The sequence below is a fragment of the Arvicanthis niloticus genome, chromosome 4, assembly GCF_011762505.2.
Source record: "Arvicanthis niloticus isolate mArvNil1 chromosome 4, mArvNil1.pat.X, whole genome shotgun sequence".
Taxonomy (NCBI): domain Eukaryota; kingdom Metazoa; phylum Chordata; class Mammalia; order Rodentia; family Muridae; genus Arvicanthis; species Arvicanthis niloticus.
In genome coordinates this window covers 99,230,638-99,302,726 of record NC_047661.1, presented here as the reverse complement: position 1 = coordinate 99,302,726, position 72,089 = coordinate 99,230,638, and positions in this window count along the sequence as shown.

Here is a 72,089-nt window from a genome sequence, read left to right as displayed (position 1 = left end):
CAGATTAGTTATTCCCTGGTTCCCTCAAAGTTGCTTAGAACTGGAAAGAAATGTGCAAAGTTCCCGGTTTTTGTTTGTTTGTTTGTTTGTTTTGGTTTGGTTTTTTTTTTTTTTTTCTACCTTGCTTTTACTAAGGAGGGAACACAGACATAAGAAGATAACAGAGATTTGAAAAGTTGGGTTGGAGAGATGGCTCAGGCGGTAAAGGGACTTGCAACCAAGCCAACGCTCTGAATTCAATCCCTGGGACGCACATGGTAGAAAGAGAGAACTGACTCCCACAAGTTGTACTTTGACTTCTACACATGTACCATGGTACCCCCTACACATCACATGTACATACATACATACATACACATATGGTAAAAAATAAAGAAAAGTTAAATGATGCCTAACTACTTTATGTCTTCATTCACCACGGCACACTGTTGACCTCGCGTCCCTGACATTTACAGACAAAAGGAAAAGCTGGGCTCTGTGTTTTCACAAAGAAGGACAGGCCTCAGTTACTTGGATCAAGAGCTGACCCTTGACCTAGTTTTACAGCAAGTCAGCCTTGGGAGCCTAGGTTTCCTGCTCTGGACCCTTCCCTCTGCTCTTCTCTGAATTATAACCCAGCCTGTCTCAACACTGTGCCGTCAGTAAAGTGTTAGAGAACTTAGACAGTCCAGCAGAAGTCTAACATAAAGTGTGCATGCTCATTTAGACAGTTTCTCCATGCATTAATGAAAAACAAAGTCATCTTCAAAGAGACATTAGATCCTTCCAGAAAATAGATTGAGGCTGGGGGATGGGCAGTGGTAGTGAGGGAGAAAGGAGGACACCTTTGGGGAAAGCCATGAATGGAGAAGCGTCGCTCTGAGCAGCTTGTACCAGAGAAGCATGACAAGGCTGTCTGCATCTGGGGGCTTGATGCTGCCTTGTGTTAAAAAGATGTTTCTGCAATGAGATAAGCACCCTTTATCTGTCTAGGGAGCCCTCTGCATTCCTGCAAGACTCCTGACTTCAACAGGCTGAGTCAGGGATGCGCCCTCGGTAAGATAAACTCAGTTACAGGTTTCTCAAGACTTTGTAAACTGATCCCATGAGGGAGTGCTTCCTCTTCCTTAAATGGATCATTAGAAAAGGTTGGATGCAAACCAAGAATTCAATTTTTAAGTAAATAACTTTCCACCCACTCAGCCAGCTTGGCTCACGTTAGTCTGGGCAGCTTCTAGCAAGTCAAACATTCTCCTTGTCTCTAACACGGACATTTCATTGGAAAGAGGTGAGGATTGAGGAATTCTTTAAAGATCTCTGTCTGGACGTCTGTCATGTCACAATGGAAAATTACCATGTGCCCATCTGAGCCTTTGAACGTACGAACTCCCATCTGCTACTTATGCTGAGGCTGTAATGGTGACCACATCAGCAAGAAAACACGGACCCAAGATGCACCTGGGACCCTGCTCTGATCAGTCAGGAGTGATGTCAGAATGGCCCAGGAAGTGTGGACAAACCTCGAGCAGGCTTGGGCACTTAACCCTCTGTGCCTTGGGGTTTTTTTCTCCCTCTAGAGAATGGGAGCACTGTCACCCCCTGCATTGCTGTGGGGACCCCATGTAAAGCACCCACCTGCAGTATCTCCCTCCTATGTGCTAATCAGGACACAAAGAACTCCCTCCCCCCTCTCTCTGTGAAATAGTCATTGTAGATAGTTTATTTTAAAATAAAATTAGAAAAACAGAAAAAGAAAAAAAGGCCTGCCTCTGTTGTGTCCACTCTGAAAGCATCGCTAATGTTTAGATATTCTTTCTTTAATAACAGACTCTACACACAGTTACACAGACAAGGATACAGTTTCAGAGTTAGGGAAATCTCCTGTTGACTTTTTTTATAGAGCATCTTTCAAGCATTTTCTCACACCATTAAAATATATTAAGAATTATTTTCAATGTCTTAAGAATAATAATTTTTCTTTTTTGTTTAAGGAAAAAACAAGTGGCATCACCAAACATGAAGGCCCGGCTTTGACAGAGCCCCACAGTGACAGAGAGGACTGAGTGCCAAAGGCGGCCCGTGGTCTCCCACATATGTGCCCTGGCATAGATACCCACATACTCCTGGCAAGAATGGATAAATAAATACCCACTACAGACAACAAAATAGATACTAATAAATACATGATTAATAATTAAGGCACCTTGAAAACAGAATGTTGGCCATAACTGTTTGTGACTTTGATTTGCTATTTTTCTATTTATTTCCAGTTTTGCAGATGAACGAGCCTACCAAAACACATGAGCCATTTTATAGAAAGAATGTCTAGTGGATTTTCTCAAATTAAAGAAAGTTTAAATTACACAGACCCCCCCACACACACACACACAAATTGGAAGTCTCTACATAATAAACTTATTGCAAATTAGCCACTTCCAAAACCATTTTTAAGGTAAGCATCCATACAAGTATACAGTCATCTTTTGCCTTTTACAGAGGGATAACATCTGTGTTGATAAATTTAAGACAGAGAGAGGGGGGTAGGCTATGGAGGGGGGATGTCTCAGTGGTTAAAAAGCTTCCCATTCAAGTGCCTGAGTTTGAACCCCAAAATCCATGTAAAAGAGGATGAAGTAGCATACATCTGTAACCACAATGCTGGTAGAAAAAGAGGAATCCCTGGTAGCACGTGATCAAGCTTGCCTGGCGTACACAGTGCAAGCAACATAGTCTGTCACAAACAGTGTGGAAAGAAAGGACAGAAACTCAAAGTTGTCTTCTGACTTCCAAAGGCACAATGGGGAACATGTGTGCCCATACTGTACACACACACACACACACGTGCGCGTGCACACATGTCGATGACCATTTGCTGTGGTAACATGTAAGAAACCATGTCTTGCTTTTTTATATAATACAAACTATATTTCCATGAGTTAAGATCCAGCAATCCTTCCGTAATGTTACAATTAACCATATAAACCCCATCCACATCAGAATCCACGTTCCCAGTGGACACTCAACTCCTTGAAGGCCATACTACCCTTGAGATGCCTCCATGTAATTGTGAGCTTGTTGTGGGGTTTTTTTGTGAGTGCATTATATAACTTTTTAAAGATGAAAATAGCTGTAATTACTTACAAAATTCACATTTCTTAGAGGAGACATTTTCCTGGAAATAGTGTAGTCCAGAGATGTTTTGAATCACCACTTATTCATATAGCATGTGTGGGCATTTCACAGCTTGTCCAGCTGTTCTATCTGTGTAAAGAGCTATTCTAAAGATTTCCTCAGCTCTATCATAGCCTCCTTAGTTAGGGTGGAAATCCATTTGGTTCAGTTTGTTGTTTTCTAGGAACATCAGCGGAATGATCTCAGTGTTACTACAAAAGATCTAATTTTTGACAGTGGCTTTTCAGATGCTGTTGTCTAAGATGCCAGTGTCTCAAGAGATGTAGGGTGCATTGGCCCAGCCCTGGTACCAGCAGCCTTGAGTACCCCTCAGCTCCCAGTTGGGCTGTACTCGGACACCAGTACAAGGTCCCCTGGGAGCACTCCCTTGTAGTTAGAACAGCACAGGCTCTGCCCAATGGTGTTCCTATCTCCCCTTAGACCTCAAAGAGCCAGAAGAACGGCAAAGAGTTAGCGTACCCATTACTATATATGCTATATAGGTACCAACATAGGCAATATTACCAATTTACTATTTGGACGAGTTGTCCTGATTTAGCTTGCATCTACGGGGGTGGAAAGCAAAGATTTGAAGATGTCATAGTCTGTTTTGTGCTGCTGTGACAAGATGCCTGATGCTGAAAATCTTTAGAAGTGAAAGGGGTGTGTTTAGCTCATAGTTTGGAAGACTGGAAATCCTAGATCAAGCAGTTCTAAGTGTTTGTCTCTGGGGAGGGTCTTCTGGCTAAGTCACACAGTGATAAGTGACATCTCGGGCTGGAAGAGTGTGTAGGAGCAGCAGTAGTGCAGGCAGAGAGGATCAAGTCATGTGAGAAGCAGTGAGACTCAGGTGGGGCCCACACTTGCCTCTGCACAGCAGATCACTCTTGTAGAAGATGCTCTACTTCCTCGAGTTCTAATCCTCAAAGCCCCACTTCCTGAATGTCCACCACTTTTCAGGTCAGTTGCACTGGGGCTCAGGATGGGAGGTGTTGGGAGACACTCCTCATCCAAAGCCAGGATTCTTCACTGTGTCCCCAGGCCTGTGGTCTTTATTTGCTTCTGCAAAAACTAATAGTAAATGTCAAGGAAAGGCAAGACAGTGTGTGTTAATTAACCTTCTCATCTTCATGACAAAATACCGCCTTAAACATCCTAAAGGAGACAGGCTTTGTTTCAGCTCATGGTCACAGAAGGTTCTCATGGTTGGTGCTTCTGGGTGGTAGGGAGGCGAAGTGTCCTGGCAGCATGAACAAGTGGCATGATCTGTTCCCTTTAAGATATAGAGAGTGTAGCCAGAGAGTAGGCATAGCCTTCAACCCTTAAAAGTTACAGTTCTAGCTCCTTCTACCAGGCCAACTCTTACGGTCACAAGCTGGTAACATGGCTTTTCTGGCTGATGTTCCTCTATTGGATGGGTGGCGAGGGGGCCTCTGGAGTGTGTCTTCTGGAAGTCCCTAGATCAGACAAAATCTCCACCTCTGCCGCAAGGTCTGTAAACATCCTCATACTTGGATAGCCAAGCGCTGGCATGGTTAGCCTGCTTAATCACTACCCCACCCCTCTGAGAAGGATGATTTCAGCCACTTGAGGAGGGAGAAACAGTCCTGACCTTCCTGCTAGGCTGATGATAACTCACTCCTTATAAGGAGAGGACAAACAACGGCCCACGCTCAGGGCTCAGGAATGTACCTCTGAGTGTGTTCTTCCCAACTGCACCAGGTAATTGGACTTTACACCTGAGGGCAGTCTTTCCTGTGGGCAGCAGAAGGGGGACAACCTCCCTTCCCATTGAGGAAAGCAGTAGTAATTACAGGAGGTAATCACAGCCATAAAGATTTGGAATCAGCATTATAATTACATTGAACTTGATGGGAGGACTGTTCATCTGCAAGCTGGCTCTTCTCGTATTATGAAAGAAACAGGTTCCCTGTCCACTGTAACACCATCTTCACAATGATTTACTTATTATTTGACAAAAAAAAAAAAAAAAAAAAAAAAAAAAAGCTCAACATACACAGGATCAAAGTCAAACTGAGTTATAACCCAGCAGTAACGTTAGCTATTGTTCATTCACACGCCCCAGTAAGCATGCACTTAGGGTCAGTTAATGTCTCTACTAACTCAGTAACTAAACCGTTACCGGAGGCAGCACTGAAGCTCCGGAGAATGTTGGGTCATTTGCCTGAATTCTCTCAGCTGGCGAGTAAGAAACATGTTATGAACCCAAGTCTCTCTGACTCTATAGCCATCAGACCCGCCCCCCCAAGGCACTACAACCCCCCTAAAGCTCACAGAGACCAGGGGCCCCTGGGCTGGGCAGTATGAAGATTGAGTTCAGCCTTTCCAATGTGCTTCATGAGGATTTTCCAGAACTTTGGGACCTAATGGTGTGTTTCTCTCCCCCCGCCCCCGTGTGTGTGTGTGTGTGTGTGTGTGTGTGTGTGTGTGTGTGTGTGATACAGGTACACATGCAGGTATGTGCACATACATGTATAGGATAGAGGACAACATTGTCTGTTGTTCCTCAAGAGTCATCACAGTGTCCCTCAGTGGTGAGTAGGTTAGGCTGGGCTGGCTGGACAAGGAGCCCAGGTGACTTGCCTGCCTCTGCCTCCCAGAGCTGGGATTACAAACGCACAATGACATTCTTGGCTTTTTTTTTTTTTTTTCAGAAGTAAAATTTGGAAAGTGTCAGGGAATACTTCTTTACTGTCTTAGCTTAGTCCTGTATTTCCTGCTAATCTGCCTTCTTTCTAATCACTCTGAAAATTACAGAACTGGAAAGCCAAACACTGTAGGTTTCTTCTTCACTCAACACTGGGGAGCCTAGCTGCAGGGCTGTCCGAGGTCTTTCTGTGAAATGCACCATGCCTCAGCCTGTCCAGTTGGCCTGCCAGCCTGTCCTCTGGCTGTTCTCGAAAGCCACCCAGGCTGCACCCTTTGGCTGCCATATTCAGTGTGTGGTTGTCCAGACAGTCTGCCCTGCTGTGACCCCCATTCTTTATTCATTGTGTACTTATTGCACATGCAAGGCACAGTGCTGAGCTCCTGGGGTCAAGACAGCGATCTCTGCCCTCTTGGAGCAGACGCTCAGGACTGGAGAGTAAATAGCTACTGGTTTATACAATCAATCACTTGTCTGTGATTATATAAGCCCTTTAGAAATTGCAAAACTGCTTAAGAGTGTGTCTGATGGAAACAAGGACAAGGGGCCTGCTTAACACTAGGACTGAGGAGATGCCTTCTCCGAGAAGAGAAGATGGCCAAAGGGCTCAGAAAGAGAGGTGGCAGAGCAAAATCAAGAGGTCATTCAGGAAGGACCTATATGGAGCTACCATCATAATTCTGGACATCTTACAAATGAGGAGTTTACAATGAAGGATTTCAGTGGTAAACTGTACATGTGCAGAAACAGAGAAGCACTGAATGATGTGTATGCCAACAGATTCTAAATAGTGCTGAGACTTAGTGAGGAACTACCCATGGGGTCTCGGTCTCTCTCTCTCTCTCTCTCTCTCTCTCTCTCTCTCTCTCTCTCTCTCTCTCTCTCTCTCCTGGAATAAGCTAAGTTGGCAGTTACTTAAAGGTGGGCTTTTGGGATAGTCTTATATAGGCTGGACTTGAATTCACTATGGAGCCTAGAATGACCTTGACCTTCTAACCCCCTGCCTCAAGTTCTGAGGCACTGAGATTACATACATGAGTCACCATGCCCATTTAGGGGGTGCTGGGGCTCAAACCCAGAACTTTGTGCACTCTAGATAAATATTCTACCAACTGAGCTACATCCCAGGCCCAAAGATCAATTTTTAAAAAGACTACAGGAGGATTTGTTCTTGAAGATCAGACTGGCAATTCTGCCTGTCACCCCTGTTGGAGGTCTGAAGCTAGAATTCTGGCACTGTTGCTCCACACGAGTAGCCTACTTAGGTCTGCTAAAAGGTAGATCTGGATGCGCTGTTAGGGCCAGCTGTGGGAAGTCTGGCAATAGAGAACATGGTGTCAGTAGTGGATGCTTTTGTCCAGGTTGTCTCCGTGAGCCTGAAGAGATTCCAGATGTTCTCTTTGGCATCTGCCACAGTAGGCCACCACCTCAGACTGAGTTCTTTGGTTCATCCCTTATGAGTAAGAAGGACCTGCAGGCATGGTCTGCAGGATTCCTCTGATCCTAACACTAGGGCTTAGTCACTCCAAAGGAATCTGTGGGAGACCTGTTCTGTGGTCCCAGGTGACGCTGACAGACATGTTCTGTGGTGTTGACTCTGGGCTAGTAGGGTTGAAGAGAAATGGGAAGAAGAGGGAGAGAGATGTACAAAGACTTTTGATGAATTTAATGGTAAAAAACAACAAAGAAAAACAGTAGCTCCTAACTGAGGCAGATGGTTCCCAAGATGATTCTGCTTTAAAAAACTGAGTTATCTTTGCCTTGAGATAGTTCAACACACACGAAACATACACATGACTAACATATATACACACACATACACACTACACACATACATTTGCACACACACAACCTCCATAACAGTTTCTTAGTTAAGAAAATGCTAACATTTCTTTGTAATTGAACTTTTCATTAGCATAGGTCATCAGAGTTTTCCACAGAGCCCACACCCACTAAAAGTTCCTGCCAGAGGTCCTTGTGAGATTTATCGGCAGTCATAGCACCACTGCTATGTGCTGAAAAAAACTGGAAAGAAGAGAAGAGACCCTTTTAAAATTAAAACTAATGAAAAAACTAAGAATTGAAAATCAACTAAAAGCTGAAGCTGCTTCTCAGCTGACAGTGAATTAGTGAAAGGCCAGACTCATGTGGGTGAGATGTCCCCGAGCTTTGTGGAGTATCTGCCTGGGACTGGCTGTCTCCCAGCAGGGTGTGAGGAAGTTCTGTGCACTTCAATTGCTGCAATGACTTGATCCTGCCAGAAACTCAGGGAAGTGTCCCCAGCCCGCTCTGCCTGTTGCTTGCTTTGCCAAATCTCCTCAGCCACTGGAATCTCTACTACTTTATCTCTAAAATGTCAGCAAGAGTTCACCCTTTAACTGAGTGGGCGCTGTGTGGGAGGCTGAATCATGTGCGAGTTAAGACATAGCCATCATCCCCACCGGAGAAGATACAGCACGACGGTGTAAGTATCTCATGCAAGGTGACTCCGACTTCAACTCAGATATGGCATTTATTAATTCATAAATATTGATTAAACACTTAAATCATTTTTACAAAGCAGATATAGTTTTATTGACAATGCATTATTTCCAGTCAAATTTCTAATGTGCCTTTGACATCATTGTCTTTCTGAAAGTTAATTTCGAGTTTTGCTATGGATCTATATATGCTGAGTGCATCCCTCCTTGCCCACCAAGTCCCTCCACCCTCCTCACACTTCCCCTTCTGTTTATTCCTTGTTCAACTTTTATTTAATATGTATATTCATGATTTTATGTGGCCATATAAAATCCAGGAACCACAAATGAGGGAAAATCTGGTATTTGTCTTTCTGAGAATGGCTTCATTTGTTTAAGTGATTAACTCTAGTCGTATTCATTTTTCCTGAAGATGACATAACTTCATTCTTTTTGGCTGAAAATGTTATACATACCACAGTTTCTTTATTCGTTTGTTGTTGGAGACCTTCCTTCCTCCTCTGCTTCTAGCACCATCTTCTCTGTCTTCCCAAAGACAGGCTTCGCCCTTTGTCTTTTACAGTCTACCTCCAGGAAAGCTCAAGAGAGTAAGGAAGGAAAACAGCTTCACATTTCTCTCACCTGCTGAAGAAGAGACCGTGATTAACATTCAGGGTTAGAAGATCAAACCCTAACTTTGCCTGAAGACCGTATCTTTAAAAAGCAGTTAAGCTTCCTTAAACTGAAGAGACAAACTGAACTTCTTTGAATTGGAATTCAATGGGACCTTGGGGTGGAGGCAAGCAGAGGAGACTGGGGGTTGGGGGCAGGCGAGGTGAGAGAGAAAAGGTGTAGTGACTGTCAAGCTTAGAACAAGGAAGTGCTTCAGAGTGTGAAGGAATTTGTCCCGACTGACACATCATCCCAGGTTAGACCTTTTCATAGACCTTCAGAAAGTGAGGTGAGGCAAAGCAGAGAGCACCTGTGGAATGAAGAGGAAGGCAGAGAGAGACGCTGAGGAATTTAGTGGCAACAGGAAGTGAGAGCCGTGGCTAAGCAGAACGGGCTATTTAGCAATGGAGGGTGCCCTGTGGGGTGTGTTTCACAGGACATAGAGTAAGTGAGCCCATCTGTGATTGAGGCAGAATTCTTTGAGCACTATCTGGGACATACAATGAGCTGGACCAATTCTGTAATAACCCTGGCAGAGCTGAAGACATTCCGAAGTGACACTTGTATCTTTCTATTGGCTATGAAAATATGATTTTCCAGAAATTGAAATTTCCCAGGAATCTCCTGGTGTCAGCCAGAGAGCTTGTACAGAAAGAGATTTTACATGGTTCTGCCAACCTTTCAGGCCATTTCACAGAAGGGGACTCCAGTCCTCCTATATAGATAGGTATCTGTGATGGAAGAGGCCTACCACCCCTTGACCTGGACTATTTAGTTATGCATGTCTCAGACCTTTTATTTAAACTAAACCATGTCAGGACATGAAGGAAAGACTTGGGAATATAGGGGATATCTTTGTACCTCTGCCAGATATGGCCACAGTGACCATTTTCTGTTCTTCATCATTACTTTTTACAACTTCAATTTAAATTGTCCCATGGAGACCTGGCAGCCAGGTCTAGCTTACTAGGGTTAGCAGAGCCAAGGCTCTGACCTAAACAACTTGGGTAACAATTTGACTTACGCACTTAAGGATGGTCCCTGCTGCATATTGACCCTTCAGTGGCGAGTCTGCTCCACTTGTCCCTGTAGCGCCACTCCCCAGTTTTGAGTTTGTATACTAGAAGGAAGAATTCTGTGACTTCTCTGCTCTGCTGTCTTCATAAGGTTTTGTTGTGCTGAAATAGCATTGATTTTTCCCTTCTAGCAATACAGAAAGAGCCTCAGAGACCTCCATTGAAGGTCCCTCAAGGTGACACCAGTTGTCACCTTCACCTGTTTAGTTCATGCTCCCTGTCCAGGTCCCTAAATTGGAGGGGCCCTGCTGTTAACTCCAGCATCCTCTCTCAACGTGATCATGATCCAGAAACCAGCTGGCCAGGAGCCTATGGATTTAAGGGTGTTCGCAACTCTCCTGCCAAGGACACTGTCCCCTGACCTCTGTGTATCCAAACAACTGATTCCTGACTGGAATCCCTGCCTCCTTCAGACATTCCTGTGTGCTGGCAGAAGTCTCCATGTTGGTTGCAGGAACTCTTGGCTGTTGTCCTTATGGCAGCTTCTGACCTTTCCTACAAGTTGCTTCCTCGGGGGATTATTAAATAGAGAAGCGCCAGGACTCCCCCAGGCTTGGAGACTCTCAAAGCCCCAGCTGCTCTCCTGGTGGCCAGACTTCTCGTCATAGTCCTGTAGGTTTTCTGACACAGGGTCTCTGTTGACTTTGTTCCTCTACTCTTCCTTGGCTCGTTCCTCTTCCTGTGGCTTTTCTCACCGGGGCCCTTTTGGCTCAGTGTTAGTCTGAGCCATTGCTGGCCCTCTGCAAAGATGAAGACAAACATGAAGCAAACCTGAGATTTTAGCTCCTCTTGGCTGTTTGCTCTCTTCATGCTCAGCAGCTGGACATTGGAAAACACCCCCAAGAACCTGACATGACTTCTAACACATCTTTTAGCTTCTTAAGAAACCCTCCTGGCTTTGGGACAGCAGAATTCTCTCCGAGTTCTTCAAACACCCCATTTTAATGCTGATTAAATTTACTGGGCGGGCACACTGTATGCCAGTCATTGTACTTAGTGCTTTGCTTGCATTGTCTCCTTGAATGACTATCACTATCCTGTAAGCTGAAAACTCTGTGTTTCCTGCATTTTATAGAAAAGAAAACTGAGGCCATGAGATATTAGAAAGTGACTGACTCATATTGACACAGCTTAGTCAACAGCTTAGGTGCTCTGGCATCTTATGCTCTGGGTGTCTTATGTCTATAAGTTGTTTCCTATACCCTAGAAGAGTCCCCCAATCCTGCCCACATGTGAGCAGATGGGACAGGTGGCTGGCCATCCCTAGCTTAGCACATGTGCTCTTTCTATAGTCGCATTGGAAGGCGGAGGCATAGGTGGATGGATAGGAGGGTGGATGGTGGGATAATGGGCAGAGAGGTGGACAAGAGAATGGGTTGACAGGTGAATGTATGGGAAGAGAGATGGATAGATAATCGGTGGATGAATGAGGGGCAGGAAAATATAGGAGGCATGCAGACAAGTGGAGGAATGGAGTGGACTTCCCACAATCAAGGGATGTTTGTGCAGAAAAAACATTTGGAATGCAAGGAGCTCCAATATCAGAAATCTCTTCTCCAGCCCTGACAGTCTGTTCTGTTCCTCCAAGGAGGCCTTTCTCTAGGTCCTCACCCACAGAGGTAGCTGCAGCTGCAGTTACTTCCGCCTGGATTTATTTTTCCAGATGCTTCACACTAACTCTGGAATGCAAAATAAGTTTGCCCAGGAAGCCTTGATTTTCTTTAGGGGCGACTGTCATCTGATCTCTGTGGGGTCCTATGTCCCAAATCTGACTCAACAGTGTCTGTCTGCGGGATGTGCTGTTTATGTCTGAAAGTTTGAGACACTCTGTTCTGCAAAAGCAAGGAATTCTGCACCTCCCAACACACTGGAGCAGAGCAGAGACTAGGACTGTGCGACCTGGCCTTTTAACCCAGGGCAAGCTCGTGGAAAGGGGAAACTTACAGGATTGAGACCAGCATACACATCAGATTCTTAACCAACTCTGTCTCCAAATTCTGCCTATCATCTTCCAATCTACATGATTACTCCCTGCCCTCCTCCCCACCCCCCCACCGCCCCGCAACACACACCGTCCCTTGGATCCCAATGTCAAACTCCTCCATCTTGCTAAATCATTCATGACTTATTGCTTTCCATGACCATTAGAAAAAGTTCCTCCATCAAAACAATGACAAAATCAGAGGCTAAGTCATCCAGGGAGCTCCATGCCAGTGACCTTTCTCCTATGCTTGCCAACTCTGGCAAGTGCACTCTAGGCTTCTTTTTCTTATACTAGTTTTATGTATTGGATGGTTAAAGTGATTGCAAAAATCAAGTGAGGGCAGAGAAAAACCTAAAGCCAACCTCTTTTCCCATTGATTCTCAGATCTCCAAAACAGTTCTTTCTGTCACCCGCAGACTGAGGGTTTGTGACACAAACATGGTAACTCTCTCACCAAACTTAGCTCATGTCTTACTGCAGGGGCTGCAACTTGTCAGAAGTGGCCTGATTCTGTACCTTACCTAGGTTTTTCTGCCCCTTCTCTGTGGCCAAGAGGCCTTGGCCATGAAAACTGGACTGAGGCATGGCCTTTGACTAACCCCCGTTTTTTATTAACAAGTGCCTATTACTAACAAGAAGGTCAAATTATCACAGGACAGTTTTCAAGATGGTTCCCCAAATCTCCATTTTGACCCAGTCATATATCAGAGGAAAGGAAACACACCATTTAACCTCGTTTGGTTTCTGAGCTTTTCAGTAAACTCAACATATCCAGCGCTAATTTTTTTTGTCTGGCTATGAGCTGGAATAACAGGCAAACACATTCCTAGCCAAAGTGAAAACAGATTAAGCTTCCATGCTCCATGAACCATGAACACACCTGCAGATGACAGGTATGCCCCTGTTCCTGGCAAGCCCATGCTGGCCTCCAAGCTGGGCCTCAAGCTTCTTTGTTTTTTATAAAGAAGAAAAGGATTCTATGGAGAGAGGCAGGTCCTCTTGGCAGGCAGAGCTTTCTGTGGGCATTTTTGTGAAGTCTGGAGAAATGTGTACAGTCTTCCAAGTGGTCACAGTGACCTCCAGGCATATGACTCAGCCAGTAGAGTACAGAAAGATGCTATCTCTACCTGTGGGTGAGAGTAAGGCATGCCTGGCCCTGGGGCCACACATCTGCTCTTAGAGGACCTTTCCCTGCCCCAGAGATAGATCAAGTTGTCTTAGCTTTAAGAGTGGCTGCTGTTGTTTTGCTAGCCATAGACTTTAGGAACAGCAATCTTGTTAGAGACTAGGCAGCGAAATTGTCTGGAGTTAGCAGACTGCCCATTATTGGCCACTCCTTCCCTGCTGGTTCAGAGGCATCTGTCATTGTTACCCACTCAGCTAAAAGGAAGTGAATCTCAACCAACACAAGCCGCAAACGTCTCTGAACTCTTCCCATCAGAGCAACATTCTTGATAAAGATGGAGGTAGAAATGTCTTTGAGAGGCTACTTCATGACTATAGGCAAAACTGCTTTGAGCTTATTCTAAAATATTGATTATGGAAGGGAGGGTATTGGTTTGAAATTCCCTTTAGTAAACATGTTAAATGGCTTCTGAGTGCTTCCTGAATACTTATCTATTTCTGTTGTAATTATACTATAGATGAAAGGGAAGTTTTCCTGCAGGTCAAACATCAACCATCTACCCCTATTTTTATCTCCCTCTCCCTTCTGCTGGGTTTCCTGGGAGACGACCCTGAAAAGGATATTCATGGGCAGGAAGAATTTTGAGCCAAACAGAGCGCCAACTATGAAGGAGTGAAGAAGCAGAACTGGGGAGGTGGGGACCAGGGCACCGTTGTCATGGGAACCACACTCTGACAACTCCAGAACAAAGCATCCTTATCTCCAGCATCAAGGCACAAGTCTTAGGTAAAAGTACTTTACTGGTGCAGAGTGCCTGTCCTTGAATCTAACTACTGTGACCAGGTCAAAAGTGATTGTGACTAGACACAAATTAGATGACCCCAGTTACCAATAAAAAGTTATTGGGGCCAGCAGTGTGGCTCAGTGGTTACAAACACTTGCCACTAACTAAGCCTGGAATCTTATTGAATTCCAGGGAGTTCAATCCCTGGAATCTACATGGTAAGAAGAAAGAACCAACTTCCTTAAATTGTCCTCTGACTTCCAGACAGACACTATGGCATGTGCATATCTGTTCCCCAACACTAAATAAATAAACACACACAAAAAAAATCTAGAAACTTATTGACTAGACAGAATCAGTAGGTAACCATAAAATTCTAACATGGCCTCTTAAAACTTTAATTAAATCCAAAAGGATTAGTGAAAATGGAGAGGGTAGGAGGAAGTGCCCAGGGAGTGGTTGCAGTTGCTTCCCCTGTAGGCATGAGAACAAATACAGCTTAAAGTCTTGGAGCAAGCATGTACTGATACATATCAGCCTTGGCTCACACTCTAGTCCCGAATATGAACTGTGCTTGAACCCTTCTTGAGAATGAAGAATATCCAGCAAACATCTTCTTCCAGAGTGTCTAATGTGCTTGCCTCCCTGTACTTCCTGAGCCAGCTGAGCCTGGGTCACCAAGACCATGAAGAGGATGCTTCCAAGAGCAAAAAGTATTTCTCAAGAAAGTCAGTTTTGTCCTGACCAGACCAGTGTGTTTGGATGATGTGGGGAAAAAATTTTGAGAATCAGGACCATCTAGTAGCTGAGAATGGTTCATGTGTATCTTTCCCTCCTCAAAACTGAGAATGTCTTTGACACCTAAAGAATGAAGGGACACAGTTCCAGGCCTTTGGCAGAAAGCCTGTCCATTCATACCCTTCTTCAGCTCTACACTGTGGCCAGCTGGATGTGCCAAGACTCTCCAAACTCCAAGATCACTCATTCCCTTCTGCATCTGTAACACGACTGCCCTTCCTCAGTGAGAACACACTCTTCCTCACTCCCATAAATCACCCTCAGAATCCAGTCCCCTTCTCAAGGCCAACTGGAAAGCCCTTACTTCACCTTTCACCATCGATCTTCCTGACACCTTTAATCTCCTCATGGAATAAATGTTGTGTTAATCCAATGATAGCTTTCAGAATGTTTTTTAATATATATATATATATATATATATATATATATATATATATATATATAATCGATCACAAACCGGGTACAGGAGGTAGAGACAGGTGAAATAAAATTAACCAAGCCAGCTTGGTTACTATGGTCAAAAGCCTGGATAGCATGCATTTCCATGTACCAGTTTCTCAGACTTTAACATTCATTTGCTTGTTTTAGCTCATGCCTCAGACAGTTCCATCTCCAGCCTGTCCTGAACTTTGGGCTCCATGATCACTGAAGATCCATTAGCATTCAGTAGTGAGTCTTAGATGTTATAATTGCCTTGTTGGCTTTCAACGATCACTTTTGTTCTTGATAATTATCATCCAGAGATCCCTGGATGTCTCTCAAGGTTCAGAGAATTGTGGGTAGAAGTTCAGAATTGGTGCACAATAGCATCCCTGTATCTGCTGAAAACGGACGGGGGTCAGTGTGAGAGCAGAGTTGGAGAGAAGCCAAGCCTGGCCTTTTACTTACACTCCTCTCCCCATCTGAGAGGTGGGGAGGCAGTAGAAGGGCTCAGAAAGGCCCCTTCCATAGCTCAAGTCAGATCTGACCCACAGTGACTCACCCTCTCACAGGAACACAATGTGTTCAGCAAGGACATGGCTGCCAAACCACCTGGCAGAGGAAAACAAATACTCGGCCACTCCCAGCCTTACCCCAGGGGGACATGCTGAGAGCCCCAAAGGCTTGAGATCAGTTGCTGGCTATGATTTTCAGCATAAACATAAGAACTAGTTGAACAAATAACTGTAGGAGGGGGCCAGCAGGCAGCACTGCTTGATTGACAGCCACTCACCTCCCTCCCTCCCTGGGAGGCTTTGCTCCCTAACTGCCCATTTCCTGGTCATGGCCACTATTTGGCAGCTTGAATGAAGCACAACCAGAGCACTGTGCTGAGTCTCCTTCAGACTCAGCGTGATTGTCAGGCAGGTGCTGGAAGAACGCAGTGGAAGACACCACCTCGGTCAGATGACTTAGGTCGCCACAAGCAGCTATTGGATAAGCTATTTAGATCGCCGTCTTTGTACTTGAATATATGCATCACGATTTCTGTCCTGGTTCATGCTTATCTTCCTTTTAAACGTCAACTTGACACAGCCTAGGGTCTCAGCCGAGGGACTTCCCAGACCAGATGGCCCTGTGTTAAGTGCTATTGATTGTTAACTTATTTAACAGGACCCAGTCGCCTATGATCAACACCATACCCAAGAAGGTAGTCCTGGACTAAGCTTGCTAACCACAAGCCTGCAAACAGACCAATCGTAGCATTCCTCCATGGTTTCTGCTTGAGTTCCATCAGTGATGAACTGTGACCTGGAAGAATAAGCCAAATAAACTCTTCCTTTCTACAAAATTGCTTTTTTTTTGGGTCAGTGTTTTATTACAGCAACCAAAGTGAAACCAGGACAATGCTGCCACCACAGATACTTTAGACTGGGAATTTATAAAGAATGCAAGCTGACTTTATACAGTCCTACAGATTAGAAGTCCAAGATGAAGTAGCAGAAGCTTTGGTGTATGGTATAGCCTGTTTCTCTGCATCCTAGATGGTGTCTTGTTCCCAAGTCCTCACATTGGAGAAAATCAAATGGAAGTAGATTCTCTCTCTCTCTCTCTCTCTCTCTCTCTCTCTCTCTCTTTCTCTCTCTCTCTCTCACACACACACACACTCCTATTACAGTGTGAATCGATCCATGAGGTCATTTCTCATAAGGGTTGCCACCTTTTGACGTCATTGCCTTGGGAGTTAAGCTCCAACATATGAATTTTGAAGGAGAGTACTTTATTCTTGTAACAGTGTGTCTACCAGTGCCTCTCAGTTACAAGGCAAGACTATGTATTTCTGCTCACAGCAGCTAAGCAACATGCTTCTCAATAGTCAGTTGCACTTTTCCTCAGGTCTGATGGTGGCATAGTCCTTGCGATCATGACAGTGTAATTTATTTAAATATTACATTAAATACAAGTCTGTACAGGGAGTTACATTGAGAAGCAAACTAAGGGGTGAGAACACTCAATTCCTAGATGCCTTTACAACCAATGTTGATATGTAAGTGGTGGTGCTGGATGAACAATACAGAAAGATCCAAAAATGTCTAGGACCCTTGCTCTCTCTTTGAAGAAGCTAAAATTAAATTATGGAGGGTACATTTGCTGTAGCTTACATAAAGCATCCAAATGACAGTCAGAAAGATTCAGACTAAAAGAAATACAGACCTGAACCCACATAAAAACATCAGTTTATATTGTAGATTTTAAGTCAGTATAAGTTCTATATGTAAGCTAGCTACTTGAAAACTAACACATCTCTAAAAATATACCAACTGGATATAATTAAATATATTCTATAGTCCAGGATTCACCTGTTTTCTAACTTTTCAGTCCATACTCAGATTTTAGCATTGCCTCTACAGTCATCATCATCATCATCATCATTATTATTAAACATTCTAAATAAACATGAAAATAAAAGAGAGGGAGCTGCCGTATCCTGACTAGATTTTCCCAGCCATACACACAGTCTCTTTTTCTCTGTGCTGATACATTTTGAAGCAAATTCCAGACACTGTTTTTTAATCCTGTAGATCCTCTGACAGCATGGCTATGTTTTCCCATAAGACAATGCTCTAATCATGGCTGCCATAATTAGCAACAACTCTTCAGTATCATCTAATATCTTTGTGTATTCAATTTTTTTTTTCTGATGGCTCCTCAGATTTTTTCTACTGTTTTGTTCAAATTGTGGTACAAATACAATATATACACTATATACATTATATACATTACATTTGGTTGTTATGTCTCATGCTGTTTGATATTTAGGATATTGTCTCATTTAGTTATTTCAGACTTTAGTTTTAATTACATGCTTGTGTATGGGTATGTTAGTATGAGTACAGGGGCCAGTGGCTTCATGTACCTGTAGGACTGTGAAAGGCAGCCTGGTTTCTGGTCGAGCACAGGCTGGAAACCCCGGTGACCCAAGTGACCCTGAGGGACTTCATGTGACCCTAAGGGACGGCAGGCGGTTCACCATGACCCCAGACATGAGGCTCCTAACACGAGGCCACAGCCCTCCATAGATTTGTGTCCTTCAGTCACGTAAGGGCAATGCCTATAGCCCTTCTACAGGTAGAGGACATGACCACAGGCCGCGTAGCCTCAAGACAGATCTATATTTTAATGAGGTACCTAAAGGCCAGAAGGGCTTAGCCAATTAGGCTTTCCTTCCCAGACATTCCTCCCTGCAAAAAGTATTTAACCTCAGACTCGCCCTGAGAAAAAGGAGTACGGTTTTCTTATTTGCTCTCCGCCATGACAATAAAAGCCTTAAAACCACGGATTGCTTCTTCTCATCTGGGATCTTATCTCCTGCAGAAGACCTCTCTGCATTCCCAGCCACTGTGACCACCAACCCAAGCAAGTCAACAAGTCAAGAACTCTCATCCCAGCGGGACCCAGCTGGAGCGCTCTCCCCCTATCTCCAGCCCGGAAGTCCCCGAATCCATTCTCAGCTCTTCCGCAGCTCCCAGTGGTGCCTGGGTGCCCAAGAGCCTGAGAACCAGAGGGTCTCCAGCTACCCTGCAAACCAGGGGACCCCCGAGCCAGCTCCAGCGTCCCCGGGACCTCAGATTGTGCTCCCCCACTCCTGAAGCTGTGTCTCCATGGCTTGCCCATAGCCAGAGAGCCGTCAGAGTTGGTGTGGGGTAAGGACAGTCAAAACACCCTGTGTCCTGCCTCCCTGAGCAGCCCTAGCCCCCTGGAGGGACAGACACGGGACCCCAACTAACCCAATATATAACCCTGCTACTGGAGTTGCAGGCTGTTGTAATTTACCCAGCATGGATACTTGGAATTGAACTCAGGTCTCTTTCAAGAACAAGAAATGTTCTTAACTGTTGATCCATCTCTCTAGCCCCTCCTTCACATTTTTATTTATGCTATTCGTTTATTGAAAATCTCTTTTGTGACTAGAGATGTGGAGATGTTTTGTTTTGCTTTGCTTTAGTTATGCACATTTGGGTGTGTGTCTATGTGGTTGTGCACACTGTGTGTATGTAGGTACCCAAGGAAGCCAGAAGAGGGCGTTGGGTCTGCTGGAGCTGGAGTTACAGGTGATTGGAACCTGCCTGGCATGGACAGTAGGAGCAGACTTTTGGTCCTGGGGAAGATGAGAAAGTCCTTGGAATTTTAAAGAAGAGCAACAAGCATTTAGCGGTGGTAAATCCCCAAACATATCAAAACACACCCAAATCCCCCCCAACCCCACCACCACCACAAGTGCTCAGGGAGCTGGTACGATCATGGCCCAGAAAAGAACTCATTTCTCCTTTGTGCACAGAGACATGAAGAGCAAAGAATGAGAGACACTGAGAGATGGTGGCGGGCTTGAAGGAGGGTCTCAGCTGAGGGACTTCCCAGATCAGATTGGCCTGTGGGCATGTCTGTGAGGAATGCTATTGATTGTTAACTTATTTAACAGGGCCCCATCCCCTATGATCAACACCATACCCAAGAAGGTAGTCCTGGACTAAGCTTGCTAACCACAAGCCTGCAAGCAAGCCAATCGTAGCATTCCTCCATGGTTCCTGGTTCAGGTTTCTGCTTGAGTTCCTGTCTTGACTTCTCTCAGTGGTGGAAGCCAGTTGGCTCAAGCCACCAAGAAAATCAAACACACAATGAGATACGGATACCATTCATACTGGGAGACTAAAATCAGAGGAAGACTGTGAAGTGGTGCTGAGTCTGTGACCACGTTGGAGCTCTGATGCACAGTTGTTGGGATGCACTGTGGAAACAAGCAAGATAGCCCCTCAAAACATTCAACAAGTGATCGCATAATTCAGTAACTCGACTTTCAGGTACATACAGGAGATGAATGAAAATGTCTATTCACATAGAAACTTGTATATGAGTGTCTATAGTGGGCATGACTCTGATGTGCACGAGTCAATTAATGAGGCACACAGATGACAGAATATTATGCCACTATTGGAAAACATGAATGCATGCTGAAACATAAAGTGAAAATATTATGCTAAGTGAAAGAAGCCAGTCAAAACAGCAGGTAGTGGCAGGGCATGGTGGCCCGCACCTTTAATCCCAGCATTCCAGAGGCAGAGGTACGTGGATCTCTGAGTTCAAGGCCTAAGCTGATCAAGGCTACATGTGAACACCTATCTTACTAAAAAACAAAACTTAGGGGAAGACTGAGTAAGGAATGTGGGGTTTCTTTTGGGGTGTGATGAAAATATTCACTTAGTGGTAGTACTTGCACAGCTCTGTGACTATATTATTGTTGAATGTTGATTTGAATCAGGTGAGCTGTATGAGATATGAATTATGTCTTAATAAAGGGCACTAAGTTAAACTTCATGTGGTCAAAAAAATACCCAATTGAGAAGTATTAAGAACTGACGACCCCAACTCTTACAAAATACGTGTGTAGGCACATACCCACAAACCCACTTCCACACCTCCAGCCACACACAAAGACATCCCAGGGTCTCTTAGTAGCCTTTCCTCATCCAGAGCATTTGGAATGGCTTTGTCTGGAAGCATCCAGCTCCAGAGAGGGCAGGAAGGAGCCTCCTTTGTTGCTGTTAGAAAGCGTGATTCAGATCGGTGCAGATCACCAAGACGGAGCACACACCATCTTCCTGGTGATTCCCAACGGGTTAGTCCTGGGTTATGAACTTGATGACCTCTTGACCCTGATTTCACTATTACTATAAAAGGGAACATGAAGGCGAATTCTTTCATTTGTGTCCATCCCTGAGTCCCCTCCAGGCCCCTCACTTCCTCCCTGCCTTGTCCTTCCTGCCTCCGTGGAAGACAGTGAGACATGGGTCCAGTTGCTTAACTTTCTGGGGAGTGGGAAGTGGAAGAGGAGGCTGTGGTGGAGCAGTGCCGTCATGTCAGAGTCCATCTCTCTGAAAGTGGGGAAAGCCAACCAGGAACCCGAAAACTGGCTTTCTCCAGTCATCCGTGGAGACAGGACTGTATTTCCAGAGGTTTCAGAATGGAGCTGTGCCATGCCTGGTTGGTGTGGGTGGATGGTGAACCACATGCAGCCTTTGGTTAGAGTTGAGGAACAGTATGATCTGGCCTTCCTTGCCTATTTTAGAAATCTCCAGGCTGTTCAGTTTGCTGCTTCTGTCAGAAATGGGCATTACTCTCCAGCCACAAGATCCTGTGGCTATCTTTCTCAGAAGCCTGTGGCCACGTTGAAATAGCAGGTCTAGATAAAGTCTCATGTTAACACCGAAAGCCCCGTTTATGAGGGACAGAGACGAGTAAGCCCAGTTCCCACAGAGAGTCGAAGATGCTCCCTAACCTCAAGGGAACGTCCAAGTCCCTTCCGGTTCTTTAACCCACGGAGAGCAACTGCCCTCCCTGTCAGCTCCAAGGAAACAGGTAAATAGGAAAGCAAACATCACCGAGAAAAAGGGCGCTTCAGAGCACAGGCTTCTGGGAGAAGAATCCAGAGAAAACACCAAACGGCCATCTGGAGGTCCTGCCCTAATCTCTGGGTGCTGCTGTCGGCCTGGGAGGAGCTGACACATCCTTTAACTTGCTTTTGGTTTCTAGGCCAGAGATGAGACCACACAAGCCAGCATCTTTCCTTAGCTCATCTGAGCTGGCCTCTCTGGCCTCTCTATCAACAGCATGTCTCTTCCATCTCCTCTGTCTGCCTTTCCTTCCCACCTACATCCAAACATTCAGCTGGGCAGATAGGAGGCTATATCCTCACTGTGTGCTGTGGGCAAGCCTCTGGATTCCTCTGTTTCTTGATAGACTGTTCCCTGGGGGTAACAGGCGGATTCACCCTGAGAGGTTATGGTGAAGTCAAACGAGATGGACACATTTAACCCAAAGCAACTCCATGCCAGTTTCTTCCCTTTTCTTCCTCCTCTCCCTTCATTCTTTCCACAATCTTTTCCTCTGGGACCAACTTGACACATAACCTGGTTTCTCTCTCTCTCTCTCTCTCTCTCTCTCTCTCTCTCTCTCTCTCTCTCTCTCTCTCTCCCTCCCTCCCTCCCTCCCTCTCTCTCCTCATTCGAAGGTGCTGTACAACATGTTTCTGATCCCAGGGAAGGGTGAGCCATACCCAGGTTCCCCACCCTGCCCATCTCTGCACACTATCAGTCACCGGCTTACCCGTTAAGAGTGTGGAAAGTCAGTCACACCAGCAGGGACATCTGTACTTATGGACACTCATGTACTGAAACAGGACGTAGCTGTTGTTTTTTGAGGGCTTCACCTTCTTTCTCCAGAGCAGACCAGTTTCTGGGGAGATGCCACTTTAGTTTCCCCTCTTTTCAACTTCTTTGACTTTCTGGTATAAGTGGGTGTCTAGTGACTGCTGCAAGGACCCATTTGAATTTTCTCTAAAGATCCCAAGGAAGCAAGCATGAGAAGAGACACGCGGCTTTAGTAAGCTTAAAACGTCACGAATAAGAATCCAGTGCCTTGCTCTGGTGTCTACACATCACAGCACAACTGTTCTTGTGTGGATGTGGAGTCTTCGGGAGACATGATTACCACCTCCAAGTACCTAGGAGCTTCTCCAGAGGCCCTGGCCCTGCCAGAGAACACTCACCAGCTCTGAGCCAAGGCTGCTTCTGCTCATCACCTGGAACTCTCACTATCTCTGCCAAGTGATGCCAGTCAGCCCACCCTGCCCTAGCCCCTCTCCTGCAGCATGGGTCTCTGTAGTCAGTGGGGGTCTCCATTGCTGAACTTTATGTATAGGACGGCTCTCTCATAGGTGAGGGCTTCATACAGCTTTTCTCGTGCCACATGCTATCTTTAGAAATGCAGAGAAGTGGGGAGCAGAAAGGGAGAGAGAGCAGGGAGGGAAGGAAAGAAGGGGAGGGGAGGGAGGGAGAGGGAGAGGAAGGGAGGGGAGAGGATAAAAAGGGAAAGAGAGATTGGTTTTCTGTGTCAAATACACTTAGAAACATCCCTTCCCTCAGCAACCAACTGACATCCTGGAGGTTTTTACAGTGTGCTAGCTATTAGAGATGTAAGAGGTCCTACATCATAGCAACTGTTCAACGTCACTAGACCCAGGACCTTCCAGAATAGGGGAGCAGCACTGGGGAAATGCTGCTCTAGGTGGTGCTGAGACCAGGCTGGGGAGCTTTACAATACTGTCCCCAAACTGGCTCCTGGGAGGTACAGATATAGATGTGCTAAATGCTCCTTAGACTGACCTGTACCCCGAGTGCATGGCTCCCGAACCACTGTTCCAGGGCCTGGGGAGAGTGGAGCACAGGCAGCTAAAAGGCAAGTCAGCTGCTGCTATAGCCCCTGTAGTTCTTACTGTCCCTCTCTGCCTAGGTTGTCCAGGGAAGGAGGCTGCCCTGGATTAAGGCGCTCTCCTTCCCTTGCCCTAATCCCCACTTGAGTGATATAGCAGTGTCAGGAGTGCCCTTTCTTGGAGTTAACTCCCATTTTCTTTCTGAGACAATCTGAGGATGGTTTTTGCTTCCCAGGTTTGTTTGTTTGTTTGTTGTTCTGGTTCTTGGGAAGCAGCAGGACTAAGAAGAGAAATAGCTAAGGGGGCAGGAGTTACATGTTCAAGCCACATGAGGGCTAGTAAGTCCCAGGCCTGCCTGGCCCTCAGGTCTTACTGGGTTCAACAAGCTTCTTTCTTTCCCCGAGTACAAAGCAGTATGCAGTTGTCTCACGCTGCCTTGTTTACAGATTTGCTTTGCGCTCACTGTTATCTCGAGCTGTCTGCCTTTCAAAAACTTGAGTGATTATTGAAGTGGAAACTTAAGGGTTCTTTGGAAAGTCAGTTCTGCTGGAGGGTGTTCTGCTAAGGCAAATACATGATGGGGCATGGCATTGAAGTGGACACAGGTGAAAGACTAAGGCAGACTCAGACTCGTGAAGGAACGTTATGCTGAAGCAGACACAGGTGAAGGGTGTTCTGCTAAAGCAAGCTCATGTTAGGACACGTGATGAGGGATTCTTAGCTAACAACATGCATGTATTGGTCCACCTTACTTTGAGTTTTGAGCTCCATATGCTGGGGCTCCATAGAGAGAAATGCGCCAAAAGAAAAGCTTCTGGTAGGCTTGCTTATAGAGCCAGCTATGCTGGTCTTGAGTCTTTGCTGATCTTTGCTTCACTGAGAGAGGCATGGCTGAGAACTTTTCCTGGTTTTCCTGTTGGGCCTGGTCCTTCCTACTGACTTGTGCTGGGGCTGAGGCCTGGCTGTCTCTGCTGGATAGTGCCACCATTGCTAATTTGTGTTTGCTAACCAGACTCTACCGAACAGGGCTGTTTATGTATCCATAAAGTATTTGCAAATGGTTAGGCCTGCCGCTGCCGACCTGGGAACTGAACTGCTGATTTCCAGACAACACAGACGGGAGTTGCTCCAAAGAACCTTTCTAAACAGATCCACTTCCCCTGTATCCTTTCTTTTCCACTGCCTCTGGTGGGTGGTGAGCTAGAAGGGAGGTTAAAATATTTAAGAACCATAATTAAAAATAGGTCTTGAAAAAAAATAAAGTTACAAATTATTTTTCCAAAATTTAGCCTAGAAGCCCTTCTTCTGAAAATCTTCTCAAATATCATGTTAAGCCGAGATCTACTCCTCCCTGCTCACGAAACACCAGAGCAAAGTCATATCTTACCTTCCCAGCGTAGCTCCATCTACTCTGTTTACAACAGTAAGGTGTGTGTGTGTGTGTGTGTAATGTTACATTTCAGAACATTTTGCTAATAATTTGTGTCATTTCACTATTTCAAAAATTATTTTTATATGTCTCTCTGTGTGTGCACACTAATGCAATTTCCCTTTGAGGCCACAAGAAGGCATAAAATGTCCTGGAGCTGGAGTTATAGACATTTGTGGACCTCCATGTGGTTGCTGGGAACTGAACTCAGGTCCTCTACAAGAATAGTAAGTGCTCTTAACTACTGAGCCTTCTCTTCAACCCAGGCTTGTGGCTTTACCTATCCTACAGTGGCTCTCGCTTTATAAGTCTATAGGCTTCAGAATAGCATGAACCACTTGTTTTGCCTTCTTTGTTTTGTAATGAGCTGATGGTTAGATTCACTGGCAACTTTCAGTGGCTCCTGGGGTAGAATAAACAGGTATCTGCAGACATCGGTGTGGCAGTGACACTGATGCTTCAAGACTTAAAGCCAACATTTCCAGGCTCTATTCAAGGATTCCGGTCCAGAATGTCAGCTAAATAGTAGCTCAGGACCACAGCTGACCTAGAGTATGGATGAAGCAGTGTTTACCTTTTCCACCTTCAGCCTAAAGAGAAGGAGGTAGGGAGGCATCTGGAAACTTCTATTGCCACCTAGCAACAATAACAACTTTGGTAATGAAGACAATGGGGGGCTGTATTACTGTAAGAACTGGCTAAAAAGTAACTAAGCATCTGAACAAGGAAGACTTCTTTCTCACATAATGAAAGCCCTGTGATTGATGGCTCCCAGGCAAGTGACCGTCACTGAGCTTCCTGCCTCTGTTAACCCTTTCCGCTTTTCCTTCATTAGTTGTTATCTACAGACTTGTCCCAGGCCATCAATCCTAACGTTACACAATGACAGATGTTGTGGTCTTACACACCACACAAAAACACCAAGCCGAAGGCACATTTGTGTCTTTTTTTCAAAAAGAAAGTTGTCCTTCTCAGAACCCCACAGAAGACCCCCCCCCTTTTTTTTTCCTGATTTTTCTGGATGGCAGAGCGGAATCCTCAGGGCCAAGTACTCCATCCAGTGTGCCCGCTACTATCATGTGCTTTCTCAGGTTTCCCAGCAAGACTTCTGGGTGTGTTGGCACATCAGACATCACTACTAGGCCAGCTGGCCTCAATTCCTGGTTGGGAACAGGTGAGCCGGACACACCTATGAGGGAGCAAAGAACCGCCTGATGAATTTTCCACATTGTTATTTAATTGTCCAAATGTGAGGGCATGTGTTTGCTTTTCTGAGTCACACTGCTGCTGATGGCTGGAGAAGTACTTAGAGAGGTCTGGACTTGTCACACCCTTCTCCCCGCTACTCTCCACACCTGTCTGCCTTGTGAGTCAACCTCTGAAGAGCTGCCTGCCCCATGCTCTTGATGGTCACTCACAGCTCCCAGTTTAGCTGGTTCTTAACTCTGTTGTCACCTGGGATAGAATTGTCAATCCGTAGAGGAACATATCAAGGGTAGGCTTTTTGAATTTTTAAGTATATGGCAATAAATTTCCAAAAGCAGAGGTTACCTTGAGAGAAGAGTGATAACTCCAGATGGGAGGCTAGCCCTGTCACAACAAAGCTATATTTTCTCTGCTATGGCCATTGGATGAGCTCCAAATGTCAACAAAAAAGTTCTACATATAAAATTTAATACCACTGTGTCGCCACCTGTCTTTCTATTGAGCTGCAAGGGCTCCACCTCTAGTGAATGAGATTGAAGTGCTTCTAAAAGAGGTTTTATGAAACCTTGGGCTCATTGCCCTGCCACTTCTGCCATAAAGATTGGGCATCCTTTCCTTCCGGATGATACAGCAATGAGGCGCCATCTTGGAAATGGAGAGCAGCCATCACCAGATAACAAAACCGGTCAATGCCATGACCAAGACATGCCCCCATAACTGTGAAGAAATGCTTCTCTATTCATTATTAATTGTGAGATCACAGGTCTTCTGGTATAGCAGCACAACCTATGACATCATGTTCACAGAAGGAAGAGCATCTACACAAGGGAGAAAGTGCTTACAACTAAACACCCATGTGCTTAGAACCCCAGGCTACTTTCCTACCTATACTTTGAATATTTCTGATCCAATGTTTTTATTTTAATTAATTAATTAATTAATTAACTTTATATTCTGACTGTTTTTCCCTCCCTCCTCTCCTCCCAGTCCCCCCCCACCCATCCACCTCTCTGTCCACTCCCTTTTCTGTTCAGAAAAGGGGAGGCCTCCATGGATATCAACCAGTCTTAGCATATCAAATTGAATTAAGACTAGACACACCCTTTCCTACTGAGGCTGGATGAGGCAGCCCAGTAAGGGGAAAGGGTCCCAAAGGCAGACAACAGAGTCAGAGGCAGCCCCTACTCCTGCTGTTAGGAGTCCTATGGGAAGACCAAGCTACACAAACGTTATATATGTGTGGAGGGCCTAGGTCAGTCCCATGTGTGCTCTCTGGTTGGCAGTCCAATCTCTGTGACAATCACAGATTAGTTGATTCTGTAGGTTTCCTTGTGGTGTCCTTGACTCCCCTCACCCACTCCTACAGTCCTTTCTCCCCATCTTCCATAGGATTCCCCCAAACTCTGCCTAATGTTTGGCTGTGGGTCTCTGCATCTGTTTCCATCAGTTGCTGGATGAAGCCTCTTTGATGACAGTTATGCTAGGCGCCTGTCTGCACATAAAGCAGAATATAATTAACAAAATCAGGGGTGGGCTCCCTCTCATGGCATGGGTATCAGGCTGGACCAGTCATCAGAATTTCTGCTCTATCTTTACCCCTACACATCTTGTAAGTAGGAGAACTTGTGGGTCTAAGGTTTTCTGACTGGGTTGATGTCCCAATCACTCCATTGGAAGGCTTGCCTGGTTACAGAAAATGGCAGATTCTGACTCCATATCCCTCATGGCTAGGAGACTTAGCTAGGTTCACCCTACAGATTCCTGGGAGTTTCCATTGTCCAAGGTTTCCAGCTCATTCCAGACATGCATCCCCACATACCAATTCCAGTTGTCTCTCCCAGTATACCACAAGGACACTTGCTCAACTTTATTCGTAATAGTCAGAAACTGGAAACAACCTAGATGTCCCTCAACCAAAGAATGGATAAAGAAACTGTGGTCATTTACATAATGGAATATTACTCAGCTATTAAAAACAATGATGTCGTCGTGGAATTTGCAGGCAAATTGATGAAAGTAGAAAAGATTATCCTGAGTGAGGTAACCTGGACCCAGAAAGACAAACCTGGTGTGTATTTACTTAAAAGAGGATATTAGCTTAAAAAGTACAGGATAACCATGCTATAATCCATAGTAGACCCAAAGTAGCCAAGTTATCAGGAAGCTAATGGTGGTGATGCATGAATCTCACTGAGAAGGGGAAATAGAATAGACATTATAGATGGATGGGGGGAGGGGACTAGTGAGGGAGGGGTAAGGATGAGAATGGGAGGGATCAAGTAAGGGGATGTCTAGGGTTTCATTGCTGTGGAAAGACAACATGACTATGGCAACTCTTATGAAGGAAAACATTTCAGTTTCAGAGGTTTAGTCAATTGTAATCATGGTGGGCAGCATGGTAGTGTGCAGGCAGACATGATGCTGGAGAAGCCCAGAGTTCTCCACATCTTGAACCACAGGCAGTAGAGGGGGAGTATGGGCCACACTGGGTGTAGCTTGAGCATAGTAGACCTGAAAGCCCACCCCACAGTGACATACTTTCTACAACAAGGCCAAATCTACTTCAAGAAGGCCACATCTCTTAATGGTACCACTCCCTCTGGGCCAAGCATTCAAACACAAGAGTCTATGGGAACCTTTCCTGCTCAAACCAGCACAGGGGAGGATGAAGGGTGAGAGTATTTAATGTTTACAGGTTACTCTAATTATAAGTAATATATTTTAAAATTCAAAGAATCAACCTCTAGCTGTCTTGTATTATTCACATCCTGGCCTTGACTCACTTAGACATGGCTTCCTGCTTCAGAGACTACAAAAAGATTGTTCTACAACTGAGTACCTGGTGACAAGTGGCTCCCACTGTTGGGTCCAGTGACTAATGAGGTTTGAACAGTCTGCCCAGCAGGGCATTGGTGAATATCAGGCTGAGAAGCCAGCTCCCTGTGGAACACAAGGGTGAAGAATGGAGTGGTCACCTTGGTAGATAAGAAGGCCCAGAGGCGGGACAAGAGAGAAACCCCTGGAACAGAGGAAGAAAACATTTACCATGTTGCCCATGGCTCTGGAATGTTTGCTGCCTCTCGAGGGAACACTACCTACCCCACTGACACCCTCCTAGCCACATTCCAATTTCTGAGAATGATTCTGAGCAAGTCTCCGTGTCTCGCTGTGAAAACAACGGAACCATCAGTTCTTTTAACATTGTTTTCCCGGGTGTATTATTAACATCAAACACACAAAGCTCAAACCCGGACACATCTTAATGATTCATTTAACTAATTTCTTCAGTCTGAACTATTGAGTGTATGTTTGGGGTGTGCCAAGTCTACGTCTAAGCATGGAATGTGATTCAACAGTAAACAAAAGAGGCTAAAAAGCCTCTGCTTTTTATTCACAATATCTAAGTTATAGAAGCAGCCATGTGCCTATATGTTGAACTAAATCATACTTGGACTCTAAGTAGTCAGATCCTATTAACATAAGAAAATCAGGCCACATACCCTTCAGCTATCTCTCTGAGACAGAGAGATAGGAAGACACGCTGCATTGTGGCTCCAAAGGTGCTAATCCCTGGTCCTACCTACTACCTGGCTTCTCTGTGTTCTTTGTAACACATAATAAGCTATGTTGAATTAAATCATGTGATGTGGACCTTCTTTCTACCCTCTGAAATGATACAAAAGTTAGGTGTTTTTCTCTGTCCTGAGGGTTTTTCTGAAGATTCTCCTATTGGCGGGGGGGACCTCCATCTATACCCCCCATCATCATCCCGATCATAGCAACTATCTTTTTTCCTTTAAGCTATCCCTCCTAACAAAATTCCCTCCCCATTTTATTTCGAAATATTTTTTTCTATATGTATGTGAGAAAGAGTGTACGCATGTGCACCATGTGCGTTCAGGAGGCTGAAGAGGTCAAAAGCTCCCCTGGAACCTGAGTTGTAACTCCATACAGGTGCAAGAAACAGAAAGAGAGAGGGAGAGAGTGCACGCGTATGCACACGTGTGCACACACACACACACACACTATGAAAGAGTTTATTTAGGGCTTACAGTTTCAGAGAATTAGAGTCCATATCCATCATGGAAAAGAACATGGTAGCAGGCAAGCAGAAATGGCACTAGATCAGTAGCCAAGAGCTCACACCATAAGACACCAAGCAGAGAGAGAGGGAGAGAGGGAAAGAGAGTGAGAGAGTGTGAGAGTAAGAGAGACAGAGAGAGACAGAGACAGAGAGACAGAGACAGAGAGACAGAGAGAGAGCACAAACTGGGAATGGTGTGGGATTCTGAAACCTCAAAGCGCACCTTCAAGGCCATATTTGTCAATCCTTCCCTAACAGTTCCACCAAGTGGGTACCAAGCATTCAAATATGTGAGCCTATGGAGGCCATTCTCACTCAAATAGCGTAGGATTAATCCACTGGTAATGTCAAAGCTGTGGTGAATCAATCACTTTTCAAAGACCAGCAGCAGCAACATAGCCTTTAACACAGAATCGTTAGGAGCTATTTCTTACTCAAAGGATATCCCTCATCTTTGAAAGGTGCTGAGTGGATGTAGTTAAGAGGATCTGGTCCAAGGGCCTGGGTACTCAAGCACTCTGTCTGCATCTCTGTAAGATAAAGTTATTGTGCACTGTGTAAAGTCATCCTTGTATTACTCAAAGGCTGATTTCTCTGTCCCCATATCTGGTTGCAATCCGGAAGTGGCATTGTAATACTTAATCTAAGTATCTCCTGTCTCAATGTTGTGTAAACGTTACTCCCCAATTATCCTCTGATTGGTCAATAAAAGCTGATCAGAGGAGAGAATAGGACAGGACTTCGATCCCAGCCAGGGGAGGAAGAGAGAGAAATAGAAGGGAGGATTCCTCACAAGGAGAGGGTTGAGGAGACATCATGGGAACATACCTGGAGCAGAGAGAGATAGACCAATGCGAAAATGCAAATATCTTGGGAATTTTGGCTGGGAGGTAGACAGATTAGCCTAGAGGATGAAAACAGATTAGTGCTGTTCATCTGTTGTGCCATAACGTTTGATTAAATAAATCTTACAGTCTCTGTCTCATTTATTCGGGAACTGGTTGGGATAAAGAAAAAAAAAAAACCACTTTTAAAATTGGAATTTTAAATTTTCCTTGAAATAGTAAGACATAGGGTTTCAATATGTAGCCCAGGCTTGCCTGGAAACTTACTACGTAGCCCAAGCTGGCCTCAAACTCCCTCTTGCCTCTGCTTTCCAAGTACTGGGATTACAGGTCCAAGCTACCACCAGTTCGTCATTTTTTATTAGATTAATTGATTCAACCGATATTGTTTGCTTTATTATTTTCGATTTACTACACTGCCAGGCAAAGGACAAATAACAATGTTTTGCTTTCCAAGGAAAACTGCCAATCTCAAATTTAAGAGTAATTTTAAGTATACCAAAGTCTTAAACATTTTTTTAATTTGCTGATTTTCTTTCTATAATTTTTAAAAGTTTATTTATTTTTATTTTAAGTGTATGAATGCGTTTACCTGCCTGTATTCATGCGTACCACATGTGTTCCTGGTATTCTTGGAGGCCAGAAGAAGACAGCAGAGAGCCTGGGACTGTAAGTATGGATGGATGGTCGTGAGCAACTAAGTAGGTGCTGGGAACCAAACCTGTGTCCTTTGCAAGGCAACAAGTATTCTTAACCATGGGACCATATAACCAGTCTCTATTTTTTTATTTTATGTATATGACTGTTTTGTCTGTAGGTAACCAGTCTCTATATTTATTTTTATTTTATGTATATGACTGTTTTGTCTGTAGGTAACTAGTCTATATTTATTTTTCTTTTATGTGTATGAGTGTTCTGTCTGTAGGTTTGTAGGTGCACCAAGTGTGTGCCCATGGAGGTCAGACAAGGGCAGTGGGTCCCCTCGAGCTAGAGTCGCAGATGTCTGTGAGCTGCCATGTGGGTCCTGGGTATTGAACCTGGGTGCTCTGCAAAAGCATCAAGTGACTTTAACTGCTAAGCCATCTCTCCAGCTTTCTTTTCTTTTTTTATTATTTAAGATAGTTTTTAAGTTGAAATACATTTTGATCAGACTCTTCCCCTCTCTCTAGTGCAAGTACCCGTAAGCTCGGAACCTCTCTCCAGCCTCCCTCCACACGTTAGAGGGAAGGAAGCCTCTCTTCCCCTTGAAGACCTCGCCATGTCATCACTGGTATAACACACTGGTTTTTGATGCTCTCCTGATCATGGTCCCATGTTTCCAAGGCCCTCACTCCTACTGAGACTCCTTTCCAAAGGGTAATTTGTCATCAGATCCTTTTTCAAACCTATTGCTGCTCTTTTCTACCTCGGCCTCTTAATTTTTTACAATGTGAAATCTAAAAGCATGAACGTTTCAAAAGGTGTCTCCTAAATATGGAAGACGCACTAATACAGTTAGTGAGGAGGAGAGGCGAGCGACACATGTGTGGACATACCACAGAGAGGAACCGTTCGTTTGTATAACTAACAAAAAAAAATTAATAAAGTCTTTCATTGACATGAAAACATAGCAAAATATAATAACTTCAGTATACAACAGGTTAACTCAAGAAGCAGATGGGAGAACTAATGGGAAAAAAAAAGTTCAGAAAGGGAGTGCGTGATAAGGATAAAGTGTGGACAGAAGGACTTTATAAATGCCACACTGCTGTCTGGTGGAAGTGCTCTCCAGCCACAATAAGGAACTGAAGATGCCTTTAGGCTAAGGGAGCCGGGGCATTATAGCAATGGCCCCACTGTGGCTGTAGGCTAGGGGAGGAAGGTGGGGCCGGGGAATGAACTCTTTGTCTAAGACTGATATGAATTGTGTTGCTGTTGATGAAATGAGAGATTCCAGGAGGCTCAATAAAGACCAGAGGTCATGGGAGGGACCTGCTGACTCGAGGACTAGAAAGTGAAGCCCTGGCATTTGCTTTGGTCCTATCTTTAGAGGAGGGCAGAGGAGAGTAGTGTGGTTAGATCATAGGGTCACAGACCTTTTTGGTACAAGGTGACTCATGGCTTTTAGACAATAGGCCATTTCCAAAGCCTCTGCCTGGATGAATATTCCTAAACCACTCCCACCTTTCACGCATTGTGACGATTCACCATTGTCTGAAAAACACTGGAAAAGTCACATTGTTCTCCTCAGATACTCTTATCAGGTCTTTGGCAATTTTAGACAAAATACCAAAGGTCTCTTTTAAAACCAACCCACAGGTTTTCCCAGAAATGGAGACTAATTTCCCCATATCCCTGGGAAGGACTAGGACAGAGAAGAGAGGGAGGCAGCATGAAAGGTTCAAGTCTAATCCTTTTGATTTAAAGCTGCCCTTGTTGAGAGTTGGGAGGAGCCTCAGAAGAATGACTAGGGACCCTTCTAGGCCATGAATCACCAAAAGGAAGTATTATTAAATAATGGTTGGTGGCCTTCTAGGTTATCATCCTCCCAAACCTCCAGACACATTGCTAGGTAGAAACACATCCCCCTTGATAAATGTCTTGCGCAGGCTGGCATCGCACTCCGTGAAGTCAAGAGCCAGCCCACCTCCCCACCTCTACCCTTGTACCAACTGAACTCTGCTAATCAAAAACCAGACAGCATGAAAACACTCACTGTCCCCCGTCTATCTTGCTGTAACAAAGTATTTTGAATATGAAATAATAGAGAGAAAACTGAAACTCAGAAGCATGCCAGGAATCAAGCTGTTGAGTTTCTGAGTCAACAAGTATTAGAAGCAATGTCTGCCGACATATGTAACAGCAGCTCCAGGGTCTGAGCTGCTCGGTGACAGATTTTGTTGGAATTACTGGAATTTTTCAGGCCCTGTCATGTTGGCCTACCTCACTAAGAGAGTCATATAGAGAAGAATGTCAGAAGTGTGATTGCTCAAAACCCAACCCCCGTGCTTTCTGCCTGCCTGAACTTACGAGGTTTCCCGTGCAAAAGTCTGATGTCTTTAAAGTCCAATAATCTCCTTTTATGACCCCGTCCATGAATGTAAATTCAGAAGGGGAGAATTTAGTGAGATGTTTGCTGAGTGGTTAGCCCATAGGCAGCACACAATGAGAGATGACCATTACTGTAATTTTAGGAACAGGGAATAGAGAACACTTTTCTTAACCTATCATCCCGTGGTGACCTGGCAGATAGGAAAACCTAAGGAAGAGTAAACAGATGGTTCCAAACTCACGGTCTTCTAGAAGGAACTCACTGCTCCACACTAAGTTATTGTGATGGTACGCTTTCTGTGTTTATTTAATTGGTTGCCTGGATATTCACTCAAACATTATTCTGGGTATTTTTGTATAAAGATGTTTTTGGATAAGATGAAATTTTAAGTGATAAAAAGTAAAAAAGATTGCTATTCTCATCCAATCTGTTGAAGACCTAAACAGAAAAAAAAAGCCCCACCATTCCCCAGATAGGAAAAAACAATTCATCCCAACTGAATTGAGATACACCTGTTACATGTGCATGTGCGTACACACACACACACACACACACACACACACACACACACACACACACTGTTTAGAAGGATAAATAATTGAAGGAATGGCTGAACATCCCTATCTTCAAATGAAACAGAAAACAGAAAGGTTAAAAAAAAGTCACCTATGGTCATTGGACAAAATCGGTGAATTAATGAAGTTGCTAGAGAATTCCAAACTCTACTGAATGAGGGCTTCCAGAAAAGCAGTATAAGGCTTGGAGCAGATGTAAGGAAGGTTTATCATCTGCAAAATCTACGAAAACAGCCTTCACATGGGTAGAATTTTGTCAGCTTTCCAGAGGCCAGTGGCTCTTCTAGGAGGAAGGTTTTCCATGCCGATTACAAGTAAACCCAAAAGGCACAGTGGTTTCAACTGTCACAGCTCGGTTATTCTAGGCAGGTCTGTCTGGTGACTCGGGCTGTTTTGAGGCTTGCTATTTGGTGTGGGGGATGTTTTTGTGCACACTGTGTATTCAGATGCTGATTTCTGTGTCCAGACATCTGGTTGTGGTCCAGATGGTGGCATGGTCAAGCATGGGGGCAAGAAACCAGGAAAAGAAAAAAGAGAGAAGAAAGGTAGAGAGACCATGTGGATGGAGCAGGAGGATTCGCCATGAGGTCTCGATGAGACAGCAGCTATGAGAACACACATGGACCAGAGCGAGCCTGGGTAAGACTAGATGGCAAGTAATGGGACATTTGGATGGGTATTAGCAGCCTAGTTGGGCTACAGTAGGTCCAGAACCTGCCTGCCTTAGTGCTAGTAGCTTGTTAATAAAAAATACCAGGTCTCTGTGTTATTTATTCACTAGCTAAAACTGAATAAAGCAGGCACAGAAACACCCTGCAAAACTTTGGAAGCAAAAGGGGCATACAAACTCCACCCTTCCCCCCACACACACAAGGAATACTTCTAAAATTTGATTTATAGATGTCATTTCCTTCATCAAGCTAGTCTCTTCAAAAATGGCCATGAACAACTTTCACCAATCAAAGAGGTTTATCAGTGCCAACAAAAGATTGCAAAGCAATCTCAGATCTATCACCAAAGATGCAATTATCTCAGATCTACCACTGAAGATGCAGTTTCTTCTGAATTTTATGTTCCCATGATGGCCAGCTCACCTCTCAAAGTCCTGGTGCCATTTGAGATGAAAAGCCCATCCTATTGGAGAGGCCGGACTCTGTAGAAGACTAAAGACAAGGCCCAAGCAAAGCCATGCCAAGCTCATCAAAGCTCCATAGGCCAGTGCTCATTCTCACAAAATCCAAAAAGAAATGCTAGCAAATCCAGGTTCTGTGTGACCACCTGGATTTGAGGTTCGTGGGACGACCGTAGTGACTCCCTACCACAAATGCATCACAGGGAGGGAAACATTTCCTTTGACTCCCAGGATGGTCAGGGAACATCAGACTAAGAAGAGAAGAGATAGCAGAAAGTACAAAGGTATCAGGTGAAGGAACTTCAGGGCCACGGAGGGAAAGTCTAAAAGTGCTGAGGGAGAGGAAAGGTACCCGAGGTTCCCAGCTCTCAGCCTTTTGTCTCGTGACTCAAAGGATTTCCTGGAGACCGTGGGCAGTGCCAACCTGACATCAGAGAGGCAGTTTTAGATGACCAGTGGATTCAGATCCTAGTGACTGGTGGGATCAGAAGTGTTCAGATTCTATGTGCAGGAGGAAGCTACATGTTGCCACTGGTGGAGCCCATACTGTTTTCGGCTCAATTCTTACACCACCAGAATTTGTGTTTCTAACAAATCTCTCTAGCTCTTGCTGAAACTGCGAAAGCACTGTTGCTGGCTTTCACAGTAACAGCAATTATGGTGGATACGGCCTGGGGTCAGCCCCAGAAATCTAAATTCAATATGCCAGCTAAATTTTGTCTTTACCTTTTCTGCTAATTTATTATACCATCTTCAAGCTAGGCTTAGCTTTAAAGGGAAATATAACTTCATTCCCGTTCTATAGAGAGCAAATAAAAATGCTGTTAAATATTAAGATTAAATAACTATTCACTTTTAACAAATACATCAGTTATCCATTGAATAGACTATAATGTCTCAGTATATTTTAGCCAAGGATTGCTCAACGCTTTATCATAAAAATAAACAGCAAGAGATTAAAGGGAAACAACTAAATCCGGTGATGCCCAGGGAGTTGTCTTTGCAAGTCTCGGCTGTCCGTACTCCCCAAAATCAGAAACTGCAAAGTAGAAAGGACTTTGTCTGAGGGTCTCAGGCTGCCTGAGAGAGGTGGTTTCCATAGTTCTGAACTGCTGCTGAAGACGGGAAACCTGGGAGCTCCTGTGAACTATCGAGTGTAGAGAGGGAGTGGCCACCAGACAGACTCCAAGGTGAAGAGAAGACTGTGTGAGCAGGATGGGACTGTTCAGGGGGACAAGAGTCCACAGGACTTCTTGAGACTCAGGGTACTAAGTAATTGTTCAGTTGTTTTGGTCATTTGAGATGTCTCTTGCCAAGGGTGTGGGAGACTGAAGTTCACGGTTCAGACAACCAGTTGAAGTCATACTAGAGTCGTGTGTCCACAGCAGGCCTGGAGTCTGAGAAGCTTCTTCAATGGTGCCTTCATTACAATTTTCTCTTTACTTCCATACAAATTCATCACCCTGTGACTAGAGGCAGGGATCATGGCATTATTAGCCTTTTCTGTAATGACACATACATCCGTGTTCCAAGAGCTCCCATAGCACAGAGCTTCTGAGTTCAGGAGCCAAGAAAGCAAAGCCTGAGATGGAGCAGTGGCTCAGTGAGTAAAATACGTAGTGTTGTGAGCATGAGGTTGCAGCCCCAAGTTTTACATAAAGGCCATTATAGAGGTGCACACCTGTAATCCCAGGGCAGGGCAGAGACAGAAGGGTCCCTAGTGCTTGCTGGCCAGCCAGCATGACCAAATTAGTGAGCTGCAGGTTCAGTGGGAGACCCTGTCTCCCAAACTAAGGTGAAGATGAATTGAGGAAGACACTCACCACCAACCTGACTTCTATATGCACATGCATATGTGTACACAGACAATACAACATATATTCACACCGCACCACATACACACACATGTGTATACATACCAATACAACATATATTCATAACACACCACAAACACACACATACACATGTATACAGACCAGTACAACATATATTCGTACCATACCACAAACACACACACATGTACACAAAACAATACAACATATACTCATACCACCCTACACAGAACACACACACACACACACACACACACACACAGACACACACACTTATTCCTTAAACAAAATAAGAAATAAGAGTTGATTGGCATTAATCCACTGAAAATATCTCTGGGGTTAGGAAAGGAGAGCCTCATCAAACCTCGGAGACTATCAGTCTACTGTTTCTTCAAACCCAGGGGTCATTCCCTGTTCTCAGGCTGCCTTGGAGGCTCAGATCACCTTGGCCAGTGGTGAAACAGTGTTTGCTCATCTCCCTGGATGGGCCTGAAATGGTCATCCCTGAACCCTGGGTGGTCTTCACCTAAGGGGAGCACAAAGTACACAGAGTTACCCTCCAGTGACCCTTGCTCATGGAGGGAGTTTGATGAGAGAAGTCCCTGAATCTATCCTCCTTGGCTTAGGAATGTATCTTATTCTTTCCAGATGTTTTTCCCAATAACAATTGCTTGGTCTGTTCTAAGACTGAATCTACATTCTCAGCACGCAGTGAACAATGGAAAGATAATCTAGAAACAAATGGGGAAACAGGATATTTGAGGGATGAAATAAATTTTTGCTGGATGGGCTCAAGGTTGATAACATTATAATGATGACACATAACATAAAAAAGAAATAAAACTGTCTTCAGTTTCCGAGTACTCAATATCTCATTATCTGATGCATAACCTAAAAGGAAAAAGACAAGCTAGCAAATAAAAAAATATTCTTGAATAATGGGTTGAAAAGGTTTCAGCATATAACATTAACACATACAAGTTCTGTCTCAGTGTAACAAAACAGATCGTGTGGATACCAAAGGCAAAACATAATACCATTTACAGTGCCCCCCCAATAAAATCTGTACGTAGAATTCCAACCAAACATGTACCTTTCTGTCAAAAACCACAAAAGAAATTAAGTTATAAATAAACAGAAAAATACATTATTCATGGACTGAACACTCAACATAGTAAAGATATCAATTCTTCTGAAACTATTCTGTCCACTTAACACAGGTCCTGTCAACATCCTGGCAAGAATCTTTGCAGACTTAGATAACATCAGTGTTGAGTTTTTATGGGAAAGCAGTAGAATTATTATTATAATTCTGAAAGAGGGTGTTTGGAAAAGAAAATCAAAATTAAAGTGGGAGAAATCATTATATCTATTTCAGATATATTGTATCACTATGATGAGCAGGGTAAAGTACATGGAGGAATGACAGATCTTTGGAACAGAACAGGAAATACAAATAAGTCCATCTATACTCTAATTACAACATTTCACTCTTTCCTTCATCCAGTCTCTCTCAAACTCATGGCCTCTTTTACATCAAATTGTTATTTGCATATATATATATATATATATATATATATATATATATTCATAAATATAACCTGCTCAGTCCACAAATTGCTAATCAAGTATGTGTTCTCAGGGTTGAACATTTGGTGTTGGATAACCAACTGCTGTGCTTTCAGCTGGAGAAGACTCTTTCTCCCACTCTAAGCATTCTTTAGCAGTCTGTAGTTCTTTGTATAGATGAAAACTATTACAGAAAATCACAAACCAATCAAAACACAGAGTTGTGGAGTCCAGCCCCACTGTAGCCAGCTGCAAACTACTCCCATAACTAAGGTTTGGGGAACATTTCAAAAGAAAAGCTAGAGAGATGGTAAGAGTCAGAGGATCAGAGAGTTAGCTGTGAGACTGCATCTCCTAGAGATGTCAGAAGCTACATGTGTGAAGTCTCACCAACATGACTGCCCCAAATACAAGCTGAACAAGGACGAGAAGAGACATGCCAAAATAGATGAGGGAAAGCCCACAAGGCCTCAGTCCCACACAAAAGTGACTGATTTTTGACAAAGAACAAAGCAACGTCTACAGAGAAGAACATTCTAGAATGAGATGAATTTTGACTAATGACTCACATCTTACATAAATTAACTCAAAATGGATCATAAATGTAAATATAAAATGTGATTATAAATGTTTAGGAGAAAAATATATGAAAAAAATAGTTAGGATCAGGAATACCGAAGAATTCTAAACACAACACTAAAACTATAATCAACAAAAGTAAAAAGTGTTAATTGTCCTTTCTCAAAGTTAAAAATACTATAAAGACCCTAGTTTAAAAAAAAATGAAAAGACAAGACTAGGGTATAGCTCTGTACCGCAGAGCTCATCTGGGATGCTCAAGGCCCTGGACTGAATCCCAGCTCTGCAATGTCTGTGGAGATAGGGGAAGGAGGGGGAGGAAACACACACACACACACACACACACACACACACACACAAGAGGGAGAGAGAGACACAGAGACAGAGACAGAGACAGGGAACTGTAGACTAATAAAGAACAAGCAACCACATATGTGACAGAGGACACACATCTCGAATCCACGGAAGACCTCTCAAAGCTCAGCATCAGGGACTAGACATTAGGCTGAAGAGGCTGTAACTACAGATGCATAATACTGGGGTAGCTTTGTGGTACTGGAGAGTTCCGTCTTCATTTCATGTCTGTTATGTTACTTTACACATGATAAAATGGATCAGAAACTGTGAAAAGCTACTGAATTTGAGTGGGGCCTGAATGTTATCAATGTTGGTTTGCTGATCGTGACTCATTCAGTGGCTATACAAGTGTTGGCATTTGAAAAGTAGGCACAGGGTACATAGGACCTGCCTGTGCTATCTGTCCTTTACAAATTTTGCCTATTGATAATTAAATTTTTAATAAAATTATTTTCAAAAATTAAACTGTTACCTATGTGGTTATTCCAGCTGAGGACTACACACGACTAAGCTTTATCCCTAGTTTTCTGCTCTAAACAGCAGATCTTCCAGGGACTGGGGCTTGCATTTCTTTGAGTCTTTAATATTCTGACCACAGAGTTTAATTATCACACAATCACAGCTATGTCTCTCTTCTACACTCTTTAGATCCAGAAGGCAGCAGAGGCAAGTCCAAGGAAACTGATTATTCTGTACCCTCCAAGATGTGACTTCTGAAAGACAAAGTTACCTTCTTCATGTGCAGCACTGTGTTGCCTAAAATAATATCCAGTGCATGGTATAGACTCAGAAATTAACTATGGATTAACTTACAGGAGAGGAAAGGAGAAAGAGGAGAGAGGGTGAGGGAGGGGGGAAGAAGGGAGGGAGGGAAGAAGGGAGGGGGGAAGAAGAGGGAAAGAGAGGGAGAGGGAGAGAATATATCTCTTGGGAAAATTAAACCCTTCCCAGAAAGAAAGGACACCTCAAGCTCTCCTCCACCATTGTCCTTTCTCAGAATCCCTACACATCCGAGCATGGCCACTATGTGGTATCTCCTCAGTTCAGTTCTGTTCAGAGAGTTTGCTCATCATGTCTGCTTCCTGCCACTGTTAAGCTCCTAACACAGTAGGAAGCAGGCAAACAGAGAAGCCATCATTCAAGGTAACTCAGGTCAAGGAATTGGGGAAAGCCTCTCAAGTCCTTAGATGGGTAGGAAAATGGACAGGCAGACAAACATGCCGATGACTGCTACAGAGCACCAGATGCCTTGCCAAACACGGTACCCGTAGTCTCTCCGAGCCTTCCACGGCCGCATAAGAGCAGTTTTATTCTGTTCTGCTCACCTGGACACAGGAGGGCCAGAAGGATTAGATGGGTAAGAGAAAAGGAAAGATCTCCCAGGACATGAGAACACACAATCAGTGGAGAAGACACACAAACCTGGGAGTCAAAGGGCCCGCAAGCGGGAGTCATTTGTATTGCCCAGACTGGAAACTTGACCAAGCAAGTACAGTGGGTTTAGGAGCGAGTAACAAATCAGACTATGCCAATGTCCTTTAGATCATCAGCTCTAGGGACATCTGGTATTCACAGGGCTGCGCCAGCATATCTGTGAGCATCAGGTTCAAATTTTGATCAAAATCTTAGAAGGATGCTGTAGGTGATGGTGGTGCTCTGCCTGTCCACCCTGCTCTCTAACATTGCAATGCATGCTGGTTCGTTTTAACAGCTGGTCCTTGCAAATCTTTGACAACAGCCTTCCCTGACCGCCAGAGTCCACTGGGCCTGGCCACGTGGCTGGCTGCCCACACTCCCCAGCTCTTAAAACAATAGAGCTGGTTATAAAAACCCAGCTTCATTTCCCTTGGGAGACATAACTCTGAGCCCTAAGTCCTGGTCTGGCTCCCAGCGTCCCTGGCAGGATTTGCTCTTCTGCCCACAGAGGTGATTTATTTCATTTTATTTCCCTCCCCAGTGGTCAGTCATCCCTTCCAGTGTTCTGTGCTTGGTCCTTCACAGGTGTTTCCTGGGCGTGCCTGTCAGATGAGCTGGTGTAAAAATCTGTTTCTGGGGTAACCCAAGGTAAGGCTTGCGCACGCAAGCACACACACACATACACAAAGAGGGGGGGAGGGAGAGACAGAAGGAGGGAGAGAGAGAGAGGGAAGGAGAGACAGAAAGACAGAGCGACAGAGAGACAAAGAGAGAGACAGAGAGGGAGAGATGTACTGAGAATCTTCTGTAAGACTCAGTAAAACAGACAACAGTGGCTGCTCTGTTCATGTTCTGTACAGAGCAGAGGGGACAGGACTATTTGTCACCAAATATTCTTTTGATCATTGGACCATATTCACAGGTTTTTCTATTTTGAATGCCAAGAGTGTTAGGCTTAAAATGACTCCAAATCTAACCTTCAAATCAGTAAGAAATGAACTACAACATTATGACAACCTCGTGTGATAAAATTTGTATGAAATCTGAGCATGTCAGATGCCACCAAGGTATTCATTCATGCTGCCCAGCGGGTGTTCTATGTATGATTTAGTCAGAAAAAAATCTGTGTTTTCAATGAATTTGACTCAAAACTTTGGATATTTAATGAGGGTATCTGTCACTGGTTGGAAAGATCATTGACCCCATACCCACTCTCTTTAATGTCAGCCCAGCGAGTGTCGATGTGAACAAGTTTATGTTAGCATCCCCAGGTGGCCATCTTGCTCTCCTCACTGCATGACTCTAGGCTAACGTCACATGAGCACCCAGCCTAAAAAAGTTTGACTGTTTTCCCCATTCTGCTTTTATACCATTTTAATGACATGCAATTATTAAGGTCAGATCTAGGTTGAGGAGCTAGCAATACAATAGATGCGAATAGTCAAGGAACAAGCAAGGCAATAAACAAAATTCTGTGAACACTCCCGTGATCACTGTTTCTAAGGTCTTATCAGGATGACCAAAATATCTGAGCTTACTTCCCTGTCCTAGCCCAAAGTCATTTTCATGCCTGAAGCCTACTTCTTTGTTCTAGCCTAACATTTAGATTCCTGCCTGAAATTACTTCCTTATTATGGCCCAAAGTCAGATTCCTGTCTGACGCCTACTTCCTTGTCCTTGGCCAATGTCAGATTCCTTCCAAGCAGCCTATTTTCTTGTCCTTGGCCCATGTCAGATTCTTGCCAAGCAGCCCCAAAATCTCACCACCTCTCCCCCCTTTTTTTTTTATTTCATAAACAAGACTGATCCTGTCTTAGGTCATTCTGACAAGAATGCCTTCCTTACCCATGGTGGAATATGCATTATCAAAAGCAATGCATTTATGTCTTAGGTGGGTGAAGCTCTATGCAGAATCTTACCCATCCTTGGCTTGCCAGATGGTTAATTTAATAACTCTGTCTGGGGGTCAATTTTCAGTTTCAAGCCATATACTTGGGCTGCCAACATGTTGATATTGTTAAAGACAAGCTTTAACATGATGGACAGGAGTAAAATTATTCCAAGGACAAAAAGCTATATATGCCATTCTTGAAGCTTGAATCCCTGTTTGGAACGGGTGTCTCGGCCTCCTCACCTATGATCTTGGGCATGTTAGAGCTCCTGGAAGTCCAGCCTCCTCTGGGTGTTGTGGGTTTGGGTACAGAGCTGGCACCCAAGGTCTTCTCAGGGCACCAGCACAGACCAGAAGGCTTGGTTTGACTTTTACATTGAACATAAGATGTGAACACACTTAGATGTTGGTGGTGCTTCTGAGTTAGCATCACAGTGCCTTCCTACGCTACAACTGAAACCCCCTGGATATGTTTTTAAAATCTTGGGATTTCCAGTCAAGATTTTTTTTTTAAGTAAAACAAACCCTCTTCTTATTTATTTTTAATTGACACATGGTAATTATATATATTTGTGGGACATAATCTCACACTTCCATTTAAATACACCTGTACGATGTACAATGGTCACCTCCGGATAAAGGATATCCCTAAGAAATATTTACTGTGCATGTTGGAAGCATTTGAGATTCTCGCTGCTAGCTATTTTGAAGCACACAATTAATTTACAACCATAGCTACTCTGTAAACATCTGCTGATGACATGTCCCTGTGACCCTGACTCTCTCAACACCAAGCATTCAGGAGTAAATCAGATGTATGGCTGATATAAAAAATCACAACTGAACCCATGAGTATGAACGTCTGTGCTCTTCAAAATACCCACATTGCTCTAAAAAGTAAACAGTAAATAGGCTTAAGAGCAGCGTTCCACTGGTGTCTTTCAGTAGACGCTGAATATACTCTTTATTTGAAAATGAGTTGTACTTCCAAATGTTAGAGACCTCTCCTAGTTTGGTTTCTGCTACTATGATAAAATGTTAACAAAAACCAACCTGGAGGAGGAAAGGATTTATTTTATATTACAACTGCCAGGTCACAATCTATTGGAACAAAAGCAAAGCAGGAACTCAAGGCAGGGAGCCTGGAGGCAGGAACCAGAGCAAAGCCAATGGAGGAATACTGCTTACTAACATTCTCACTATGGCTTGCTCAGCTTACTTTCTTATACAGCCCAGGACCACCTGACCAGAGCTAGCACTGCCCACATCAGTCATTAAGAAAATACCCCACAGGGGTTGGAGAGCTAGCTCAGCAGTTACGAGGACATGCTAGTCTTCTTGAGGACCTGGGTTTGGTTCCCACGAATAAATGGTGATTCACAACCATCCATAACTCCAGATTCAGGGGACCCAACACCCTCTTCTGACCTCTGCCGGCACCAGGCACATACCTGGCACATACACACATATATATGCAAGCTAAACACTCATACACATGAAATAAATCTAAAGAAAAAAATTGTGGTGTAGGTTCATAGGGAGTGGCACTATTAGGAGGTGTACCCATGTTTGAGTAGGTGTGGCCTTGTTGAAGGAAATGTATCAGTGAAGGAGGTGGGCTTTGAGGTTTCAGAAGTTCAAAACAGGCCTAGTGGCTGTCTTTTCCTGCTGCCTGCAGATCCAGATGTAGAACTCTCAGCTACCTCTCCAGCACCATGTCTGCCTGCTTACCACCATGCTTCCCTCCATGATGATAATGGACTACACTCTGAACTGTGAGACAGCCCCAATCAAGTGTTTTCCTTTATAAGAGATGCTGTAGTTGTAGCTGTAGATAGAATTTAAAAACAAAACAAAACCACAGACATGCCCACAAGCCACTCTCTTGGAAGCAATTCCTCAACTGAGGTTTTCTCTTCCTAAGTGACTCCAGTTTGTGTCAAGTTGAGAGAAACTAATGAATAAAGAAACTCAGATGAGAAAGAGTGACAAGCGTGGACTCTCACATAGGCATGGACCAGCACTGTGCCCAGTGCACGCGTGTGAGGCAGGCCACCTTGGGTGAACCTGAGACACAGGAAAAGACTTACCTTGCAAAGTTATCAGGAGGCAGTTGAGAGCTTGTGTGCTGAGGCCAGAGCCCAGGAGGAAGCCATGCAGGTCAAGGTTAGAAGCTGAGGAGTGTTGGGGTCCACTCTCAGGTCACACTTTGAGAACGAGTCTTTGGAGTTAATGTTCTCAAATCCCCTACATGGCCGGAAGTAAAACTACCCATCGTGAACTGTGAATGGTTGTCAACTGACTTACTTATCCCTGACAGCAAGAAAGTATGTGACAGCAAGAATATCATGAATAATTGGGTGAAATTTCCCATATTGTATCCAGAGTGGTTTAAATGTCACCATCCAGACAGAATTAGTAGCCAGCATCTTTTGTTTGGTTCCAAGTGTTGTCTTATTTACTAATTAATTAATTAATTAATTATTAATTAATGTACCTTACTGATTACTCTCACAGGGAATCTTTTCTGGCTGAAAGAAGGAGGAAGGAGAAAGGGTGGCACAAAAAATGAACGCAGCTTGTGATTAACCAGGCCTGACATGTCAATCCTATAGACTGACAGGTGGGTGCCTCCCCAATGTCTTAGGCTCTCTTCTATTCTATTCTCTTCTTCTATTCTCTCCCTGTCTCTGTTCCACTCCCATCCCAAGCTCTTCTGGGTTTCTAAAAAGGAGTCTCCGCCTCCCTGTGTAGAACTTTGTGGAGCAAGCTCACCTGAGGCTCGCTGTTGGTTTTCTGGAGCTCAGGTCTTGCTGCTCTCTGAAAGGTCACAGTGGTAAGGCTTGGGAGAGGTCCCTGTGCCTCCCGCCATGGTGATTACACACCTTGCTCTCCTCACTTCTTTTCCTACATGGGAACAGGACAGAACCACCAAGGTACAAACAATGTCCTCTGTGAAGAAGAGGTTCCACCCTTCCCTTCCTAGGAGGAGCTTACCATCCACACCCATAGTGCCGTGACCCCTGTGGGCTGGATGCTGACCAGCACAGGCCTCCACTGAGTTGAGACTGGCTGTGGTCCCTTCCTGGCCCCTCTCTGAGTCCTCATTTCCATGTGCTGTTTCCCTCTGTGATGAACGACACAATGGTGTCATAGGGGACAGTGTCAGAGGGAGGACAGCATTTTCTTAGAGGAGTGAGCCATGCTAGGCTGATCTCAAGTACACTCCTCACTACAGAGAAACTGGGATACTTCAGACTTGCTTTCATTGTCACTTTATATCATCTTCCTAAAGAAGCCATCCCCACATGCTGCCAGGATGCCCAAATCCACGCCAGTGCTAGCTCCCAACTCACTCTGAGCCATTTCTTTCCTGTGGTCTCCTCTCCACACTTGGCCTGGCTGGCTCATTTTCCCAGCTTCTTCCCTGGCTCAATGGACTCCAGTTATACACAGAACAATGGCTAGGTGTCAAGGCCTCTGCCAGGGCTATTTCCTCCAGCTAGATGGTTCTTTCCAGATGTATGATCCTGGATCTTTACCCAAATGCTACTTCCTTAACAAGGCCCGTCTACTTCTCTTATTGATGCTGCTACTACTACTGTCTACTTCTCTCTCACATACATACTTATCTCTACCTCCTTGCCCTTCTTATTCACTGCTAACACTCCATAGTCTATTAAGTTCCACAAAGGAAAACTCAAAACCTGTTTTATCCATTTATACATCCCTGCAACCTAGTTCATACAACCACTATGCTAATACTTGCTGAATACATGCATGAACTGTGAGGGTCTGCTGGCAGCCATTCCCGGTACATGCCCAAAGAAGAGAAGGATGTTCCTCCTCAGGTTTCTCAGCTAGGTCTCGGGCCTTGGAGCTTAGGCCGATGCCATGGGCTCTGGTACATTCTGTCCCTGCTTGGCTGCCTGCATTGTTGTGCAGTGCTCCACCTAAGGACTGGCTAGACATCGTGGCTGGGTCAGGGGATGGCTGGAGCCTCCCCAGGTCATGTTTGATGCTTGGACTGTAGGACTTCCATGAGTGGTGTCTAGTTCAAGAGAAACACAATCTCATCCAGCGCATTGCTCTGCTACTGATGTTTAGAACAGCTGTTTACACAGAACCACCACTGATTTCCTGCCTCTGCAGTGGCTACACACTGGGAAGCACACATCTGACGGGCAAGGATGTGCTGAGGAAGCTCTAGGGTATGAGCTTGTGTCATTCTAATCCCATGGGGACACATCATCACCAATACCGTTTTGCCATGGCGCCGGGAAAAGGGTGTGTGTCTATGAGGTGCAGGGTGTGAGTGACGCTGAGATAGCCATGGAACTGGAGGTCACCAACTAAGTATCCAAGCCCCCCAAACCACAGACAATGCTGATGACATCAGCAGGACCCATGGCTTTATATAGTAATTTCCAATTATAAAGCTCTGTGTCATACCCTGCTTCATCTCACCATCCAAACCTGTAAGAGACAGCAGAAAACATCACGGCTTTTCTCAGAGTACTGGGAGGCTCCACCAGTTAAGTGACAGACAGCAGCACAGAGACTGCTTGCCCACATCAACGCCACTGACTTCTGAACTGATAGCAGCGCCTCACCTCGTCCTGTGTGCTCCACCTGCAGCTTCAACTATTTCCTAGAAATCTCAAAGGGCCCCATGTGTGCTGTGACTGAGTGTGGATGCTCTCGAAGAGAGACTGGCTTGCAGGAGTGAGTCACTCCGCTGGCAGGAGAGTCTGCCTGGCATCCATAACACATGGAGCACTTCTGCCTGCCAACCTTTAATCCCTATCTTGTGCCCTCACAACCCCCCTACAGTGATTCAGAAGCAAAAACAATATGAACAAGTGGCTCTTTTTGAAAAATGGCCGTCAACTGGGATCAGCATAAACAGAGCAGGCGATGGGTGAGTGGATTTCAGTTAGGAGTGGGGCTGTTGCAGACATGGTAGTCACACCTGCCTTACGTGATGCACTCACCAATACATCTCTGAGAGCTTTGTCAATATTCTCTCATTTGCCCCTGCCCCTTGAGCAGATAAGGAAACTAAGGCTTAGAGAGGTCATGGGTGGTCTACCGTCTGACAATCTGTTAGGAGTGGAGTTCAGACAACTGTGAGCTGTGTCCTGCAACTCTGTAACTATGCTCTACAACTCTGTGTTCTGAAACTATGTAACATTACCCTGGCCCTTAAAGACACCCACAGCTTTTTGGAACGCAACAGACCTCAAGGACCAATCTGCCTTTTCTCATAATTTGGTCTGTCTCTGTTTCTGACTCTCTCTTCCCTCTGATCTTCTCCAGTGTTTACCCCCAATGTTCTCAGCGTCTTCTTTCCCTGCATCTCCTTGTTAAGTCACATGGAAACTCAAAGATCTTGTTTGATTATGCAGAACAAATCATGTGTGGTGGCACTTCTAAAACTTATTTCCCATCACTTGGCAGCAGCTGAGGCAGGAAGGGCACAAATTCAAAACCAGCCTGGGCTGCACTGTGATACACTGAAGAGAGAAAGAAATGAAGGAATCCCTACTTTACTCCAGGCTGTGTTGGGGAAATGGCTGTTAACAAGCTATAAGTCCCTGACTTCCTGAGGAGGGCATGCTAGCAAGGAGGCAGACAAGACAGTGACTACGAGGTGATGTCGGGCTGTGAAGAAGATGAAGCAAGTGGGAGCTGGGCTTGAGAAGTAGGCTCGGGGAGGGCTTCCTTGAAGAAAGGCATGTGGGTAAAGAACAAGGCCCAGTGGAGGCAGAATCATGCCTCTCTGGAAGAACCTTACATCACAGTGATGGAAATGGGTGTGGGCTAGAGTTTCCAAATTTAGCAAAAAAAGAGGGGGAGGATAGGAAGAAAGGTGGGGAGCCCGAGTACGCAGTTAAATTAGAATCTATGGGGAATAGTGATTAATAGCATCCATCCCAGCCAAAACCGAGAAGTACTTGTCTTGGTCCGATGTTCTGTTGCAGCAACATACTCTCGGACAGTGTGGCATGTAAACAACAGAACTTCGGTTTTCCCTGCTCTGAAAGTCGGGAAGTCTGAGAGTAAAGCACTGGTAGGTTCCGATCTACTAAGCATCAGCTGCAGGGTTCCAGACAGCACCTTGTCCTCCCGAGAAGAAACTGCAGCGTCTTCACACAGAGGGAAAACAGAAAAGGCAAACCCACACCCTCAAGCCCTTTACAAAAGCCCAAACCCCCTCCAAGTGGGGCTCTTAGCACTGTTGCATTGGATATTATGTCTCAGCACAAATTTTGGAGGCTGGCCCACATTCAAACCACAGCAATGCTTCTGTGAGAATATTCATTGTTAATCCAAAATCCTAATTTGATTCCAATTGCCCATTTTAGTTGATAAACAGACAGACTCATGTTTGATCCAGGGTCAACACGACTCATCGTCTTCCTTTCCTTGTGAGCAATGATCTGAGAGTGAACTGGCAGCACAGGGCTGGGGTGTAGATCACGGGTAGAATGCTTGCCCGAGTCCGATGCCCGGGTAGGGTGTGGAACCATCGGAGCTGCTCTGTGAGGCTTAATGTGTAGAAGTGGAATCAAGTGACCCCGTTCCCAGTGTTCTCCCAGAATTGGATTTTTTTTTTTCATTTCAAATCTAACCGAAAAGGAAGCAGAGCTGTCTGAGCCAGCTTACAGGGAGTCAGCAGCTTGCTGTTCCCCGCCCTTCCCAGGGACATTGCTTCATCATGTACTGAAGTAAAAATGAGGCAGGGAAGCAGCCTTTGCCAGGCAGGGCAGTCGCCTTATAAGGGCATTGGCTAGGCCAGCCAGGTGTGTCATCCCAGAACTGAGAGGCCCCCTAGTGTGTCCTCCATGAGTCAAGGCCCTGGGGGGGCAAAGGGGTGAAGTGGCCTCAGAAACCCCATGGTTGCAAGTGAGCAGTCTTACTTTTCTTCCAGCTACTTGTTCCCACGAATTCACAATCTCATTTATCTTCACATTTGGGAAAGTGGAAAAGGATATTTTAATTTAAAAAAAAAATAGGTGCTTGTAAGTTGTTACTTCAGTAGTCAGAGCGTGTGCTCTGGGGTCTGCTGAAATAAAGGAAATGTAGACTTTGGAGAGTGTCCCCCTCCCTGCCCTGTTGCCAGTGAACACACAGACCCTAGAAGTAAGGAGACACACGTCGGACTCTGTACTGGGAAGGATGCAGCCTACTAATCAGAAGGCTGTTTTTTTGTTGTTGTTTTGTTTTTGTGGTTGGTTGGGTGGTTGGTTGGTTGGTTGGCTGGTTTTTCGAGACGGGGTTTCTCTGTGTAGCCCTGGGTGTCCTGGAACTCACTCTGTAGACCAGGCTGGCCTCGAACTCAGAAATCCGCCTGCCTCTGCCTCCCAAGTGCTGAGATTAAAGGTGTGTGCCACCACTGGCTCAGAAGGCTGTTTTCTAAGGCAAGTTGTGAGTAAGAGGCTTTTCGAAAGATTAAAAAAAAAAAAAAAAAAAAAAAGAAAGAAAGAAAGAAAGTACAGCAAACGTCACAGAAATAGCAACGTAGAGCCCAGGGACTTTGCAGAGAACAGGAACTACCCACGTTGGACCACCCCTCGCCCCACCTAGACCCTTCCACATCTTCCAAGATGGCAGGTGCTCACAGTTTGTGTGCTGGGGTAGATGCGGAGACGTTTGAGAGAATTAATGCGATAAGATAACGTCTTCCTCCATAACCCCTCCCCTCGTTGCTGTTGGTGCCTAGGTATAGGTGGTGTTCACCGGCTCTCTGTGTCTTTCAAGATTTCACTGGCTCTGGCACTTGTGCTGGCCCAGGTGGCTTGCTTACTGAGGTAACATGGATTCTTTTTTCTGCCTTGTGAATGGTTTATCTGGTGCCTCTGGAGAACATGCCTCTTTCCTGGGAGCATACCTCCAGTTTTTAACCTCACAGGCAACACAGAGTGAAGCCAAGCAAGGCGGGATACTTCCCACGTCCCAGGAAGGGGACTGAAGAAAATTCCAGGAGTAAGCATATTATTGATGCCAAGGAAAAAAATAACGCAAATTTGGGGTTCTCTAAAAATAAGTCAAGCCAACCACACACAGGAAAGAGTGAAAGGGGAATTGGAAATCATCTTGTGACTTGATAGCACATTTGTAGCAAAGTAATAGACAATGAGTCAGAATTTCAAATTTGCATAACTTTGATCCAGTTATTTCAAGAATCTGTTCTGCAATCATCAAATTACCGAGTTTAAAAGGACAGTTGAGAGAGGTACCGTTAAAGAGAGAAGAGAGAAAAAAACTGCCAATTACCCACACAAGGTTATCTATTTGTAGTTGAAAGAGTGTAATTTCCTCTTATACTGATGTTGGAGTCGGCTAAAATTATGTTGCAGTTTCTTACAATTAGTCAAAAATAAAGTAAAAAAAAAAAAAAAAGCAATAAATCCCATGTTATATGAGACCTTTCAAACAAGAACTAAGCCACCAAGCTGAGGTCTCTTCCATCAGAAATATTGTTCCTAACAACAGGGTCCCCACATACTAACAGAGATAAGTCATTTAAATTGCCCTTTTGAGAAGAAAAAAGGTTTCCCAATTGGCAATATTTGTTGTTTTGGATGTTGTCATAAGTTTAATACCTGTCTGTTACAAAATCTTCAAGAGCTGATATAAAATAAAACACAGAATTAGTAATAAGCTAACATTATTCTGTGGTAGGCCTTTGTGGTTTTTGATACATATTCTTTTACTTTTTTCCTGCTGAAAGAAGGAAAGGAAAGAAGGGTGGGTAGGTAGAGAGGTAAAATGTTTTATAACCTGCCTCATTCACTTAATATAGACACCTTTCCTTGTAAAAATGTGAAATCTATCTTCTAATTGCTTGATTTCCTCCTAGAAAGATTCTAGCAGGTTGACATCCCCACTGGAGTATATTTGAATACCATTTCTCACATCCTGCAAACAGCCATCTTCCTGTTTCACACAGGAGATGGAGCCTCTGCCCTGTAGCCAACAGGCATTCATATTGTTTCTTTGTGAGGTTGTGCAGCGTTGCCTCGGGTCAGTTCCATCCCCAAGGGACACTGGGGAATTGATCTTCTCCATAGTAGTGTCCATGAGCAAATCACTTAGTAAGGGCATTGATCCTTTGTAACATGGAGGAATACTTTCAGAACAGGCCACCTTAAAGAAACAGACGCTTCTGATGAAAAGCAGATGGGCATAATGTTGTGATTTAAGAATTAACACTGTCATAATGAGAATCTCCTCATCAATATGCATTGCATGGAAAATACAGGCAGAAGCATCTTCTGGAAACCCCAGACACTGATGTGTAAGGGAAGAGATACACTAAATAATTAAACAGATAAGCACCAGAGAGTGCAAAAGACCATGAGAGTTACAAGCAAGGTCCAGAGAGGGAACAATAGGGAGGGATTGACCCTACCCAGGGAAAAGAGGAAAGCCCCCATCTTTCTTTCCTTGGCTATCTTCTGGGTTTATCATAAGTCATCTGGTTTGTTTGTTAGTTTGTTGTCATTGGGATTCAGCTGGAGTGTTCTGAGTTCAGGATGATGGGAAATCGGGAGATGTGATTTTCACTTCCAGTTCTTCTTTTTCTGATATCGTGAGCTCTACACCAGAGTCCTACAGTTGTAGAGAGCAGTGCATGGATGAGCAGAGCCCAACCTGGGAACAGGGCTATTATTAAGTCTCCAAAGCATCGGACAGCCTACAGATGAGGAAGAAGAGACATTTCATTTGTGCCTCCCGACTACTATACTGAGAACAGAGTCAAAGGCATAAGGAAAAGAGCCCACTTAAGTGTCGCCATAGGCAGATAATGCCAAGGCTCCGAGGTCACAAGATGGCAGTGCTTTGGAAAGATGACAAAGGAGGGAAACATTCTTTGGGATGGGAGGAAGTGAGCATTAGTGACAACCATTCACCAAATAAGATGTGTAGGAGGCAGGTTTAGGGGATTTAGATGAGAAGCAGGGACTGGTGGAACTGTAATCAAAGATGCCCAGCAGGCAGCCACACACATGAGGCCAGAGCTTGTGAATCGAGTCAGCTCTTAGCTGGGCCTCAGGAGTTGAGAATCCATTGCCAACTATGGAACATTGAAACCTTGGAAATGGATGCTATTGCCCTTGCAATGTTAGGATGAACACAACACCCTAGGGGAGGTTTCCAAACGGAGGAAAAGACGGAATGGAAGACCACACATCCTGGGACTGATGCCACCTTGCCACAGGCTCTGAGATGCCACAGTGGCGAGTCACAACCAAGCAAAGACTCCCTCTTCTGCTCCACATTGCAAAGGGCTCGCTGCTGCTGTGCAGTGCTTGCTCAGAATAGCAGGAGCTCAGGTCTCTACTGTCAGCTTCAAGATCTGAGTTTCTGCTCACAGCCAGTCCTTTGCCATTGACAACCTCAGCTTCAGCCTGGACAGCCTCTCCATGTCCAGATTCCCTCAGGGACTCTACACAATCCAACCCGCCATTGCCTCCCTGAGCGATGCTTCCCCAACACTCAGCTTCTCCTGCACATCCGCGTGGGACAAATGTTGCACCACACAGACTGTGTGGAGGAAAAGCTAGCATGTCCTCTAAGCAGTCATGCTTTGGCTGAGTTATGGTATATCCACCAGCTGCCCACAGTTCCCTAGCTCAACGCTGGGCAAATTGGGACTGGACTGGGAGTCATATGGGGATGACTTGTCCACTGAGAAACATGTCCGGCCCTTGCCTAGGAGAGAAGTGGTTTTCAGCACACATTGTGGAAGGCTTGCTCTCCCTTTAAAATGATACATTTTTCACTAAGCAAAACCCATTCAGCTGCTCTATCAGTCTGGCCTGAATCACACTTGGGGAAGTAACTATTCACTCTCTTGTGCCACCAACCATGTCCCCAACTAAAGTATGAGCTCCCTGCAGACTGAGAAGCCATAGTACTTACAGATGCCCTGAGTACCCAAGAATGGGCTGCACCCCGAGAGCCTCCTGAGGAGATAAAGTGGATCAGAGAGCACGGGGGAACCTCCTTTTTGGAGGTGCAGAACATCACACCCAACCTCTTAAGAATGGGGAAATGGGAACCCGCAGAGGCTCAGCAGTGTGTGCAGTCAGTCACACAGCCTTGGAGACATAAGGAGGAAGGGGAGTGGTCAGAACACCAGCCTCCGCCCACCTCCTTCACTTAAAAGCCCTGTGACCTTGAACACATCTCCACGCCTCTACTTCAGTTTCTATGAAACAGAGATACTCGGAGATACTCCGTGAGCTGTCCATGGAATGGTCATAGCACAAGACCCAGAACAGAATAGGTGCTTACAAATATCTGAAGGAAAGAAGCTCCATTTCATTGATGGATTTGCCACCTCCAGCAACTTAATACAAGTTCGATGGATAATCTGAACTACATCCTGGATGCAGCCAGGGGTTGGGGACTTTGTTTCCCTACTGAAGAACATCCTTTCCAAGTAAGACTCATGAGGTTTTGAACATCATGTAGGCAGCACTACAACAGACTGTCAGTGCTGTGGCCACAGTACCCTTGGACTGAACTGCTATGCTTACATGACGCCATGAAACCAGTGAACAAAGTGGTCCATAGCCTATGAAGGGTCTATGAAAGCAGAGAGAGGGTCACGATAACAAGGACTTCCCTATTCTCAGTGTTATTTAAATGAGATGCAGCACACCCCAATCTTGTCCATTCTTATTGGCTACTGTAAACTCACACTATCTTATTGGTGCTGTTAGTGTCTAATTATCCTAGCTACACGACCTCCATGCCTAACCTTGCTCTTCCATGTTTAGGTGATTGCCAGCCCTCACCTGCAAGATGGAGATGTTAGCAGTGATTTAAACTAGCCATCATTAATTGTATGAATTAAAAGCAACCATCTCCATAAAACAGGGACTAGAGTGTAATAAGCATTATGTGAATATCATTGGTTTTTAATTACAAATCTGTGTGTGGGGGTGTGTGTGTGTGTACAGATGTACATACGTGTATATACAAAAGAGAAAATTGATGTCAATCTGCCTCAGTGTCTCTTCAGCTTATTATTATTGTTTTAAATAAAGTCACTCACTGAACCCAGAGCTCAGGGATTTGCATAGATGGGCTGACCAGGAAGTCCCAGGAATCCTCCTGTCTCTGCCTTCCCATTGCTGACACTACAGGCACACCCACTGTACTCGGCTTTCTCTGAAGCTTCTGGGAACTGAACTCAGGACTTCACGCTTGTCAAGCAAAGCACTTCACTAACTGAGCTGTGCATAGCACTGAGGCAGAGTTTTCACTTTATAGAAAAAGTCTGATAACTTGTTCTGACTTAGTGGAGCTCACTCCGAATTCAATTAAAAAAGAAAAATTGAATTGAGTTCAGCCTATCACTTGCACATAAAAAAATGGGCTGGAAAGAAACATATCTGTTTATGCAGTGGTATGACAGAACAGGACTATGAACAGAGTGTTTTCTTATTTTGTATATTTCATATTTCCATTAAATGTATAATTCAAATGCATCATTTCAGATGCATAGTTTTGTGAGCTATCCAGATGACATACATTTTATCTTCTGCTTCGCCAAGACAGAAACAAAGGAAGGGCCCCAGTTTCTCCTGGGAAAACTTCCAAGCCATCCTCTTGACTTTGAGCAGACCTGCTGCCTCATCTGAGACATACCCTGCCCACCTGGCATGGCTCTCCTGCCTCCTAAGCCCCCACACCTACCTTGGATCCAAGTTGTGATCTTACTTGCATCATACTATTGAAGCCTCCACCTTCATGCTGATGTCCCCTCTGTGTGTCTTTGTGTCATTGTCCCTGTCCCCATGGCAGGCTTCTCCTGTCTCCAGGACACGGCAGCTAGAATCTACTTCCTTCACTAGTATATCACAATGTCGAGGGTTGGGGGTCCCTTAAAGAATGATCATCCTCAAAGCCCTTCAGGAAGACAGGGTTTGACTCAGAAAAGGATACAGGGGAGGCTGGGGCTTTATTATTATCCATGAAACTGTGTTTGTCTCTTATGCAATGTGGACCCTGATGACTTGGGGAAGTGAGCTATATATGGCTATAAATGGTTGTGGTTTGTTTTTCCCTTGGGTGGGGAGCTTGTGGCTATACTGTAGGGACTGACTTCTCAGGCTTACCATACCCATTCTGTCCATTCCATATGGGAGTGGGGTTCCCCATTGGCTTCGTCTTAAAAGCAAAAGCAAATCAGTCTTTTCCTACCACCCCACTGCATAGCCCAGCCACCACAGCCCAGTCATGCTAATCTCTTATGTGGAGCCACTGGTCTCCCTGGTATCCAGCTTTCCCCAAACCTTGGTGTTGTAGCTCTTTCTTTTCTTAATACCCTTGTGATTTTCATTGTGTGTGAGAGGCCATAGAGCATAGATATTTACAGTCAAGTGTGGTGGTACATGCCTGCAATCTCAGCCCTGGGGAGGCTGAGGCAGGAGGATTGGGAGTTAGAGGCTAGCTTCAAATGTACAGCAAAATTCTGTCTTAAAAAAAAAAAAAAAAACCAAATAAACACAAAGAATGAATGCTTAAAGTGTGAAATCCACCTAGAAATAAATCTTTTTCCTTCAATTGCCCATGCTGGGATCTCAGGCAACACGTTTCCCATAAGGGACACTGATTTCCGGGCAGGCAAGGATTTTAAAATAGTTACAAAGGAGATGTTATCATGATTACATCACACAGACAGTTTAACCCAGTCCCTCACACATACCAGGCACTCAGAAAGTTTAGGAAGTATTATTGATTGTTTAAACATTACAAAATGCTTGCCCAGAAGCTTTTCACTAGAACACAAGCTAAGAGAAGCTTCAGAAACACCTCCAGTTTGGTTCAGAGAGTCTGGGAGTCAGAATTCCAGCTGGAGACAGATGACACAACACACACAGACAGATACACACACACACACACACACACACACACACACACACCACACACTAACTAATTAATTAATTAATTTAATTAAAAACTAAGGAAAGCTTGCTAAAGGACTGTCTGTTAAGGTCTATGCAGTGCTAGGGGACACCAGGGTTCCCAATAGGTTGTCAACCTGGAGTTGCAAAGGGCAGAAGCATTTACCTGCACCCAAGAGAAACTGTAGCCACAGTAATCCAGCATCAGGCTTTGCATGTCCATCTTGGGCTGGTCAGAGACTGCCTTACCGTCCTTCCATTCCTTGGGATGTGGAGAGCTTCAAGCTCTGGGGCAAGGCTCCTTGTACAGACTGCAGGTCAGCTCCTTGGACAGTGAGCTGGATAAAGGTGGGGGATGATATGGACATGGAGACATCCTAGCACAGGGTATCTCCACATGGGAGTGAGCTGCTCTTGGCCTACAGGCATCTTTGCTTACACACCAGAGATGAGAATCACAGAAACCAGGCAGTGTTTCTTTGTGTTCGCTGGCCTTGAAGAAAGGAATCAGATAATGCACATCTGCTCTACTATGCTGGTTTTATTCTACAGCCTTCTACTTTGTTGACATGTAACTCTGCCTACAGGCAGGAACTCCTTTCCCGTGTCTCACGTCAATGATTCCCACTACAATAGAAATAAACCGCATCTTACATCCTAACCATTTCTCTACAGAGCATAAAAGAACTGATGTAAGCGTGAAATCGCAGATACAGCATTTCACTGCGATAACTGCTCAGCACAGGACTTTCCATTTTCACCTATGATCATTCTTTCCGTTCCTAGAAGTGTCTGCCAAAGGTCCTGCTGCTCTCAAAGGCCTCACTAAACGCCCGGTCTGAGTATCTTTCTGAAGCAGGCCTGGAAGATGTAGTGCTTTCTTAGAAGGCAGCTGTAATTATTTCCTGACTTTGTTCTAGAACCCATCCAGCTTCTCCTGGTTCATCTAGCATCTCCACAATTTGCTCACGCTGGTGTGGAGGGTGGCTACGGCCAGGGGATCTATTAACATGCTCTAGTTTATCTTAAAGTTGGTATTCTAAGTCTTTCTTCGCACCTGCTAGTAGTTCCTGAAAAATGAGCGCCAAAGCATAGTCCACCAGAACAAGGAGGAGGCAGAAGGTGGCAAGTGCCCATGGACCCAGAATTATATTACTGTCATTGCATGACCAAATACCCAACAAGGGAAACTTAAAGAAAGAAGGCTTTGTTTTGGCTTACAGTTTGAGGGCGCAGCCTGTCATGGCAGGGAAAGCATGGTGAGGGGAATGTGAGGCAGCTGGTCCTGCTGCATCTGTGGGCAGGACACAGAGAGCAATGAGCACTGGCACTCAGTCCTCCTCCTCCTCCTCCTCCTCCTCCTCCTCCTCCTCCTCCTCCTCCTCCTCCTCCTCCTCCTCCTCCTCCTCCTCCTCCTCCTCCTCCTCCTCCTCTTCTTCCTCCTCCTCTTCTCTGTGTGTAGCCCTGGCTGTCTTGGAACTCTCCCTGTAGACCATGCTTTACTCACAGAGATCCACCTGCCTCTGCCTCTGGAATTAAAGGCGTGGGACACCACCACCTGGCAACTTTCTTTTTATTCAGTCCAGTGCTTCACCTTCACAGAATGGGGCTGCCCACAGAATGAGTCTTCCCACCTCAGGAAACCCAACTTAGGAACTCCATAACAGGTGTTGCAGCAAATATTATTTGGGAATTTCTACCCCACTTTTGATTGTTTAGCTACCAAATAAAAGATTAAAAAACACCTTTATTTTGATAATAAGCCTTAAAGCATTAGAATTGGAGAGATATCAACCCTCTGTGCTATTTTATCTACCTTACTGTCAATAACACCGAGATATCACGTCTCATGTTCTACTTGGGTGGCTCCAACTCCAACAGGTCAGCAAGTATGGCCACGTGTTTACAATCCACCTACCCTGTGGTGCCTTCTTCCTACTTTCTGCTCTCTTCTTGTGGCCTCTGCCTCTCGCTTACCTCTCTTCTGCACAACTTCAGGCTGTAGGCATCTTTTTATTCAACCAATAATTTTAAATTAAGGACCAAGATTTGTACAACAGAAGCTAACATATGTGAGAATTCATTCATCTAGAGGCAACTAGATCTTGGGATACAGAATTTAGCGTTATACTACATAACAACAGACCAAACCTCAACAAACAGGCATGCCCAGAGGTTTGTCTTCTGGATGATCCTCAGTCATGTTGACAGTAGTGTTGACTATCAGGATTCAAGCCACATTTTTTATTTCTCCAGTCTAATATGGGCCCTTGTGGGCAGGGAGGACACTTACCTGCTCACCCTGTATCCATGAAGTCTATCCTGATCCCTGACACATAACAGATGCACACTATTTTGTAGAAGTAAATAAATGAAGGCACATAGTAGGCCAAACAAGTTAAGGGACTGGAGAGTTTGCTCTTCAGATGACAAAAATAAAGCCCGATATTATTTTGAATGTTAATGATGGGTCAGTGAGATGCCTCAGTGGGTAAATGCACTCATCACGCAAGCTTGATGTGGTGGCGTGAATGAGAATGGCCCCTGGAGACTCATATATTTAAATACTTGGCCCCCGGTTGGTAAAAGTATTCAGAAAGGATTGTTGGAGTTGATGTATAACTGACCTAGGCTTTGAGGCTTCAAAAAACTCACACCATTCCCAGTGTCTCTCTGTTGTTTCTCAAGATGTAAGCTCTCGAGAGCTATGCTCCATGGCTATTCCCGCCTGCCTGCTGCCATTTTTCCACCACGATGGTCATGGACTCCAACCCTCTGAAATCATGAGCATTAAATTAAACACTTCCTTCTCTAAGTTGCCTTGATCATGGTGTATCTATCACAGCAATAGAAATATAACCAAGACACTGAATAACTGGAGTCTGATCCCTAAAACCTATGTAAAAAGAGAGAACCAAGACCACAAAATTGTCCTCTGGCATGCCTGTCATGGTATGTGCACTCATACTCAGGCACAATAATAGATATATAGATGATAAATGATAAATAGATAGATAGATAATAAATGGATAAAGAGATAGATAGATAGATAGATAGATAGATAGATAGATAGATAGATAGATAGACAGACAGATATTTTTAAAATGTGGGTGGTAAGCAAGGCTTCAAGCTTGGAATTCTGTGATCCATCAAAATGATGCCTTCCTTCATCAAGCCACCTTGCTTTCCCTTTGTTGTTCTCTTGTCCAAGTTCAACACTCCAGCAACATGTCTGGACCCTCAGGGACTATCATGATCAAGAGCCGCCCTCCCCACAGTTAATTAGCTATGTGTGCTGTCTCTCTTAGTCAAAGAGTGTTCCCTTTCTGATTTTAAGATCTACAGCCTCCGGGAGAGGTTCTGGGTGTATTTCAGAGACGTCTTTGAATAAACTCTAAATGTGATACAAGAAATCATGATTGGCCCGGAGCCACTATCTGCCAGTGCTGGTCTCCGTGGTCCAGTGGTTTTAGATCTGTGGGTGAGCAGGGCCTGGATGGATGCCAGTTTTGAGACTGCTCTGCTATCAAGTTTATAAACTGATTTTTATGTAAACTCAGTTTCCCCTTTCCATACCCCTTCCTCACCCTATGAGTCCTGGGCAACCTTGAGCTAAAAGTCCCAGGTGAGGACAGTGCCTTTGGCCTTTCACCTTTACCCTCCGAATCTAGTGGTTCATTATCCTGCTGTCTCCCCTCACCACAATCTGATTGATTCCGGACATTCTGTTCTTTCTGGCAGTGACAGATCAAGCAAAGCACTGGGTGAAGACACATTGTCTATAACATCCTTTTTTGTCCATTTTTAGCTGTTTTTTTTTTTTTTCTTAAGAAAATTTAGATTCCTGTGAATTGGCCTCAGGACAATAAAAAGGACAAGACAATAACAGAAATGTGATTTGAAAAGATTTCTATTCTTTACTCAGCTCTACACATCATTACAGAGAGTAAACTGAGATAGGAATGCTTAAATGTTTACTTAATACTAAAAGTAGAAACTTTCCATTTTCCTTCCTGTCTTCTTCACTCTGATCAGTCTGTCTTTCTATCCCAGGGAAAGCGCCCCTAGGCCTGGTCTCCATGGCAACCTTCCTCCTTTTGTCTATTGCCCATGTCCCTCAAGATCATATTATATAGTGCGGCTCAGCAGCTCACTCAGCAGTCTTTCCCTCTTTTGAGAGGGAAGAGGTTGTATAGTTAAAGAGTTCTCTTTAAAGAGCTGAGAGAAATGAAGACACGAAGATACACAGAAATAAATAACCCACAGTTTTGTTTACTTTTGTCTTTATTACACCAACAAAAGGCCTGACAAAAGCAACTCAAGAAGAGAAGAATTTATTTTGGCTTTCCATTTCAGGAAATACAGTCCATCATGGCGGTCAAGTCACAGTAGCAATAATGTGACATCCCAGTGGCAGGAGTGGGAGAAAGTGACATCACAGGGACAGGAGTGTGAGGCAGTGATGTCACAGGGACTGGAGTGTGAGACTGTGATGTCACAGGGACAGGAGTGTGAGACTGTGATGTCACAGGGACAGGAGTGTGAGACTGTGATGTCACAGGGACAGGAGTGTGAGACTGTGATGTCACAGGGACAGGAGTGTGAGGCTGTGACGTCACAGGGACAGGAATGGGAGGAAACAGAGAGAGATGAGTGCTGCTGCCCACCTCTCTTTTTATTCGGCCTTAGATCCCCATCCCAGCTCATGGGATAGAGTTCTCTCACATTCAGAGTGGGTCTCCCTCCCTAAGTAAGTCCTTTTGGAAACACCCTCAGAGACACACCTGGGGTGTCTCTTCAGAGCATCCTAAACCCCGTCAAGTTGACCAGGACAATCACCACACCCGCTCTTAGATACTTTTTAAGATTTAAGGCTACGATGAATCTTACTGTTTTTTTATAGTCACTACTGACAACACAGTCTTAATCCATCTTAATTGTAAAGTATCACATCAACCATCTCCATTCAGGGCTGGAGAGATGGCTCAGCCCTTAACGGCACTTGCTGCCCTTCCAGAGGACCCAGGTTCAACTCACAGCACCCTCGTGGTAGCTTACAAGCATATGTGCCTTCAGTTTCAGATGATCTGACACCCTCTTCTGATTCTGTGAACACCAGGCTCACATGGCTTACAGGCATACATGCAGGCAAAACAGCCATACAAATATTCGCTCAAAAACGTCACTCAGCTTGGTCATAGCCTGCTACACAGTAAAAACTCTCCGTTGGAAAAGTCCGAAACAGGGCTGGGACACCTCAGAGCTGGAAGGATTTATCAGGCAGAGCAGGGGAGGCTGTGTTTATAAGGCCTGTCGGGAATGCAGGGACCTGTATATTCACTCATTTCTTTAGTCAGTTGACAAACACTGTGAATCTACCAGAACAGGACTAACGCAGAAGAGAAAGAGGTGAGGAAGCCTCAGCCTCTGGTTTCAGAGAGCCCTCCTCCAGGTGGGGGGACACTCACGTGATTAATTCAGCCATAACACACACTTTGGTGTCCTTAGTAGTGCAGTTGCTGGGAGTGGGGACCCAGGGACACAACAACTCTGAAATGAGTTAAAGTACACTTGTGGAGGGCTTCGCGGAGGAAGCTTCATTTGCTCTGGGTCCCAGATGGGAAGCAGATCGTGGCCCAGCCAATAATGCCTGTAATCCCAGTGCTTGGGTGGACGAGGCGGGAGGATCCTGAGTTTGAGGCCATCTTAGGCTAGTTACAGAACCGAAGTCAGCCTCGACTATGACACAAGATCCGCTCCCAAAACCGACTAAAGAAAGAACAAAGGAAAAGAAAAAGCGTAAAGTAATCTAATCGATGGAGCTGCACTGTTGGGTCGGCTAAGCAAGCGCAACCTCACAGAGGCACCATTTTGAAGTTCCTAAAACAGAGGATATGATTGGCCTACCCTGGGTCAAGTGTTCACACGGGTCCAATCGAGTGCAGCTTTGGGGAGTTGCGGAAAATAATGGCTGCAGTCTCCTCCCAAGGTGGCGCTAAACTTACAAACGCCTCGACAATGTACTGATTTTGTGGTTCCAGGTTCTCAGAATTCGCGTTTACTTCGTGTTCTTTTCTCCGGGGACAAAATGCAGGCCTGAGTGGTCCTTTTAGGCCTGTCCCTGTCTGAAAGGGCACGGGGCGTGACTTGGTCACATGGTTCAGTTCCCAAGTCCACTCATCTCACCTCCCTCCTCCACGGAGCCAGAGCCGCACTGCCCAAGTGTGCCCTGGCCTCAGAAGCGGATGAACAAATCCAGATGGTAGAAAGCCCCGTTCCCAGGAGGGGCCCGACAGCTGCTGAAGGATATTGCCTTGGAAGGAGTCTTGTTTTGTCATCAGTGAGTAACTGGAGGCGGACTGTGGTTCAGGTTTCCATCCAAATGTGGGGGAAGAAGGGAAGGGGGAGGGGAGCCTACTAGAGAAGTGCAGCCGCTGGAGAAGTGCCCATGTGTTTGTACCCTGCCGCATAGTTACCTTGCGTTGTTAGACAGGCTCTCCCACGCACACAGACCATCTCCCCAAATGGACATTTCTTCACCCATCGCTTTAACTTGTGATAGAAGGAACTTAGCTCGGCCACAAGAGATTTGTTTCCCCGCTCCGAAGTCACACTCCTCTCAGGGTGTGGGTCTTACCATAACTCCATCTAACCACGAGGACGTGGGAAGTGGGGGAGGCTTTATTCCTTCCTCTCGCCAAGTTTTATCTCCTTATCTCTCCTTCGACTATCCCACCCTGGCGTCACAGTTTCTGCAGTGTTCTGTCCCTCACCCACCCTGTAAGTTATGGATGTGTTTTGCCTCGAAGAACCAAAAAAGCTAAGGAAGTTATGTGGTCGTGCCAAGACGCAGGACATACTTGAATCTCAAGAAGACCTCAACTCCCAGTTCTGGCAACCTCTGCTCTTGTAACCTCAAGCAAATGACAGCATTTTCTTCCAGGCTCACTTCCTGCTCTGCCATGGCTCCATCTATGCCTGTATGCCGAGCTTGTCCATCAATCACGTCTGCCCACCATGCCCCACACTGAGCTTTTATCAACCGAGACACATAGCCAATATCCTCCAAATATTAAAATCTAACATCTCATGGGCTATGAAATTGGAACAACTATACCAAACCGTAAAATACCAGGTGAGGCATCTCACATGATTTGCAAAATAAAGAGTAAAAAGATTACTATATTTTACTATAAAAGGTAAAAAGAGTAAAAAAATAAAATAAAAATTCAGATTTGTGATCATGCTACTATAGTTTTGTGGCTTTTTAGAAACATGCGGTTCTCTTACAATGGAAAGGTTTGGGGTAAAGGGTTTGTGGGAGAAACTCAGCAGGCTTTCATAAATCATCAGACCTAATCTGCTTCTCATTCACAGCGCTCTTTCTCCTCGTTTTCTGCTTGATAGATTTAAATCAGGGCTGCTCAGCTTCTACACCACTGGCATGTCGGCAACCGCGCATACCCAGAAGCACCCATGTGTCCCTATTAGTGACATTTGAAAGCCAGATAAGTCTTTGTTTGGAGGGGAATAATAAAATACCCAGAAGTGTCCCTTGTCCTCCACCCATCAGCTGCCAATAGCACCCTCCCCTGGGACAGAACAGCTGGAATGTTCGACACTTTTTTCTCTTGCATCCTCGTTAGGAAGGTTCTTGATATTTTAAATGTATGGACCTGGGTCCCTTACGCGTTGCACTCAGTCCTGCTCAGAGACTTTTGTTTTTTCTGACTTGGGTTTGAAGTACAGGCTACGTGAATGCTCTGTCACTGAGCTGCATCCTCAGCCCACGAGTTGATGTTAGCTGTTACAAAACAGCAATGGGGCATTGTAGGGTGCTCTGCGTGTAGGTGCTGTATAGTATTTCCATCTAGATAAAAACATCTTTCTTAAACATCTATCTATCTATCTATCTATCTATCTATCATCTATCTAATTATCTGTGGTGAGAGCTTTCAAAATCCCCTCCTCTAGCTTCTTTGAAATGGATGGTTCATTATCAACTACAGTCACCTTATTGTACAATAAACAACACACCAGAATTCCATGGTCGCCTTGCACCTTAACGCCCATTGATTGGCTTTCCCCACCCTCCCCTCCAGTCCCAGGCCGACTGACATAGCCCAGTGTTCTCCAGTTCCATCCATATTTACTGCAAATACCACAGTCTTACTTTTTATATGGCTGAAGGATGTTCCATGGTATACATGTACCATGTTATTTTATTATTCATTCATTAGTGACTGGACACTTTGTCTACTTTCTTTTCTTTTTGTTATGATGCAGTAAACACACTGCCTAGTTTCCTTCAGATATATGAGGAGAACAGTGGGGTTTCTGGATAGTACAGTAACTTTATTTTTATTCACCTATCTCTCAACAGTCTGTAATATTTTCATCTCTGTACTAGTTTACACACACACACACACACACACACACACATGCTTGTATGCACAATTTGCAAGGATTCCTGTTTCTCCACCTCCCGTCAGCACCTACTTTCTTGTGTCTTTTGGACGGTTGTCATTCTTGCTTGGGAGGGACAGCATCTCATTGTGGTTTTGATTTACATTTTTCTGAGGTTTGGTGATGTTGGACATTTTTTAATGGCCCATGTATCATTTGTACCCCTCCTTTGGGACAATGCCTATATAGGTCTACTGCCCACCTTTCAGCTGGGTGATTTAGTTCACTTCACTGTCTCTGGAGTTCCTTTCTCTTGTGAATGCTGGCCTCTTATCACAGGCATAGCTTATAAATGTCCCCCATTCTGTCCCATTTACTCAGATCCTGGCCTACTTTGTTGAGAAAAAGGTTTATTTGATCTTAACTCATTTTGTTTTTTATCTTTTTCTTGCTTTTGAGATACCTTACTATGTGGTCCAGGGCTTGGATTCACACTCCTCCTCCCTCAGCCTTCTGAGGAGCTGAGACTACAGGTTCCTCAGCTACTTTTTAAAGTGAATATTCTGCATATACCCAGGAGTAATTACATAGAATTCACCTGAGAAGGAACTTTCGGTGGGTGTCTCATGTGTCTGGCACGTTTCATATGGGCCCCTTCACATAGCGACTAGCACCACCACCTCCTCGCTTCGAGCTGTTAGGACTTGATCTACACGATCTCTCCTAACCTCCCCATGCCCTGCTTAGGAGTTCTTAGGAATAAGCATCTTCCTTCCACCTTACAGATGAGTACACGGAAACCCAGATGTTGTGTCAATCAAGCACATGATTGTTAAGTAGTAAACCTGAAATTCAGTTCAAAGCTTAGTGGAGCAGACACTGGATTCCAGCATCCAAAACAGAAACTCTGAAGCCCCATAATCCTCAGTACAGTAGAGAACGTCTTGCCTGATCCCTAAAACTATTCGATTATGAAAAGATTTCCTCCAGTGTAATGGGAAAATATCAAAAGAGAAAAACACACAAGATTTCAGATTACAAAATCAATATCTATTTTGATTAGAATCCTTTGTTGCTATCTTCTAGCAGAATTATCAGAATTTATCAAGAGCAATAGAAAATAGAGATAACAGGGCTTTTGTGACTAATTCTATGTGAACTGAGAAGTTCTAAGAAAGAAAGAAAGAAAGAAAGAAAGAAAGAAAGAAAGAAAGAAAAAAGAAAAAGAAAAAATGTAGTTCAGCCATTGACATTTCCCAGGGGGTTCATCATCAAATCATGGGAAGAACCTGGCTCCCTCTTCAAGTCAAGTGGGCTGGTCACCACCAAGGCTGTGTAAAGGCACTGTTCCCTTTCCCATAACATCAGCAATGACACAGGGGGAGTGAGCATGCTGGGCCATGGGGACCACTTGTAATCCTCCATGGAGTGGACAGACACTGGAGCATATCTCCAAGGTCTGGCCCTCACCCAGGGACTTTAGAATCTTGTGGTTTGCCTCAAACTCAAAGGCAAGAGAGAAAAGTCCCAGTGCCTAATTTAGCTGCTCCCTCAAAAGTAAACCAAAATGAGTCATATGGGGATGGAGAAACGACCAGTGCCAGATGTCCATTTGAGGATCACCATAAAGACCCAAAGCTGATGATGTGGGTACTCTAAGCACCTGGGTGGCCACTGTTTCCATTGTAATGAGTCACTCCAGGATGTGCCAAGAGTGTGCATGTTCTTGCTCACGTGTAACGAAGGAATGCCTTGAGGGTGCTTCTGCCTCCTCCTGGGTCAGTTTGCCAGCGGCTGTTCAACACCATCCTAGAAGACTAGAAATATATACAGTGGTGTTATTAAAGGGTGTGCCTGATTCTGTTTAAGGTTACACAAATGCCTGAGTTTGAGCTTGGGTTGGTAAGACTGAGACTGCCTGCCTAGCATGCAGAAGCCCTGGGTTAAGTCCCTAACATTGCATTAACCAAGTGTGGTGACACAGGCCTGCCATACCACAGCGCTCCAGAGACACAGGCAAGAATTGAAATTCAAGGTCATTTTTTACTGTGCCATATGATATGCTGCCTCAGGGGAAAGGGAGGGGGAAGGGAAAGGAGGGAAGGAAAGGGAAGGGAAAGGAGGGAAGGGAAGGGAAGGGAAGGGAAGGGAAGGGAAGGGAAGGGAAGGGAAGGGAAGGGAAGGGAAGGGAAGGGAAGGGAAGGAGAGAAAGGAAGTGGAAAGGGGAAAGGAATGGAAGGGATCTGGGAGGGAAGGGAAGGGAAGTAAAGGGGAGGAGAGAGGAGGAGAGGGAAGGAGATGGGAGAGGAATACGAGAGACTTTTTCCCCACTAATGCCAGCACTGGTAGGTAACATTATTTATTTTAAGATAAACTCTGCATGTGATGAAGATTACATTCAAGCAGTACCATCTCTGTCCCTATGACATCAAACTTTAACCAGTTCCTATTTCCGTTCTTCTGTTAGTAGCAGAAAAATGCTAAGCCATGTGGCACCACACTTTCACCTGTGACCTTCTGACACTATTTTCTAACTCTTGTGTCATTGAGGTGCGTACTAATTCACAAAGGGATGTACTAACTCACTGAGGGATGTACTAAGTCACCGAGGGATGTACTAACTCCTCTCTCACCACTTTCTTCTTCATTTGTTTCAGGCTAGGTCCCTTGCTCTGTACATGGGAAGCTTGTTGTTCTCTCTCTCTCTCTCTCTCTCTCTCTCTCTCTCTCTTTCACATACACACACACACACACACAGAGAGAGAGAGAGAGAGAGAGAGAGAGAGAGAGAGAGAGAGAGAGATCTTCCACTATTTTATTTCAAACTTACCAGTGGTATTTTGGGGCTATCACAGACCCTGGTTCTTATCTTTGGATGAGATAATAGTGCTGTGGTTTGAGTCTGAAATACTCCCCACAAGTTCAAGTGTTACCATCCTCACCCCCAGCTGGTGATGAGTTTTAGGATTCAGGGCTTTCTGGAGGAAGATGGCTGGGAATGGGTCTTTAAAGGTTATGCCTAGTCCTGGCTCCTTGCTACATCTCTACTTCCTTGCTGCCAAGAGGTGAGTACCCTTGCCAGGAGTGTCCACTGTCCTGATATTCTGCCTTGCCTCCAGCTCAGAGCAATGAATCCAGTCTTACACTGAAAGCTCAGAAACGATGAGCCATGCAGTCCATAAGAAACTCAGGAAGTAAAAAGACACAAATAAGCTAACAGGAGGAAATTGTAACTAAAGGTGACAACATTAATGTCAGAAAAGACAGATTCCAGAACATAAAGTATAACCAGAGAGAAGAAGAGTTTGTAACAATAACAGGGTCGAATTAACAAAAGGCAAAGGAATTCTAACCTTCATATTGCTGGTAACATTTCTTCAAAATAAAAGGGAAGCAAATACGTGCAGAATTGCAAGGAGATATTAACAAATACAAATGTGAAACTAGATAACTTGCCATCTCCTCTCAAGGTTAAAAAATAAAATCTCATCAGAAAATGACTAAAGATTTTAACCTGGAGGATAATCATTCCTCCTGACCTAGTTGGCACTTGGAGGACATGCACCAATGAAGACGCAGAAATAGCAGAACCTTTGCAAATGCATGCAGAGTGTCCTGTGGCTGGCAAGCAAGTGTCAGCACATTTAGACGTATCCAGAGAATATCCCCTGGATAAAATGAAAGGAAATGAAAATCGATAACAAAGATTACTGGAGGGTTTATAAAGGCTTCGAAGCCAAAGCTTATACTTCGAAGCAACCCACAGATAATAAGGGAAAGCACAAGAGAAATAAGATGCACTTTTGAAATGAGAAAAGTTAAATTATAGCATCCGCACCATGTTATAAGCTAGATATGCATTAAATGACTGACAAAATAAATAAAAGAAGAAGAAACTGCAGATGAATTCTAAATAATTGGTTTAGCTGTTTTGCCCTCCTGGAGGTGAGATATACCTCCTGACTCATTAAGAGTGGGGACTGCACACAGCAGTTTCCTTCTATCATTGATGGTGGGATAGAGCAACAGTGAAAAACTGTGACATGTGACCAAAACCCACACTATCACTCACAGGTCTTGGTGCTCTATTTGTGACATGCTCAGTTTGGTGCCTTACCTCCGTGTTCTTTCTGAAACCCTAAATCCCACCTTAACCAGAGGAAAAGCATTACATAAACCCCCGTTGAGAAGCAGTTGACAAAAATACCATTGTCCTCAAAACTGCCTCAACATCCAAACAGGCAAAGCCTGAAAGAGTACGGAGGCATTAGGAAAAACTCAGGAAATCTGAATAAAGTATGGATTTCAGTAAACGATTTTTTAAATTATAGTGGAAAAAAATAAAAGCAATGAAACTGAAAGCAGCTTCATTAAAAAGAGCAGTAAGACAGATAAACTTCTGGTCAGACTAAAGATAAAAAGAGAGATGATAAAAAGTGCAGCTGTCATGTATGAGCTAGTAGCATCCTTAGTGATCCCACAGCGAAAGCCAGCAGGATGGCTGGCTTTAACCTCAGTGGCTAAAGGCATGTGTCACTGAGCCTGATGACCTGAGCTCAACCCCAGGAACACACATGATGGAAGGAAAGTTGTCCTCTGCCTGCCACATGTATGCTGTGGTGTGTGTATACACACCACACACACACACACACACACACACACACACACACACACACAAACACACACACAAATACACACACATAGAATGATATATTTAAAATACTAAAAAAAGAGACTATTACAACCAATATTATGTCAATAACTTTGAAGTTTTTCAGTTAGATGGACAAATATTTTGATAAAACACTTGATCTTACCCAAAAGGCCAAGAAGCAATGGACAAATATTTTGAAAAATATAGTATCAAAGCCCATTTAAAATATGCCATTGGGATGGTCCAGAAGTGTAGGTTTCTATGTTATTACAAGTGATAGCTGGTTGACTCCATGCTTCTAGAATGTGGAGGGCTGGCCTGTGTTTCCTTTGCTGGTTGCTTCAATCAATAATTTAGTTGCATCACAGGTCTCTAATTCTAGATGTTGACTTTCCTAAATGATTTGGGGCTAGAAATTCTTTAGGCCTATTAATGCACTCCTTGTCTCTTCATTTCTGATACATGCTACAATCTTGGAGGAGACGCGGGTTTTCAGCCTGTCGTGATTTTTTAAATGATTTTAGGTAGTAACTACCTGGCCTATGACACCTTTCCCTGGCTCTGCCTGACCTGGTACAGCAGAGCAATTTCCGGTGCTTTGTGCGTTAGCTCTATGTTTCTGTTCTCTGAACTGGTCTGGGATTTGAAAGTGGCATACAGAGATGTGATCCAGGGGTCTGTGACCTGGACGGAGGACACTGAGGCATTGTCAGGAAGCCTTGTAGAAGAACAAACTGCAGAGCCATTGGATAGGGAGTGCTTGCACAGGCTCGTGTGCTTGAACACTTGGCTCCAGTGAAAGTGCTGCATTTTGGAACTTTTGGGGCTATGCAGCTGACTAGCAGACCTAGGCCTGATGACAAGCCTGGAGGGTTATAGCTTACATCTGTCTGTGGTCCTCTCTTGATGTTGTCTTCAATGGCTTGAAATGCTTCCATGCATCATGATGGCATTTTAGTAGATGACCAGTGTATACAGGGATGGTCAATGACATTTCATTGCCCACTGGTGTCATAGCCACCACGGTGGTTTCTGTTCATACACTCTGATGTTTGCAGAACAATGGAATTGCCTAACTGCACTTCACAGATGTGTCCCTGTCCTTCAGTGACAAGCCATTCTGCACCTTTTTCTACCAAGGCGGTCAAGACTGGTATTCTGTCCCAAACACACAACGCCAATTCCATTCAGACCTGGTATTCACAAACAAATTTAGTACAGCCATTTTCATTTTCAAAGGCAGATGGCAACAAGGACTTCTGCTTTTTCTTAAAGTGACAAGGCTGGTGAAAGAGGAAACCACTGGCCAGCAATGGCTGACCTGGCTTCCCAGCATGGAGCAGGAAGGAGGCCGTTACCTTCCCATCACAAGAGTGCAGCACAAAGCCTTCAACTTGGAAACAAAATCCACCTGAAAATAAAATGTCCCTAAGCCTCCCATTTGGAAATTCTTTCTTCCATCTAAATTGTTCAGGGTGTTGGCTTTTCTTTTGGAGATGAGGAAACAGAGTTGTTAGTCTCTTCCCCATACATACAAACATTCAGGTATTGTTCAACTTCTTTCTCTTCAGGGCTACATGACCCCACTGCTCTCTTCTCCTTTATTCACAATGTCAGTTCTAGCTAGATTACCACCCTGCTTGCTGTCCCTGTGCCAGTCAACTCCCAGTACAGGGAAGTGTAGATAAACCTTTCTTCTCCACATCACCAGTCTTTCCTTAGTCTCTTTTCTTTCCATTTTAACTCCCATCT